The 55844-nt window shown below is 45.4% G+C and overlaps 1 protein-coding gene and 1 long non-coding RNA gene across 8 annotated transcripts; both read right to left on the bottom strand.

Annotated features, from left to right (window-relative positions):
• Positions 1–2468: 2468 nt before the first annotated feature.
• GPR50 (G protein-coupled receptor 50) lies at positions 2469–45115 on the bottom strand. Of its 7 annotated transcripts, XM_069015424.1 has the most exons (5): positions 44858–45115; positions 44405–44491; positions 12780–12840; positions 12110–12153; positions 2469–7037 (listed from the first exon to the last, which is right to left on the bottom strand). In XM_069015424.1, exons 1-5 carry the CDS (start codon positions 45030–45032, stop codon positions 6169–6171), a joined length of 1236 nt encoding a protein of 411 aa, XP_068871525.1. In that variant the 5' UTR covers positions 45033–45115; the 3' UTR covers positions 2469–6168. The 7 variants fall into 7 exon arrangements, with proteins under 7 accessions (XP_068871525.1, XP_068871526.1, XP_068871532.1 ...); XM_069015425.1 differs by lacking the exon at positions 44405–44491; XM_069015431.1 differs by lacking the exons at positions 44405–44491; positions 44858–45115 and adding an exon at positions 33277–33349.
• Positions 24770–28272, bottom strand: LOC138110483 (uncharacterized). The gene is made up of 2 exons (XR_011150950.1): positions 26243–28272; positions 24770–25257 (listed from the first exon to the last, which is right to left on the bottom strand). It is a non-coding gene; the product is annotated as an uncharacterized lncRNA (long non-coding RNA).
• Positions 45116–55844: the final 10729 nt, after the last annotated feature.

Here is a 55844-nt window from a genome sequence, read left to right on the forward strand (position 1 = left end):
ACTAAATTACCAATACATGTGTTCATTTAATAGTTTCTGAAGTGTGCTCTGGTTTTCTCTAGGTTTCTTTAGTTTTCCTTACTGTATTGCCTATTTCTCTGCAGCCAGACACCCGTTCCCTGCCACCTGCATGCCCCTGTGCCATAAAAATCCTTGAGTCATTTTTTATATTAAGGGGTTTCTTAACTTCATTGTTCTGGCCAGGTCCCAGTTTAAGTACAATCCCTTCAAATATTCCTCTCTTATTTCAACCAGAAATGGCTATTACAATTATTTCCTGCAAATTGTTTTGGAGCTTTTTCCATGCCCTTTTTTTAAAATTGCAAAACAGCTGTCACCCAGGAGATGGCTGTATTTTGATGCCACATTAATACCTCTATCCTACACACTTACCAAAACCAGTGGAAACCTACCTCGAGGCAAAGCAACCTGCTTACAGTTGAGAAACCAATTTTGCACCCTATTTCCAGGGAAACTCAGAAATTTTGCTTGCAGGAGGAGCACAATGATGAAGGAAGGACTTAACAGTTTATTAAATGTGCTATGTATAAAATATTCTACATACAAAATAAATTATGTGCTTCAACTGGATAGACTTCTAAAATGGTTTGCTGGCTCAAGTCTCTTTAAAAGGTAATCTAAGCAAGCTGTGACTGTACAGACATTGCACCTCATCGAAAAGACATTAAAGTTTCCCTGACCTCTTAGAAGCAATCATTTGAGTCAAAAACCTTATCAGGAGACCATGCTTGGAAGAAAACATAGAAACATTTTTCAGTTAATGGTTCAGACCCACCTTGTTTGCTCTGGAAACTGACCCTGTACTGTAAATTCTATCTCTGGTGTACAGTACTTACAGTCCATGAATAATGGATATTATAAACAAGCACTAGAAAATGAAAATTCAATTGACAATATTATGGAGCCTCCATTCACAAGTGTAGTTCATGAGTGATATGAATTTTATGGTTCTTATCACCAATGAAAAAAATTTGCATATCCCATCACAGAGTTCTTATAAGAACCTATTCTGCATTTCTTATCTCAGGGTTTTTGTGGTAAGAAATATTGCATTAGGTCCAGTGATTTTCATTTTTCCAATAAAATTCTAAATACATATGCAGTAGCTCTTTACTGACTGGTTTCATGTCATAAATTATAAGCTTGGAGGTAAATACATTAGGACAAATATTGATTTCTAAATAGTCACCATGAGTGATGATGATTGTGGTAATAAATTATCACACCTCTTGTCTTTTATATCTCTGTCTTATCTCCCAGTTACTATACTTTGTGACAAGTAAGTAAATAAATAACGCTGCCTCACTTCTGACAGTTCAATTCATTCAGTTCCACGTGGTAGGAACAGCAGGTATGACTACATGATAGGGTTTGCTGGCAGCTCTGCTCAGAAAGACATTTTGAGATTTGCCACTATCATAAACAATGCTTTCAGTGTGTCACATCACCAAGCATTGCAGGCTTCACTGTAGAAGCAGCAGGTGAAGTCCAGTTCCTGTTGGAAAAGATTAGGAAAAAAAAGTAACAATACTGCTTGGGGATGTCATTGAACGAATAGTCCTTGTTCATTCAACACGTCTGCTCCATGGCTTTTCAGCAATTCTTTGGTTTAATGGATATTCTTTGTTTTACTGGATAGTCTCAGCCTCTAGTACCGTAACACCATGGCTATATGTGACATCTGGTTAGGAAACAGGAGTGTAAGTTGCAGTTACAATTGGACCCCTCCATACTCTCATCTTCCCTGCTTCACAACCAGCCCAGAGACTCCCCCAGAACAGCTCCAGTCAAGCCAGCACAGGAATATAAACAGGGCAACCTGTGGACAGAATCCATTGTCTGAAGAACTGAATGAGTACAGCAAAACCTGCCCCAAAACAGAGGTGGGGAAAAGAACACGAATAGAACACCTTGGACACAGCATCCTCGCAAAGCTCCGTGATGGAGACCAAATGTGTGTCAGCCCTCACTGTGTCTCCAGCCCAGGGTAACCTCTCTGTCTCATCCCTTCCCTACAACCCAACACCACTTTGTGCCCTGACTTGTGACCACCCCAGCTCCCACACCCTGCTGTGCACAGCTCGGCTGTGCTGTCCTCCCCAGGAAAGGGCAAAGAAATGGATATGGCAAACTCTGCTTCCATAGCACCTGAGGGATAGACATATGGATAGGCATGGAGAGGCACAAGAAAGACAAAGGGCCTTGAAGGGACACGCAGTGAGGACACCAGTGGTTGTATGGAGAAAGTTTCTTCCCTGATGAGGAAGGCCAGAGTGCATCAGGCAGCTGGCTCACAGGCAGGTGGAAGAAAACATGTGGATCCAAGGAAATGTCTCAGATGCGCTGGGTCATTCACCTCCAGGTCTAAGCTGCGGTGCTCAGATATGTCTGAACTCAAGTATGTTTGTCAATTCAATCTGCTTTCTGGGAGCCAACAAAACCCAAGCTGATGTTCTAAATATTTATTAAAAAGTAACTGCTAGTGGAGAAAAAAAAAATCAATAAGTAGTTCAATGGCAGATTTATTACATTTTTGACAGGTAAAGGGAATTAATCTATTTTATGAACAAAAATGGCAATAGGAAAGTATACTGAAGGATTCTCAATCAAACATTAAAATGAAAACAGCATGTGCAATACACATTTATATATAAATATATTGGTTACATTCTTTTTAAATAGATTAAACAACATTCATTAGCAACATCCAAAAATATTTCTTTGTGGCAAGAGATTCATCTTCCTTCACAGCATTACTGCCTCTCCATAAGTTTCCACGACAACGATTTTAGAGTTTGGGACTAGAATAGGTATTCAACACACCAGATCAAACCCAGAGCAAGTGATTTGAAACTAGTTTATATGAGATCTCAATGAGACTTAAGCCCAGATATGCAACAGGTGGAACTGGCAGAGTGTGATTTAAGCTGTGGGATCTCATTGAAATCTCAAATTTGGATTAAAGCTAGATTCCCATAGGGAAGCTGTGATACTGCTCAGAATTCTCAGCTAAAACACACTTCCCTTTTTCTGTAAACAAATGCTAACAAAAATAAACTCTCTGTACCCTGTTAACCATTTCTTAACATAAAAATAAGAAGCTGCTCAGGTAGTTTTAAAATAAGTCAGTATAAAACTCTATCCTATCCTAAGTGCTGCCTCTCCCAAAGTGCTAACAAACGGCACAGTGTTTCCTGTTTGAGGCCACATTCCCTGCTTTCCATGGTTCATATTGCAAACCTCAGCTCCAGAAGGACTGAGCTCAAGCCTCCGACCATGGTGGCTGAATCAGCCCAGCCCTGGGCACCTCCCTGGGACACGCAGAGCCCTTCTGAACAGGTCGTGCCAGGGCTGTGCTCCCTGTGCTACCAGAGCCACCCTGCACCCACCGCAGAGCCATGGCCAGCCTGCAGGGTCTGCATTGCAGGGAGCTGCTCACACCCACCCTAGCACAGCAGGTACTTTGCCTGTCCCCTGCAGAGACCTGGGCAGGAGCTGGGCTCAGACCCTGCAGCAGAAGACAAGCAGATCATTTTGCATAGTTTGGTTGAGCAGTGACTCTGTGAGTCCTGGGGAGATGCCCTATCGTGCTCCTGCTGCTCCCATTCCTGCCAGGTGTAGCAGGGACTCTCACAGCTTGCCTGTTTGGGACCTCTTTGGACTTGGTTTGGTTCAAATACTTGCTGGCTGATAACTTTGGAGCCTGAATAAGAAATAGTGCAAATACAAGCTTAAAGAATAAAAAAACCCCAAACCATACCACATTACCTTCACTGAACATTCAGTTAAAGACACAAGAATCCATAAGATGAAACCCCAGTTTTGGGGTATTTGAGATATTTGGCAAACTTCCACAAGATTCTTCACAATTGTCTTTAAGCAGTACATTTCACTTGGCACTAGATGCTTCAAATTATTTGCTAATGTGATTCTAACTAACACTGTTGTAGCTAATTGCAAATGACTTTGAAGACTAGTCATGGAACACGGGACATCTCCCTGGTGTGATGGGACAAACACTCTCTGCAGTTATGGATTCCTCAGTGCTTTTCTTATCCAAGTTTAACTCAAAATGATTTTGCTTGCATGGAATGGTGTGAATTCATCCAGGGTGGTTTTTCTGGAAGGCGAACAGACAACAGTTATTTCTGAGGGTCAAAATACCTTTATTTGGCCATGCTGAGGCAGATTAAGAGGCCAAAACAGAACTCAGTTTGATTCCTATTATGGGAGGCTGGCTGCAGTGCATTTTAAAACAACAATCATCTGAAGTGGCTGAGATGTTCAAGTTTGAAACTTCCTAAGTGCCAGGGCACCCTATAAATGCAGGGCCCCCCTGGTACTGTAGTGACCTTCACCACATGGCAGCAGCAGCAGAGACACTCAGTCCTTATGGAGGCAACGCACCACGCGAAGTTCCTTGGCCCACTTCAGAAAGAGCCTTAATTTCTCTCAATTCCTCTTCCCCCCAAAAATCAGCAGAAGGGACATTCAGCAGCAAGCTGGGTTCAGAAAGCAGTGCACAAATGGCCTACTATCTTCACTAAGGATTAGGCACACAGGCTGCTCAGGCTCTGGGGAAATCCTACGTACCTCCATCTCCAGGCGCCTACAAAGTCTGGTCTCAGTGTTTCAGGGCTCAGCACTGGGAACTAGTTCTGCTTTGACTAGAGCCAAAGAGAGAAGACTGCAGTCCTTCACCAGGGGCAGGGCTGCCTACTGTCCTTGTTAGACCCCCAGGGTTCAGACCTGCCCTTCTCCCTGTTGTGCCACTCAGCACACTGGCATCAAGGCAGGTGTGCTAACCTGAAGGTAGAGTTGCACCAGGGGAGTCCTACCTGTTGATTTAATGGGATTGTTTCAAAGCAGGAATCCACATATTTAAAGCCATAAAGAGATGAATTCACAATGAAGCTAAGGAAACAAAGAAGTCATCATATTTACAGACAGCCGCTGTCACACACACACAGCCCTTTCATACTCCATTAAAGAAACAGCCTTATCTTTGCCCATGTGCTTGTGTCTAATGTGATACTCCAGCACTTCATTACATTGTTTCCAATGATACAGATAGCACAGTTCAGGCTTTAACAGAACTGATGCATAATTAGGCTTAAGTAGCTTTCGTCTCCCAGCTCCATGAGTTACAGTTCTGTACGTGAATAAAATAGGAAAAAAATCTCCACTTTTTCTCCCATCAGCAAATTCATGTTCTGTGATGGGCAAAAGGAGGGGTTTTTGGAACAAACACTGCCTTCCCCTTCTCCCTTTGTCTGCCAGTGTCAATGTTACTGGAACTTAAAGCTGCAATCTGCATTACACAGATGGGACTCTGCTATGTTCATCTCTTTTTTTGTGATGTTCATGTAGCAGTGACTTTTGAAAGATGTTTGGAATTACTGCTGGCCATGACAGGATACTGCCTAAATTAGAATCAGGCTCCAAGTATCTTCCTGCAATTAGATTATGTCATATGCCATATTCTTACTCATGGCCTGGGAAGGAGAATGCAAGGATACTTAATATCTGTAGATATTCAATTAAAATGAGTGCGTTGGACACACAGTGGTCTGGCTTCTGCCTGCCTCACATTTAGCCCAGGCTAGCTCCTAAACGTTAAGAGGAAAGAAAAAGGAAAACACACACCATGCCCATACATACGCCTGCTGGCTAATAAGGTTACCTATCTAAAATGTAAAAAGCCATGCAGTTTACACTTTGTTTGATACAGTTTTGGGTTAAGTTAATGCTAGAAAAATAGAATTCAGAAGAAGGGGAGAAAGGTTTGTGCGTAATAAATGGCAATTTTGCTGTCTCTTGAAGGTTGCATTTCAAGCATAACTGCATTTCTCCATGCACTCCGAATGCTTCCCCTTTCGGGTATTGGCATGCTTGTGGCAAAAGCAACCAAACCAATTAATTAGGCACACAGTGAAAGATGACATATGAAAAAAAAAAAAGATTAGTCATTTCCATTCTGAAAATCCTTACTCAAAGCCTTGATGTCACAGCAATAAGCTAAGCATGAAAGGTTGCAGACTCCTTCCTTGCATGAGGGCAACACCAGCTGTGCAGTGCACACAGCTAGAAAGGCTCTTATATATTATATATACAACTGTAATCCAGAATAAATAGTACTGTCCTGACTCATAGGTGTATTTCAGCGTGGTTGTTGTTGGTTGTTATGGCTGGAGAATGCTTGCTTTTCATCCCTTCTGTCCCGCCCTTGGACACATCAATGAACAGCAGCCTGGGAGTCCACAGCGTCAGCAATATCCTTTTGTATTCCTTCCGAAAATTCTGGTTAAGAAGCCCATAGATCACAGCATTGAGGCAGCTGTTAAAATAGGCCATAAAATAGCTCAGGACAAAAAGCCATTCTGGAATGTGTGGCTGCACTTTTGAAGGATTAATTGAAACAGCTAGGCCAATAAAGTTTAATGGTCCCCAGCACACAGCAAAAAGGACGAAAACCACAAACATAGTCAAGAAGTTTCGGATGTCAGCTGCCCTGAGCTTCTGCTTGCAGTCTTGTCTCACCCGGTGTTTGACTTGAATCACCAAAATCCAGATCCGTAGGTAGCAAAATGTCACGACGGAGAGCGGGACGATGAAGTGAACCACCACCACTGTGATGGTGTACGATGTGCTCACCGTCTGGGCAAAGGTGCAGGAGTAAATCCGGGGGTCATACTGCAAGGAGCCAACAAAGAAGTTTGGCACAATTGCCACCACCGTAAGTATCCAGGTCAGGCAGAGATAGCAGCAGGTGTTCTTCAGGTTGAAGAGCTTATCGTACCGAAGGCTGTGGCAGATGTAGCAGTAGCGGTTGATTGCGATCGCCGTGATGTTGAAAATGGACCCGATGACACTTAAGCCCATCAGGAACCCACTTATCTGGCAGTGAACATTTCCCATGGTCCATCCATTGTGGAAGATGGCACTCAAGATCAGAGGGTACGGATAAACCGCAACCACGAGGTCTGCAACAGACAAGCTGACGACAAAGATGTTGCCTACAAAAAAGAAGAGACCATGAGAGGTTAGCGTAGGTCCAGATGGACAACTTGCAACTCAGAACTCCTCTTTAGGCCTAAGTCTTCTCATGGGCTTCACTCTACTCTCCACTCAGAATTTGAAACCCTAGGAAATAAGACTGTGCTCTACTAGTGACAGCAGTGGAGAGTAACCAGGCATGATTGACCTGCATGTTCCTCCTTGGGAATATTGTAAACTGAAGTGTTACCCTTAACTTGGCTATAGCTGGGGGTCAGGTACCTGTGGTCCTTTAAGTTATGTAGGAGAGAAGGATTTTGCTCTCCTTGTTAATCAGCCAGCCTGACTGTCTCTGACCATCATGGGCCAAAGGACTATGATAGGCAGGTTATGTTTTCAGTGGTTTATTCATTTCACTGACAGCAGTTGTACAGGAAAGGTCTCTTTTGTTCTTTTGCATGTAAGCAGGTATGCATTCATCAGAATTTCTGCACTGTTCATGTTAAGGATTGTATGTTCTTCAAGGAAGCATGGTGCAACCAGCCTTGATGTGCTTATCTTATTTGGTCTATTTTCCTGTTCTTTTAATGTTAAAGTTGTCCAGTGCAATATGGAAGGTCAGTCACTCCTTCACTGTCTGGTCCTGGACAGAGAATGTGGTTAATAAGCTGCAGTCAGCCATCTCTGCAGAGTATGTGCTGCAGGTTGTTCATTTAGGCTCTACAACAAAGAGAGTTGAGAGTCTCTGCAAGTATAAAATAATTTAAGCCTTGTTGGATGGAAAATGCTGCACTGTGTGGGACAACACCTTCTAGCTCCACTGTGTGGAGCAGCCTCCAATGACCTGGGTGACCACCGACCTCCTAACAGCACTTACTGCTCATTTCATGAGTCTGGTGTATTTTTAGGGAGGCAAAAAGCCTTTCTGTTCAGTTTGCCAGTCAGCATAGAGGATCGCATGAAGAAAAGGACCTCGAGGTCTTGTGGGAACTGGTGTAACTACAGGACCAGCTATAATGTTGAAAAGGACATCTGTCAATACGCAGCATTTTGATGACCTCAAAGTGTCACTTCAGCAGGAGCTCAACACTTCAGTTCGAGGACAGCACACTAGAAAAAGTGGTTGGTTTTCCTAACTCTGCAACTTTCATGTGTATCTATAGTGGTGGGAAGGAAAATATTACTAGACAGCAATATATATACACATAGAGAGAGTATATGCAGAGAATAGAGTTATGTGTAACACATTTAAGATGTCAACACCTGTGCCCCTATGTGATACAGGCAACATCCCATCCAACTGATCACACCTGCATGTTCTCTTCAAACCCTCATATCCTGCTGTCTAGCAGAGTAGATGTATATTTTAAAAAATACTTAAAAGAGGTATTTTTCTATGGTATCCCTGAAAGGACTCTCTTACATCTCGATTCAACCAGGTCACAGGCTTTAGCACTTGGAAAATACACCCAAGGGCTGTCGGAAAGCATGGCTGCATTGCCGTTGCAGTTGGGTCATGGCTATGTTTGTGCCAACAAAAACTATCAGGACAAGCCAACAGTTCATATCAGGCCACTTCATGCTGAATGGAAAGCAGTCCAGACTGGAGAATAGCCCTCGGCAGTGTGGAGCTGAGGCAGCTGACACAAAGTGTCACTTAAAAATAAGTATTAGCAGAGGTCATGTGAAGTGCTGAAATCTTTTTAGAAAGAAATTTTACATACGCAGGTTTACTGCAGCACACAGCTTCTGCGTCTGCTGGGCCTCAGTGCTGCTTTCCTGCTGATTTAATAACTTACTGAGAGCCTTTTAAAATGCAGCTACTGAACCTGGTCCCCATATAATTAACTCCATTTATGCCCATTGTCAAGGACAGAACCAACTGTGGTCAGACTTAGTGATGCTGCAGGCACCCCAGAGAGGGAATGCTCTTCTGCAGCAAAACTTTTATTCACTCGATCAAAAATATGCACTTCAACACAAAGAAAATGTGCCCCCAGCACCAGAACTTCCTTTTGGAAAGCTTTTCTAAAATAATTTTCAAGAGAACAAAAAACAGACAGAGAGGTATCAGCAATCCAATTTAGGAGACTTCCAGAGCATGCTGGAGACAGGCTCCACCAACTGGACCGTAACTCTCCCTCTTCACCAGACCTGTCCTACTTGGATACACACTTATACACAGCCAGCCAGAAAGCAAGTCTCTGCCTTTGCTGGGCATGAAAGAGACACATTCAACATCCAGTTCCGAACCAGGCAAAGCAGAACAAAGCTGAATATTCCCTACTTAAAACACCACATTTGTGGATTTAATCCAAAGCATAGAAAAACCGTAGGGAAAATTACTAGTCTCACTTCACTGCCAGCTGCTGGAAGAAATAAGCCATCTCTGCTGGTCTTTCTTCACCAACTTGAATAGTTGGGAGGAAGTAAAAATATAAGGAAAAAAATCTATAGAAATAATATTCACAGGACGGACATTGTAGCTTGGATACAGTCCAAGAGCACAGTATTGTGTGTATTATTTTGACACCACTTCATTGCATGTTGCTCCAGCAGGGAGAAAATGAGACGGTTTTATCACGAAAAGAATAATCTCCTCCACTCGGGGAGCAAAGCTGCCCTCCCCTGCTCTGTGCCTTCAACAGTACAGTCTCACCTCTCCTATCCACCAGCAGACATGGCCCAGGCAGGGTGCTGGGTGCCTGAAAATACAGCCAGAAAGGTTCATTCAGTACTATTTCACAGAAATAAACCCATCTTCCAGTTTATGTGGGAATGTGCTCAACTCCATCCTTTTCTTCTGGTGAGATGAAGGGGAAGGTCAGACCTATAAAACAGCCATTTGCAGGTCAGTCCTGGAAATCAGTGCATTTTTAATGACTGAGTACTGTAAAGACGTGCCCTTCAAAGTGTGGGAACTGGCTATTGGCTAATTATTAAAATAGGAGTAACTTGAGTTAAACACTGCTTTAGCCTTGCAGTCCCTGGTTTGCTACGAGACCACCATGTGCTGAGCCCTGCACCAACAGCTTGTGTCCTTCCCTCTGTAGGATGAGGTTGGACTGTCCTTCCCAAAGACACTGCAGAATTGGAAGCCATCTAATATGTGGCTTTTAGGGAAGGTGAAGAGCAGTCTCCTGCCAACAATCTTCATTATTGTGTTTTTTTACATTTCCCACTATAAAACAAAGGAGTCTGGCCCATAAATAATACCAGCAGGACTTCATCTCCAGTTGAAATTTATCTGCTTCTGCAACACTATTTTCAGATGTATCTTTTTCTCTTTGTTAGCATGTGACTATATTTCCTTATTAGCTTTCACATTTTCCGTCCCTTTTTTAACTTGTACCGAGTATAAACTGGCTCATGTGCCACTGTGCTCCATTCCCCAGTTATAGAATCATACATGAAGAGGCAGGAATGGTGGAGAAAGGCAAGTGTGACACAAGGATACTGGTAATACAAACTTGTCCACATTTTCAGAGAATTTATAAATCCTTGTACATTACAGAAGTCCAACACAAAGCTACAGATTATAGAGGTACAATACACTGTTCACAGTATAATCCACAATTGTTTAGGGAAGAAAAACCTAACTCCAAACAATCTGAAGCCCATCTGCAGAGCAGATTATAGGCATGTGCAAATTATGCAAAAGGGAATTTATCCCAGAACATCTCCTGCCCTAGCACTTCTATCTTTGAGTTCCCCCTCTGCTCCCATAAATCTATTTCTGCCCACTCCAGCAGTCTGCTCCTGTACTCCAGCAGTTCCCTGGCCCTACCTCTCATTCTGCCTGAATTATCCAACAACACAGGTTATCTGAGGACTTATTGTCAAGCCCTGGTTCTAGGAAATGTGAAAATACCTCAATGAATTCTGCAAATCAATAATCCACATACGTAAAAGTCTTCACTGGCAGGCTGCCCCAACAGCACCTGACTTTCATCCAAACAGGTATTGTTCAACAGAGATTAACTGAGCATCACTGTACAAACACCAGGGTCATTGGCACTGCCTGCCTCAAGAGGCTATTGGAAATCCCCTGGTGTCCAAGCTCCAGTTGCATAGATCCAGCCTCTCCCTACTTTTCCCACACAGCAGCTGTGGGCTGTCCTTTACAGACTGTGGCTTATGTATCCTGAACCTAGAACCAGGGTTAAAAGGTGAGGGGGGGAGAAGGAGATAAAATATTTTTCTGAAAGTTGTCACTTTTTGTACATCTCAATATGTCCAAAACAAACACCCAAACCTCTTGTTTCTTTGTTATCCATATGAAGTTATTTTACATTCCTTGCAGAAGTATTACAGAACTACAAAACTCTTTCCTTCAGGTGAACAAGAGATGCTCAATGCAACCTGAAGTTAGCACTGTTACCTGTAAGCCCAGTGCTGAAACCGAATTGTCCTCCTGAGTGACAGGATTTGCACCAAAGCAGAGACACAGTTGTGCAGATCAACTTCTGCTCATCTGGAACAGTCCAGCTCTAACTGAGCCTGCTGTCCAGGCTGCCCCTTCCTCCCACCCTCTGTGCAGGGATTCGAGTTGCTCCCAAATAGACAGTGCCCAGCACAGCATTTTGAGGCAAACAAACCCACATACAACAGGCTCAAAGGCAGCAAATGAGAAGCTGACCCATGAGCACAATGGCTGAGCGCCATGGGGCTGGCTCACTGCATGAGCAGTCACCTTGCTGTTCCAACCTCTTCCCAGGAGTGAGATCAGACCCTGGTGTCTGTCCAGCTGCTGCCAGATTAACTGACAGCTCTAGAAAAGCAGGTCTAAAAACCTGTACTGATAAAAATGTGCTGATACACAATAACAAAATGCTGAAAGTTTATTTATGCAACTGGTATGTTTGTTGTGACTTCTTACTACTATAACTATACTATAAACCACAGCTTATAATAAAGAGAATCTTAAACTTTATGTTTGTTCATTCAGGTTTTATGAAAAAAATCAACAGACTCAGATCTTCCAGATAAACAGGAATTAAGACACACATCAACCTCAGAGATATATATATTGAGGTTCAGTAAACAATTTAACAGGCCATGACTGTAAAGCAAGCCTCCGACGACCACTTACCATAATCTAATACTCTCTGTTTAACCTTCCAAAGCTTATGCTCACTGCAAAACAGAAACAAAATGTACTGTTTGCTCCAAGCAAAAAAATAAACTCATAAAAAGCTTTATTCAGCATGCAACAAGACTTTATTAGCTGTGATAGCCTCTTTTTCTTGTTTGTTTTTACCTGCCACTTACTGTGTGATTGCTTGTATGTCACTAACCTCCAGCCCGCAGATGTGAAGTGTGCTCGGTTCTACAAACTAAGTGGCAGTTCATAGAAAACACTTTCAGATCAATTTTCTTCTTTTTATGACGTAAAGATACCATTGAGTGTGTGCAATCATATTGATCACGTACTGCTGTAATTAAGTGGATGACAATGCTGTGGTGTTGGGGGATGCTGAGCCCGCAGCCCTCTCTCTGACAAGCATTTCTTATGTCACAAATTCTAAAGGGTCATTCCTGGGGGAGACAATATTTACCCCATCAAAGTGCATTAAGAACTATCCTTCTGTAGGGGAGTCAACCCATTGCACTGCTCCTTACAAGCTCCTGGCTTCCAGGGCAGTGTGAACACCACACACAATGGCACAGGAGGAATGCCAGACTGTTGTCATCTCTTTCCACCATTCTGATAAGCAGTGATACATCTGATGTGCCCACACGACAGCCCAGTGTATACTTACCCATTTTGACAACTGAAAATGTTTGACAGGGGAGCACAAGTGAAAATCAGCAAAATTCTCACTGAGATCCAGGCAAAAGAAAAAAAAAAAGAAGAAAGAAAAAGATTTGTTGTTCAACCCATTAATCCATAAATTTTAATTGAGGATTTTATTTGTGTATTTAGGGAGTATGTTCAAAGAGAGAATAAACAAAAGAAAGGAAAAGGCATTCAATTAATTATCTGTTATCATTACTCCATTAGGATTCAGAGGGGGATAAAGTGTGGTTTCCTGCAGTTAAACAGACAGTGCAGTTGGGCTGTCAGCTGCTCTCAAATCCTGACTGTGCTGCATAAAATTATACAGAGTGTAATAACAAAAAGGGCAGGAGGTATTGCCAACCCACAGCATCCTTAGGATACAAGATTAGACAATGTGGACATATCCAGTTTAAGGACATTATGAACGTCCTAAAAAATGCATGAAACTCCAGAAGAATTTAACTCCTAAAAACAGTCCTTTGAGATCTCTCAGCACAACCACAAAGCCACAGAACAGCAGTATGCTATGGGCCACCAACTGTTCTGGTTTGCTGGCATCATTCCCTATGGGAAAACTGTGGGCACTTGGAGCTGCTCCCTGCCTCGTGGCAGCCCTGCAGATGCACAGAGCAAGGCCAAGGCAGTCCACAAAGCAAACTCTCCTCCTCCTCTGCCTTCCTGTGGCCAGGCACTTAGGCATCGCTTTGGCATCACCAGCTCCATGAGCCTTCTCATCAGTACATCACTACAGCTGGGAAAGCTGCCGTTCCCTCTGGACCTTTGAGAAAGACTTGCTTGTGGGAGGAGGAGAAAAACCTCAAGTATTTACTGGAGAAGAAAGGACCAGCCCCCTAGAGCTTCAATTACATTTGTTATGCACCATATATTATCTTGGCTGATGGCTAAAGAATTGCTTACATTGTCAGGTGAAGGACTAGATTACTGGATTTTAGACTTTTAAGTCATGACCTTTTAATTGTTTTGCTGCCAGAACCATACTTGAGCCATGCCTTCAGCCACTCTAACTGAATGCAGCAAAGGGCAATAGTTGGCAGTGTTCACACTCCAGAGATTCATAATTTTCATTTGGCTAAGACCAGCCAGATTCACAGCCTTAGCTGAGCCCAGAAGTCTTGGAAATGGGCTGGAAAATAGAGAACAGCCCTGTTTGCACAATTTTGTATCTTTCCTTTTATCACTTACCATTACACCAGAAACAATGTAAAGGGGAGGATTTTTCTCTTGCTGTTACACAGATGGTAGCTGGACATTCACTCTCAAATAAATAAAAATTATTTTAATTACGTCTTCTTCTGAACCCTTAAAAGTGGTCAGCCCTCTTTTGGTACCAATGCAGAGCAACTTCCCCATCTTCAGAAATTCAAATACTTTATAAAGAAAAAGACATTTTTACACCATCCCAGGGAAACAGTGTTTGGCAAGTTCCCCTGTTATTACCCATTAATCCTAACACATCCTGCTCACCTTGGGCACTCCTTCCTGAAAAGGTGATCTGAATATAGAATAAAGAAAGGGGAAATTACATAAAGCTGACATTTTACCTACCTTCAACATTTTTCAAGTTTCTAAAATACAATTCAATGTTCATTTAAGTGCCTTGTAATGACTTCTTCCTGTGTTTTCCTGGAAGTTCTGACCCTTCACATGAGGGAAAACCACAGTGCTGTAATTCTTATGGATTTCTAAACTTAGCTCTTGCTAGTGTGATGTTTTTCCTGGATGCAATTATGGCAACTGAATCTGCCAGTAATGGAGGAGGAGTAAATGGTGGTCTTGATCCAGCTCCTAATAAATACAAAAGAAGTGCTAAAAAGGGCCCTTTCTCATTATGTGCCCCAGATTTCTGTCATTTCACTATTATATCTACCAAACCCATCACCTGCAGTAACACTGTGAGATAGTGAGCCAATCCACACAAAGTCTTGATTCCTCTCTGTATCAGTTCCAAATTCTTGAACTAAAGATGGACCTGGAAACACTGCTTGCCTTCACAGCACATCCCAGCAAGACTGATGGAGAGCAACTGTCAGAGTCAGGAGGCCCTTGGGGCCACCCTCCAACTTGCCCAGAGTGAGAGGAAGCCTCAGCACTCTCTGCCAGTGCCAGGTGACCTGCAGAGCCCCGGCTGCTGCATCTGACTCTACAAGGACAGCATGGCTGGTGGCTACCTACTCACTAAGGCACCTCCTTGTGGGACACAGACGTCTTTGGGAGGAGTCTACACAAAACCCTACACAGCCAGAGGTGAGTCCAGGTGCCCAAACTAGCACCTGACACCCTGGATACCAGTGTCGCCCCCTGAATTCCAGCTGTTTACCTGCCTGTTCTACCTGAAATCCCTGCTGAATGGCACTATCCACATTCAGGCTGTGTAGGAAGCACAGGCCAATGCCCTTATGTTTACCCTCCCACACTGGCCACATGGGCACAGGGATGAGCTCTACCAGCCTGCATTAACTCCAGGTCCATTATTTATCACCTGGTTTGTAAAGCACTCTGAAAGAGGAAAGACCCTGTATAAACATAAATATTAATTATTGCCAGCATCCATTGAAATGACAAACCAACATCCATCCTCTCCCAGTCCCAGCAGCTGTACCGCCACCATTTGCCATCTGTTACTATTGTAGGGAAAAAAAATATGTCAACTCAGGCTTAATCGACTTAATAATGCTCTTTTGCTACTGGTGTTGGTCAAAGTGTGTTCCTGGAAAGGAGCTGTGTGCAAGCAACCTATTCCTAGGCAGCTGTCAGGCAGAGCATACATTCAGATAAGAACACACAGCTCATTTTAGTGATAAAAATCTTGTCTGACTGCCCTGAAGAGCCCTGCTGAACCACCACAGCTGAGCCCAGGAGCTGCTCCTGCTCCTCCCTGTGCCTCACCAGCACAGTTTGTTGACTAAACCTTAGTGCCAGCACCAGTCACTACACCCACGGATATCCACTGCAAAGGAGCAGATGCTACCCTGCCACAATTAACAGCTTGTCTTGACCTCCCAGCCTTGACATCCCAGGGAGGAGGCTTTCTCCAGTCTCAGCTCTTCCTGCTTAGTTAGTGGGAATGGGAGGTATTTTTTTTTCTTTACAATTATTTTGAATTGCATATGGAAATGATGAAGCTACTAAAAAAATAGTCACCACACAGAAATGTTTCCATTGATGAAGGCCATTTAGCATTTAACTCATTCTGAACCAATTCGAGGTTACCTAAATGAAGGCTTGGGTGTTAGGGCAGTAGCTGGGTGATAATCACCTGTGCTTCTGCACAGCATTTGACACTAGAGTTAGGAAAAAGAAACATAATTTGGATCCAAATTATTTCCAAGGCGATAGCCTAGTTGTAGGCTGCAGCACAGTCCTGGTATGCCTTACAGTGAGTCCTGTGCTGCAATTGATTGGCTTTTCTTCAGAAGACCTTAACATATTTTTTCGAACAAAAATACCCATGGGGTAGATCATAGAATTCCTTAGAGCCCATGTTTTTTTTCTCTTGTGGCCTCACACTGAACCTAGCAATGAAGCAGGTACAGCTACAGTATGTACACACAGTGGAGATGAGGCTGGAAGAGAAATGGTGCCATGAGGAACAGGAAAGCAGCATGACTGAGGGCAGCTGTCCATAGTCAGTCCTCCAAACCCAGCATCCAGCCCCATGGCAATGAAAAAGGTTGATATACCTGAATTACTGTTCATCCAACCTTCACAATCTGCTACGGAGAGGAGTAATATTCCTTACAAAATAGACGGGCAAAGAAAGACCACCAAGATGTGATGGCTTCATCAAGACTATGTGAACCATGAGAGACATAGTGCATGCAAGTACGAGAAAAGAAAGTAAAAGAAAATCTGTTCTGGACCTCCTGGTTCATTCATAGCTATTTACTAATCCCATTGGAAATGGAGAGTGACTTTCACCTGCAAACACTTTAGGGACTCTGATACAATTACATCGGCAGAAGTCCAATGCAAACAATTAAAATTGGTTCAGTAAGAATATAATGATACTGGAAAATAAAAAAATTCTCATGTCCTCATTTTCCCAGAAAGGAGTCCAAAAAAAAGTGTTTCCCAGAACATCAGCAAAAGTTTCATTCCAGATATTCCACAGGGCTTACAGAACTCATGTCAAGCCTGGGTACAGGATGAACAAGAAACGATCGATAATATGAGAAACTTGGACTAGGGAGTCCCAAATGTATTGCTGGATGGCATCTGCTTCTGTTCTTTTCCTAATGACTTATGAAACTTAATCATCTTTGAAGTGCTATGTGTGGGTCTATAAAAGGAGAAAAGATTTTTTTGCAGTAAAGTCCAGAATAAATGTGTTCCAACATGAGCCTGTGTGACCAAATGGTTCGAGTGGGTGTACTCTAAAACTGATCTCAATGGGAGTCTAGTGGTGGATAATACCCAGGTGGCTTGAAGGCAAGTAAGATTCCATGGGACTGTGACACCTCAATTACTGGAGGAACTTAATGAAGTAAGTAGTCAGACTTACAGGCAGCAATACACACTTTCAAGGGTAGATCTCACACTTGTGGATAATATTTGATGAGGCTGGCAGACACTTCCACTATCAACAGCTTCCAGTAGAACAGCGTTGCTGGATTCTGCTCTTATACAAACTACGTTTTGCCCTCAGCAAAAAGGAGAAAAAAAAAAGCTCCAGAAAGAATAAAAGATGCTGAAAAAAAGGCCATCCACATAAGCCAAAGAAACTCTGATGTACTTAGCTCAATTGCCTAATCCTCGAATACCCCCAAGTCCTACTTTCTAATCTGTAGTGCAGGCCTACTTTTAGAGTTGTATAACCACCATCAATTGATGGTGCTTTCAGTGTCCCCTTAAAACTTTTCCCCTCCTCTCCCTTTTTCTCCCTAATAAACTTTTCTCAGCAAGAAATAAATCACAGACATTTCTTCTCTCTGAAACTACTTAACATCCACACCTCCGTACTTCAAAGTCATAACGTGTTAACTCATGATTCCCATCAGGGGCCCGGGAGGTGAAGGCTGCATGCAACCCTTTAATGCTAACCCTGAGTGGACCTTTCAAGCCAGTTGGTGGTTGGTAAAGGAGACTCTGCTCCCCACCTCCATGTTTGTATAGTCAAGGGAGTGACTATAAAACCCACCAGCGACAACAGAGCTGAAGGGACCCTGGGAGGCTGATTGATCAGCCACCTCAGCCACACCTCTTAAAAGCTGCTGACAAGGAGGAGCCTTTCTTCACTTGGAACAGGCTGCCTAGGGAAATGGTGGAATCACCATTGCTTCAAGTGTTCCAAAAATGTGTGGATGTGGCACTGGGGGGGATACAGCTTAGTGGTGAACATGGCAGTGCTGGGCTAATGGTTGGACTTGATAATCTTAGACGTCTTTTCCAATCTTAATGAATCTATGATTCTATGATTTCTATAACCACATTGCCCTTACTCAGATCTAAGCTACCTTCCATCCTGCTTGCTACCATTAAAAAAAAAAAAAAAGCATTAGGCATATGCTGGTTGAGTAAGCACAGAAACAAAGGAATAACTCAATAGCACCTTCAGTGTGAGATCTCTCCTCTGGCAGGGGCAAAACAGAGGAAGAGCTATAGCTTTTCACACTGCCTTTTGCTCCTGAAGAGTTGGAATTTCTATCAGTTCTAGAGGTCATGCTTTCACTTGCCACCCTCTCCAAAAACAAGAGAAATAGTCAAGACTGCTAAATTTCTAAAATTTCTCTCTATGCAATTTTTGAAAAGCCCTCTTCTCCACTTCTATATTGCTTTATCTAACAACTTTCTTTAAAGAGCTGTCATTCATTAAGCATAAGATATTCCTGCCTTCAAGTCTCTTCAGAGCCATTTGTGACCCTCCATTTCCTCTCCTTAGGATTCCCTGCTACTTTTCCATTTAATTGCTGAAACCCCATGTTGTTATCTGTCCCCAATAAAGTAATTTTGTTTATCAACTAACTCCAGAGTAAGAGAAGTTATAAGGATTAAATGAAGCATGGGCTTAATACAGAGTCTTCTAGGGAGAAGTATTTGTAACAAATATCAATGCCATACATTCATCATGAAATCTTCAGGGTAGTTGGAATATCATGTATCATTAAAGATACTTTTCTAAGAGGGGATTGGTTTGGCAGGGTTAGAAAGAATGAGGGTTTATAGTCCTCAGCAGAAGTGTAACACAGATGTATCCAGGTAGGGGACAAAAACTCACAGCATGTTGCCCACCTCCTCCTTCACAGGGAACCCCAAAACCAAGTTTTTAGAAACACCGAGAGTACAGGAAGACATAGGGCAAGGTTAAGTGTGCCTTACAAAGATCTTTGCAGAAATTCTGTCAAAAAATTTGCTTGGCACGTTGCTGGCAATGGATGAGACCTTTGCATGTTAATGAGTGGAGTTCAGCAAATAGTCTCTGCTTCCCAACCAGAGCTGGCAGCATGGGGTGATACGGTGTGTATTTCTCTGTCAGGCATGGGAGCACACCAGTGTTGGTTGCACATTCATTTAGGCAGTTCAAGAAACATCTTGAGAGTATGGGAGTCACCTTCAACCTGGCAGGACTCCCCTTGTACAACAAGGAATCAGGGGGTTATTTGTAACATCAGAGCTAGCAGGAACCAGGATTTGCAGCTTCAATAACAGATTTACACAAACTAACAGAGCCCAGGTCTTGCAGCAAACTCTCCAGTCTGAACCACTCAAGAGCCTCCCCAGGGTCACACTGTACCCAGGTTATCACGTCACCCAGCTGTGGCTGCCACATCTCCCCGGCTGCAGGAGGGGAGGAAGATGAACCCCAAGGAGCATGGGTGATGTCTGCTGACTCAGCAGGTCTCACGGCCCTCATCTAGGAGCACAGTGGAGAAACACACAGTGCTTACTGCACTGCAACGAAAAACAAACCCTGAGTGATCGCCAGAAGCTAGTGGCTTGGCACTGGGAGCACAGGGAGGGGAGTTTAACTGCTAATTAGGACAGGGCAGCAGCAAAGGGTAGAACAGGGGAAGAGGCTGGCATTGGCTCCCTCAGGAGTTGAAAGGTTTTCCCAAATTCAGCCACATAACACATCCTTTAAAAGGAGAGTGATGGCTTCTTCTATGTTAGCAACAAAGCAGAAACTCTCATGCCAGCACTGCCTTCTGATACTAGCTGTCCTTTTATCATTTATTCAGGAATAAAACTCTCACAAGGCAGACTTATATCAATGACAAATAACAGCTGTAGGGAAAAAAGTGTTGCACTTCATTAGAACTCTGTATGACTCTGACAACCAGAAACACACTGCCAAAGTGGCAAACACAGCCGAAAAGACAAGAGAGATCTCACAGCAGCTGTTAAACCAAATGGGAACTTGTTAAAATTAAGGGCCATTTTCCCTCTTTCATATTTAGTCTCAAAACACCGTGTAAAGAAATTCAACCTCTTACAAAGACAGAGTCATTAGTGCAGAAGAGACGCGAGACCCTTGCAAAGTTTTCAGATTAAAAGGTAAAAGTTAACACCCAAGCAGTCCCTAAAACCCTATGAATATGTTAATCTGGTATCAGCTTAAATCCTCCAATATTAAAGTAATAAATCTTACCAGACTGAATTTTACTGCTGTTCACTTGGTGTTAGAATATTCCTTTGTAATATGCAAGTATTCAACATGGAAGATGCTGATGGGCCTTTAGCAGCAACAGTGATGCCATCCTGGAACAGACCACACGTTTCCTTGCTCCCAGAGAGGTCAAGGCCACAGCTGTCACCAAATTATCTGCCCTGCCAAATTCTCTATGCCACCAGGCGCTGGTGACATGTGACTGGTGACTACACCATGAAAGCATCTGGGATTGCCAGTGGGGAACTCGACTGCACAAGGCCTACACAAGTCACACCTGGAGTTGATTTTGCAGAGGTACCACAGCAACCATAGGAAAATACTCGTGGCTAAAAAGTATCCTGCAAGCCAAGCTGTACATTTTGCCAGAAGGATGCTGATTTCCAGAGGGGAGAGGATGATTTGCTTCAATCAGGCCCCAAATAAACACTGACAAACCAAGCAAATTAAGTACATAACCAGCCAGCCAGTTCCAGATTATCCCACAGCGGGGGAGTGCAGTGCTGACAGGTTTTGTTCTCTATTTCTTTAGAGGGCAGGAGGTGATTGCACTGCGTAATTCTGCATTTAATTAGTAAGAGCTAGTCTTATATTGAAGAACTGAATGTAAGGACAAACGAGAGCCGCATTCTTGTTTAGAGTAAGGATTTTTCCAGTTAATTGCCATGTAGCATGAGCAAACTGCTGCCTCTGCATGTTTCAGCTTCCTGCTCTGCCAGCAAAAGATCTGCCTCCCTTGGATTCACTGATATCTACAAGTATGAGGATGTCACTCAGTGGAAGGCAGAACAGAAATTAAAGTATTTCCGACGTGCTCACCTTCTGGCCCTTGGACAGTTCTCCCACACTGAACACTTCACTCCGTACAGCTCTGTGCAGAGTGGGCTCAGGAGCCTCTGATATGCAAAAACAACCAAAAGAAGTGGGATAAAACTGGGAGATGCACATCCCTGTGTACCGGTCCCGGAGTTCCCCACAATCCCCCACACTGGGAGGAGTTTAGATGAGAAATGCTGAATGGTAGCACATGCAACCTTAAATTCCATAGGCTCTTCCCACCAACTCTATGGAGGTCAGGCCCCCTCCATGGTACCAGAGGAACATTTGCTGTTGAGAGGTTGCTGCTAACTTCAAGTGAAACTAACTCACCTTCAATGTCTCAGGTTAGAAGATGAAAACTCTTTATGGCCAAGAAGTTATTAGCAGAAGTCTCCTCTAAACCAATACGTTTCCCCAAATCCCTAACTGCTTCAGCAACACCGGCAAAGGCAGGGATAGATGTTGCCATATATGTTTCTTGGAAGAATTTGAAAAATATAACACCAGGGAATTAGCAAAGAATCCACAAAACACAGACATGTTAGAAATATCCCGAAGGTAAAAAAAGTCTTCATCAGTGGTTAGACTTCAGCTGACACCAGAACCTCTGTCCATGAAGAATCTTCAATCCTCTGTCATATGAAACTCAAATGAGGAAAACAAAGACTGCCAAGACAGCCCCAAGCAAGCACACCATGGAACCTTGAACAGGTGTCCTGAAAGGAAACTCAAAGCTGGCACTGAATAATGATGGACACATAAATATGTGTAATTAATAGAGGCAACTTCTACTACAGGCATATTCTGCAGTAGCCTACAACAACGATTAGGATTGCATTCCCAGAAATGAGTTTTCAAAGAAATGGTACATTCACAGAAGAAGAAAAAGCTGCCATGAAAAAATAAAACTAAATAAAATCTGCTTTAAAAATTTTTAAGAGGGCAGTAAACTTAGTTTTAAGCAGAGCAACCACCGTGTAATACTGCAATACAGCAGTGAAATTGTGGGTTACCTCAATTGTCACCCAAGGGGAAAAAAAAAGTAAGATGAAGAGGCTGAAGTGGTGTTAGCCAACAGATAAATCGGTTGACTAATGGATTTGATGCTGACTTAATCTTCTGTTTGGCAGCGCTCTGAAAAGCCTGCTTTTTTGCCTTTCCTTACCTAAATGAAATTAACCTATTCCAGAAAATTAAGAGCAATTTATCAGGCCACTGAAGACAGACTGCGTGTTTTGATCTGGAGCTGTATTATTCCATCCAAAACACAAGATAAACTTTGTAATTTAAAAACCTGAAAATGGATGGATTGGTGAAGTGTGGCATCTGGAGTGTCACTGCTCCTTCCTCACACACTTCCTGGCACACTCCAGCACACAGGTTGTACAAACAACCTTTTGTTTGGAACAAGACTGTTTGGCTCCTGCTACAACACAATTTGTTCTTCATTACCTCAGCAAATGTAATTTCCAGTGCATCAAACAAGAAGAAATCTGGGAGCAGAATATTTCACTGTGACTTCAAGCTCTTTTACTTTCATTATAACACTGAAATGTTGGGTTGTAGTTTTTTTCCAATAAAGTTTTACATGAAAACCTTAATTTCTGAATATGTCAAAACCACTATTTTGTTCTTCCTCACAATAAAAAAAAAAAAAAATTGTTTTCTGCAAAAAGAACCTAGGAAATTGATTACTTCATTTTTCACCAACAAAGTTTCCTCTGCAAAACATTATCATCTTGCACTCATTTGAGGATCTGCAGCGCTGCCATTGCTCACTCCCTGGAAGAAAACACATAAATGCATCTGCATCTCAACATTTCAGACACTCATTGGTTTGAAAGCCAACAGGGAAAAAACTAAGAGTAAGAATTAAAGGCCATATTTTCTTCTAGTATTAACTGGTCACATTCTGAAATGAAGGCTGACAAAGAAAATTTGGCTAAAGAATTGTCTGGAGCCAGAATGCTTCATCACAAAGGAAATCCTCTCAGGCAGAATCCCAGTTTGGCACATCTTTCCTCTCAACCTTTCAGCTCTGCCTGCAGGATATAATAGAAATAAGCAGTTACCCATAAAACCTTTAATGGTGATTTTTAACTTGGGACATGAAGTAGGGCAGAAGGAAACATGCTCAAGAATAACCAAAAGACGAAAGGGTTTTAAGTAAGAAAAAGGCTGAGGAAAACGCATAGGTTGCACTCTGTGCCTACATCAATCCAACTGAGTAGGATTCCCACCCTCCTGCAAAACTCACAGATGTAACTACAAGGCCTGGCATCACAAATGAAAGCAGTGGGAGCTGATGAGTAAAGTGTCTTCTTCTGTACTGCCTGCTTGTTGCAGAGTCAGCAGGACAATTCCCTCTCTAACGTGAGGTTGCATTCAATAAATAGAGAAAAATCAGGAGTAAGAGTAGAATGTGCAGGACAATGCTTAAAACTGCTGCTGGTTCACTTTAAACTCAGAAGCCACCCTCAGATTCATTCTGGGATGGATGTGATGGCAGAAGGAAAATGACAGCCCCTCCCAATTCTATTGTTTTCATATAGGATTGGGCTGAAGGAAGACAAAACCCAGGAGACGGGTTGTGAGGGAGGAAGGGAACCAGGATAGATGGAATGCTGGGGAACTCAGGGAGTGGGGGCACTGCACTCTCTCTCTAGAGACCTAAAAAGTACAGCTCGTCTTCAACTTTTGACACTTTCAGGGAACCATGCAAGACCCCTGTCAGCAGCAGCACAAGGCTCAGCCCTGCCCTTGCAGACAGCAGGGCAAGGCAGAATGACACATCTGCATTTCACATTATCCATTTAAGCCAGGATTCACATATTTTTCCCCTCAGATTGCTGTGTGATGGGAAGCTGAACCCAGTTCTCACTGAACTAGTGTGACCTCTGCAAGGAGAAGCAGTAGGTCTTAAAGCACATGCTCCTTCATTTCCCTACAGACAGAGCTGGAAATTGAAATGCTCTGTCCACAACACGCCGCCCGACCCAGGCCAGGGTGCTGGAGACTGCGTGGGAACAAGCCCTCTGAAAACAAACCAAACTTTGCTGTTTCTTGGAAGTGTTGGGTCCAGTCTCTTTGGGCACATGATGAGAAAGATGCTTTGTGCCTTACCTCACCACGGTGCATCCTATGGCATGTTTCGGGATGACGTGTCCACATCACACACCCACTAGCTACAGGCTATGACAGTACCTTCTTCTCTAAAGATTCACCCTCCCTCACTTATGCATTCTCCTGCGATGTGTAAATGGTATATAAAGATGGTATCAGGACTAATTTGGATTGTTATCCATGTACAGGGGTTTGGAAAGGAAGGCAAAGCTGGCTCTTCTCTAAATTAGGAAGGAATTGGGAAGGTAACAGTGCTGCTGACACCATTTAAAGTCTAGGAAAGGAAAACCCTACTTTCAGTCGTCTTCTGATCATTTACAGATTTCTTTCCATGGATGTGGTCATGTGTTTACAACAACGTTTGCAGCTGCTGCAACATAACATAAACATTGAAAGGACACAAATTCCAAAGTTCAAATAATGACATGCCTTTAATTGTGATTAATGTTCATTACTAATCATCCAAGAACCAGTACTCTGGAGATGTATTTTGCAAACTTGAATGACAGAATGTGAATTACCCACATAATATGAAACACAAAACCAGATATTTGACAAAGCCCAGGTTAGAAGCTACAAATTTCTTCAACTCTATAGCACTTAGGGTGTGCAGTCATTTAGATAATTACACAGATTTTGACTCTGGCATGGAGTATCATGTGAATGATTACCTATCTACACACATTTCCCAGAGACACAATCACAGAGGCCTTAATGGAGAACTCCATGCAACTACATATGGAAAAAAATAACGAAAACCCAACACATTTTATCATAAAATGTGACCACATAATGTGATTTATCAGAAAACCAGGCTGGAAAGGGACTCCAAGGATCATCTGGTCCAACTTTTCTTGGCAAAAAGAAATCTCCACAAGACGTTGCTGAGGCACTGAAAAGATGTGGAAAACTGGAAATAGCACTCATTCTGAGAGCATAAATCATCATTCTCTTAAAGATAACACAATTGGATGACTATTTCTCACTAGGAAAAGCAGAAAAGCATTTTATGAGACTCATAAATCCACATCCCACAGACAAGGGAATCCTTACCATTCCTCTCTTTCTCATTTCTATCCCACCCCCTTGGTGCTTTCTTCTATTTTTCAGCAAAGGACAAGGAAAAGCGAGTGCAGAGGGAAACCTGATGGTGTAGGAAAACTAACCAACTTGGTACTTCCCTTCTCAGTACTGACAAGTCTCGAGGGTAAATTCCCTCCTTCCCGTTTTTTTGCTGCTTGGGACATTCCCAACAGGGCTGATCCTGGTGTACTGGAGCAAGCGTGAACACTCACACTGCTTCTGTGGCAACAACATCAGCACCATCTCTTTAAAGATGTTTTTGAAGGATGGATTTAGCAGGGGATTATAGGTAACCTTATAAGTTAAGAAGTTGTTTCTGGTGCTTTTCTATTCTTCAAACTCCATGTCATCCCATCCCACAGCATTAAATGTCCTGTTTTCAAGTTTTAGGAGGATAAAGAGCATCAACCACCATAAAAAATAAAAACTGCAGAAAGTGCCCACTTATTAAGTAACTTTAAATTCTTCCTCTTGATTGGGAACATACTTGTATACATCTAAAGTGTATGAATTTAAATAGTTACGTCCAATACAATAAATAACAGTCTTTCCCAGGAGTCATATAGAGCACTAATGCAAGGGCTTGTGATACATGGAGCTGTAGAAAGCTTACATTTTGATTGTCCTCCTTTTGGTTCAGTACCCTGCATTTCCAGCTCTCTCAATAAAAAATGACTTGGACTTTCTGAGTGCCACTAGAAGCAAAAAGTTTTCAGAAAGCCAGGTATAAAAGATCAGCATTTGCCACATTGAATTAATCCACAGAGGTCTGTTAAGGTAGTATTTTCTCATACCTCACGGAGACCAAAGGGTTGATGAACACTCTGAGCCTGAGAACAGCCACATCAAAGCAGACCTGAGGGTCATCTGGTCCCGTGCCCCATGCCACCACTGCCAGAAGGAGCTGCCTCATGGAAAAGTTCCATTTTACCTTATATGCACATTTACATTTTTCAGCAGTAATAGAGTGTTTTGACAAGCTGCAATCAACCTCCAGTCTGCAGTGATTTTTGACTTTTTGTTCCAATTTTAAACACCAAAACCCAAATCTGGACATGGCAATTCCCCATAGTACAGAAATTAAGAGTCAAAGACATTCTCTTCCTAAAACAATATACAAGGCCAAATTTGTAATCTTTCTTTGCCTTTCCCCATTCAGCAGAGGGGAATAATCCCATACAATAGCACATGTCTCATATGATTGCCATGGGGAAATTAGAGTCTTACATCTAGAGAAGTCCTAAATTGCTAAGGTTTCCTCTGCCGACAAGGGAAAGAAACATTGCCTCCTGGTGATTAAGACTGTAATTATTATTATAAATTCTGAAACACTTTGAATTACGTGGTACATTTCCTTTAAATGGGCACCATCGTTAGTGCAAGTTGATTTGAACCAATGATTTATTCATGGCTTAATAACCCTGTTTGCTTCACATGCTCAGCACATTTTGCTCAGTATATTGTATTACTGGCTGGTTGCTATAAACAGTCCATTTAAATTTAGACAGAAGCTTTTGGAAAAGTTCTATTTCTAACAGATATGTGAATTAGAACACTAAGTGCATTGATCAGGAACTACTGGTTTCTTCTAAACTGTTTAACATTTACCTGTGTGCCTTAAGTTCTCAAAAATGTCCACAGTTAAATCTCTAGCTGAAGTTCCCATTCAAACAAAGCTTTCTACTCAGGCCAATCCTAATATTCAGTCAACTGAAAATCAAGAGGAAGTCTTCCAGACAGCACTGCCAAATTGTGAAATTTCTGCAAATAAATCAGAATCAGACTTCCCCATGGTGGTGTTAATAAAATACATCTAGCCTCGCCAATAAATCTGCAGTACCTTTCTCCATGTTCTGAAGTAAAAAAGCTTTGGCTTTACTGGCATTGTTGCAAAGCAGGTCTTAATCAAAACTCGCCATGGAACAAGAGAAAAAAGTCTTTCAATTTGGCCATATACACTTCTGTCAAGACATTATACCTTTTTAACCACTGTGAAATTACAATGTACTTTTCCTACTGAAATTCTTCCAAAGTTCTGGCTTGAAGATGTTGGAGAAAAACCAGAGTACATCACTGATGATGTACAGAGCTCTACAACCAGCTCCTCTTGGACTACTTCACATTTGAATTTTTAAAGATATTGCCAGGAACCAAATATAGTTGTTTGTTCTCCACAGTGCTTTATGAGAGTCATATGCTGTTCCCTCTCCTGAAATTTCCATGTTGCAGTTTCTTAAGTGGTCATCGTTTTCAGGATGACAGTTCTTACTTGGCTCTTTGGAGAAGGAAACATTCCTAAAAGGAGCATCACAGTCAAGTATGTATAAAGCTGGCAGGAGCAACACCTGCTCCCTATAATACTCCTTTCCTCTTCTCAGAGCAGGAGACGAAGCCACATGTATGTTAAGAGGCATTGCTTGATTTACAACCTTTTTATCTGAATGGTGTGAAAAATTAGAATCGAAATCAAACATTGAATTAGCTAAAGCCATAAGCTAGAACGATGAGGCAGTGATTGTCCCTGTGTGCTGGGCACTGGTGAGGCCACACCTCGAATCCTGAGTTCAGCTTTGGGACCCTCACAAGAAGGACACTGAGGGACTGCAGTGTGTCCAGAGAAGGGAACAGAGCTGGGGAAGGATCTGGAGCACAAGGCTGATGAGGAGCAGCTGAGGGAGCTGGGGGTGTTTATCCTGGAGAAAAGGAGGCTCAAGGGGGACCTTATCACTCTGTAACAACTGCCTGAAAGGAGACTGTAGCCAGGTGGGGGTTGGTCTCTTTATCTCATTATCCTGGAAGAGATATAAAAGACGCGTAGATGTGGTATTTAGGGTCATGGTTTCATGGTGAACATGGCAGTGCTGGGTTAATGGTTGGATCTTGGAGGTCTTTTCCAACCTAAACAATTCTATGATTCTCTGATGTATTGGTATCTTAGTGATGCGATAATTATTTCTGTTAACCAGCACATTTCAAGAAAACATCAGGCTATCAATTAGTATGCAAAAAGTCCATTGTTCAGCTCAAACAACTTGGCTGGCTGTGTCTGCATTGTCTCACAACAACACTGAAACATGCACCCCTGTTTGGTCCCTTTGCCTTTAAGGCAGCTGTTCATACAAATCCCTGCCTGAGCTGCCAGAATCACTGATAAAACAATTTACCTTTCTTTAGAAGTTGCAACTTTTGGTAAGATGACAAAGGGACACGATTCACTCATGTTGGTGTATGAGTGCCTGTGCCAACAGGGTTGGTTTTGCGTGTGTGTTTTGTAAATACTTGACTTTGAACAACTGAAAATAAAAATCTGGTTTTCAACACAGATGAAAGACAATGAAAGTTATATGAATAAATAAATATTAAGTAATTGATTAATAGGTATCACTCTCAGGTTCCAGTGCAGCTGTAATTACAGATGAGATTATGCATGGAGATATTCAGAGATTAAGGAAGGAGAAGACTGGCAGAAGAGAGCAAATATTTTCCATGCCGTGAAATCCAGCTCATTGGCTTTACATTGCTTCCCAGAGTGAAACTGTCTTGGCCCACTTCCATGGGAGTGTCACAGGAGAGGGGGCAGTGTGATGAAGACTCATGGCAGGCAAACCCAAACACCAGTCCTGATCTCACCCTTTAGCTTTAAACCCTATATAAATCCATTCACATGGGCAAAGGGTTAGGTCTCTGCACAATGATTCAGAAACAGATCTTAAGTGAGAAGGCACCAAGCTGCTTCACAAACTAATTTTGGACTCCTCTTGCTCTATTTCTGTCTTTTTGCTGCTTACAACTACCTGTGTTTTGTTGCTCTGCTGTTTTAACGCAGGTCATTTACTACTCAGACAGAAGGGAAAGGGTAAAAGCAGAGGTTCTTGATCTCTTTAATGCATAATCTTACAGCACTTTCAAAATCCATATGAAGATTGCCTTTTCCTGCTTTGAATTTTATCTGGCTTCTTACTTCTCAAGATACTCCCAACACAATTACAGGCAGACACTGTTAGTCCCTGAAGAAATTAATACAGCAGGATTGTGAGGAAGGCAGGGAAGTACAAGAGGCATAAGAAGCAGGTCTGATGCATTAGCAGACATCTACCCTCTGACTTCAGACTTTAATATATTTAATCAACCCATAAACATTTGGAAACTTAGGTGTTACTGGAATTATGAGTTATAATAAACTTTTTGATAGAAAATGCAGAAGAATTGTGCTCTTGGTGGTGGAGGTTGAGTGTTTGTGAATGTCAGTAGCTTTACACAGCTTGGAAATGCACTTAAAAACTAAAATAATTTTATATGAAGGGAGAAGGAATGAGACAAAGAAACTTATACAATGTGAGGGGAAACTATAGCTCCACAGGCGAGTGATCTATAGGCTTCACATCCTACCACCAGCACTACTCACAAGGAAGAAGCAATATCCCTGATATAGCTCTTAAAATGCAAACTGGGCACTTCCGACAGAAATAAAGTAAACCAGATGATGGGATGGTGTCATGGTTTACCTCAGCAAGTAACTAAACACCACACAGCTGCTCACTAATTTCCTTCTCCCTCCAGTGGAAGGGGAGAGTGAAGGGCGGAAGGAAAGGTAAAATTTGTGTGTTGAGAAAAAGACAGTTTAATACCACAAAAATGGAAGGGAAGTAATAATAATAATAGAATTAGGATATGCAAAACAAGTGATTCACAATGCAATTGCTCACCACCTGACAACGTATACCCAGCCAGTCCATAAGCAGCAGCCCCTGGCCAGCTTTCCCCATAATTTATAGACTGAGCATGATACCATATAGTCTGGAATATCCCTTTGGTCAGTTGGGGTCAGCTGTCCTGGCTGTGTCCCCTTCCAGCTTCTTATGCCCCCCTTGCTGGCAGGGCAGCATGAGAAGCTGAAAAGTCCTTGAGTTAGTGTAAACACTAACTCAAGCTTAGCAACAACTAAAACATCAGTGTGTTATCAACACTATTCTCATCCTAAATCCAAAGCTCAGCACTGTACCAGCTACTAGGAAGAAAATTAACTCCATCTTAGCTGAAACCAGGACAGATGGACACAAACACAGCTTCTTCCGGGTAGCACAGCTCTAAAAATCTCCTTGCCTAGGACAGAGAAAGCAGCACATTGTCTGTCTGAAGTGTATTGGTATGGCAGCAGTCCCCTGGGAAGGAGGCTCTTGTTAAAGACCCCAGCTCGTCATCATCCTAAAGAAATCACATCTTCCGTCTTCCTTTCACAAGGGTGAAAGACAAGAATAAACATTACCAGGCCCAGTTTTGTGGCAGGGATATCAATAGCATTGGGGTTTGCTCACAGCTGCCCAGAAAGCCAGCACAAGAGCTTCCTAACCACTCACACCCTCCACAACAGGAAATTGGAAACCATTTTTGACACCTACACAGCCACAGAGATCACAGGCGGGGGCATAAGAAAGGGGCTGTATCCAAGCCAAAGCTACTTTCATCCCTTTTGCCACTGAAGGACATTTCAGACTGTCCTTTTACTACCACTGCAGGGAACTTCCACAACAGCTTCCCCTGTTCTATTCCTGTGCCACTTCAAGGCCACTTCAGCAGAGACCTCACCTTCTTTAAAGCTGGCACCAGTCAGGACAAAAGGTCCAAAATTAGAAGACTTTTATACAGTATCGTTTTAGCATGATTGCAAAATACCTATCTTCCTATTAGAGCAGAGTTGTTCAAGCACTTGTTTAAGTAATGTTCAGGTGATTTGCATCCAAAGAAGGGCAGTGAAACTGGTGGAAATGTTAAAAAAATGTGTAGATGTGACACTTAGGGACAGGATTAATGGTGGACCTGGCAGTGTTAAGTTAATGGTTGGACTCAATGATCTTGGAGGTCTTTTCCAATTCTACTTTGAGCTCTAGGATGACTGGAGTCATTCTCTCTCCTGAATTCACTCTGTTTTCTGCCACTCTCCTGCCCCCAAGGAACACTCAGCACAGTGGGAGAACAGGACAGGCGCTCAATACCCTACACACAGACACAACATACGCTGTGTTCAATGCCTTTGTTCCCAACAGGGAGGTGCCAAGCCCTGCAGTCCCTGTTGGTGTGGCAGCTCAGAGCTAGGGCACTGCAGCCAGGATGCCACTACAAATATAGGTGTACCACCAGCTACTGACAGTATTTAGAGGGCTGCCAATTCGAATCCAACCCAGTTTAAAAAGGATTTTAAAAGGATTCAGCACACACTGAGAACCCTGCTTTCAGGAAGTCCAGGAGTTAAAACAGATCCCTCAGAAAAAAAAGGGTCACTGGTTTCTGAAGAAGTGCAACACACTGCCAGGTGCCTGCCTGTGCTGGCATCCTCGTCCTGCAGTCCACAACCAAGTGCATTTAGATGCCCCCCACACTTCACCTTTCCCTAACCTTCCTCACTTCCCCGGTGAAAGATCAGTCTCAGCAGAATCAGAGAAGCAAGGGTGTGTGAAAGGACAAACATAAAATGAATGCTTTGCAGGAATTGGCTTCTCTGTCTCTTCGTCTTTAGAAAAATAAGTGCTTTTCTAGCACAACATGGTGCAGAATAACCATTTGGCCTTCTATTTTAGAATGAATTTGTCTTACATTTCCAGGGCAGAAATCTAAACTCAACAAAGGGCTGCTCAGCACTTCCTCTTCTTTGACATGCTGTATCCTCCCATTCCAGTTTTGGGAGAATTTTAGCCCAGATAAGGAAAGCTTGTAGCCAAGGGCTCGACACAACAACTCCCCAGGCAAGGACATCTTCCACCAGACCAGGCTGTTCCAAGCCAAGTCCAAACTGGCCTTGAACAGTTCCAGGGATGGGGCATCCACAGCTTCTCTGGGCAACCTGTGCCAGTGCCTCATCACCCTCATAGTGAAGAATTTCTTCTTAGTATCTCATCTAAACCAGCCTTCTGTCAGCATGAAGCCCTTCTCCCTTGTCCTGTCCCTACACCCCCTGTAAAAAGTCCCTCTCAAGTTCTCTTGCAGGCCAGGCCATAGACAGTTTTATTGATAACCAGGAACTGAAACTCATTTAAAAACAGGGAAGAGAAAAATAGAAGAGTTGATTACAAACCAGGATCACATTCCAGGAAAAAGGTGTCAGAGTTTGATCATTTGTCTTCATTCCACATGGGAGGAAATTGGTATCTTTACACATTTGTTACAAATAATTAAAAGAATCACTTGTAAAGGTAAGAGGAAACTGTAAAAGACTGGTCCAATCAAAGCAATGGGAACAGCCCAGCAGCAGCAACTGGTTTTGTAACACTAACGATCAATCAGAAGAAAAACAGCCTCTCCTGGGAGAAATTTGTCTCAAAAAGGAAATAACAAATGAGAGAACTAGAGTCAAAATACCAGTAAGGAAGAACAGATGCTGCCACAGCAAGACTGAAACAGTCTAGCTCCTTGTAAGCCCTGTTTGTTGCTTCCCCACTGCTGTTTCCATATCTGTATAATTTATTCCAAAGCAAATTTATTATTTTAAAGACTCCATGGAGAAGGCAGAGAAGGCTGTGTGTGTGCTAAGGGCCACAGTGCTGGCTATTTCTTGCTCTTGCACACTATTATCAAAGGCTTTGCCTAGTCTGGGATTTAGCAAGACTCTTAATTAATGGCTTCCAATGGTACATCCACACTGAAAAGACTTTTCTCATTAGCTAATTAGTCTATTGTCTTAATTAGGCAAGTCAGTTCTACTTCCTCACTGCCTTGCATGGAAACCCTGGTTTTCCCACCTAGGTTTTCCCTCAAGTCAGTTCCCAGCTTCTCTGTCCTGACTTGCTTTTTGACAGGACTTGGAGCAAGGTGGTGGCAGACAGCATTGCCTCACCTTTCCATGCAAGTCTAGACCAGGCAGGGAATGTTGTGTTCACTGCAGCTGTTCTCCTGAAAACTGGGCCCTCTGGAGTCCCCGGCAAGGTCTTGGGTCATTAGGAACTGGCTCATCAGCATCTGTCAGGAACAAGAGTGCATTGCCTTACAAATTCTGTTTTCCTATGAGGATAACGCCAGTGCCAGTGGGGTTGGAATGAGATGATCTTTAAAATCCCTTCCAAAACAAACCATTCTCTATTTCTACCCCTGAAGGACCAAAAGACCAGTACATGTTGCCAAGATGTTCAATCCTCCTAACCTAGGTGAGAAGAGACTGGAAGTCGGGCACCTTCCAGCAGGCTGGGTTTGTCAAACTGCTCTGGGCCCCAATATATCTCAGCAAGGAGTGCAAGTGGTTCATCTGCAGGAGCTGCAAACTTGTACCTTGTCGAGGACAGCAGAGCCGTGACTCCTGCTGCTCCTCCTTGCTCTGACTGCTCTCTCAGCAGACAGAACTGTTCCAAGACAGGGATTTGCTCAACAGCCTCCCACCAGACGTATCTACCCTGTTTCCATCACACATGCTCCTCCTTCTCCCATCACACCTGTGTTTTTCTGCAAGTCCTCGCACCACACTTCTGTCTTCCCTACAGAAACTCCCACAGATGAGCACGGCAGAGGCAAAGTTTGCAATCCATACTGTAATGTCTGACCATTTTGGTGCCTATCAGCTACACCTACTCTTAAAGTGTTTTGTCAGCAAGCTTTCCACTTAGTCCAATTAATTTTGACTAATCAGTTTTGATTAGTAGAAAGACTGTTTAAGACACAAGCCATAAAGGATGAGCTCACCACTGACTTAATGCTCACATCTTAGGTACAATAGAAAGTATTTTTTTCATTTTTAGTCTTCCCTTGAAAAAGCCAAGAGACAATCTCTGCATTGACAACATGTACTTCTACATAAAGGCACCAGTATACTTCATTCTAGCTTAATTTCTCCATGCAAAGCACTAAAACTACAGAGATGCTGCCAATATTTTTGGAAAGGCCAGAAAGAAAAGAGGCAGAACCAGTTATGGAAAGCAGAGGACAGCTAACTCTTCAAGTCATCTTCATTTTGGGATGCCTCTCCTATGGAGGAAAGGCTAAGAAAATTGGGCATGTTCAGTCTGGAGAAGGTTCCAGGGAGACCTTACAGACTAAAGAGGTCTATAAGAAAGATGGGGACAGACTTTTTAGCAAGGGCTGTTGCACTAGGACCAAGGGGTAATGGTTTGAAACTAAAAGACAGTAGATTTAGATTAAATATTAGGAAAAAGTTTTTTACAATGAGGATGGTGAGCCACTGGCATGGTTGCCCAGAGGTGGTAGGTGCCCCATTCCTGCAACACTCAAGGCCAGATCAGTCAGGGCTCTGAGTGACCTGATCTAGTTGTGGATGTCCCTGCTCTGTGAAGGAGGGTTGGACCAGATGACCTTTAAACATCCCTTCCAATCTGAACCATTCTGTGATTTTATGATCTTTGCTGCTGCTTTTTATTGAGGTGCTGAGACCATACTGACCATTTGTAAATAAGCTAATGGTGCCAAACTCAGAAAAGACAGATATTTTCAGTCAGATGTTAACAGATACTGCCAGTGTGAGCATGATCTGCCTTCCACCAGGAGTCAGAAGAGTGGAGGTAAGAGGGGAGCTTGAGAGAAAAGCAGAAATACTAACTTTGGCAACTCCAGACTACTCCAAATGCTACTGGAAGCCTCTTCCAGAAATACTCTATTTTGTCATGCCTTGCTTTCAATCTCTGTACCAGGAACTGGAAAGGGTGTTTCCTACACTTGAGGTAAAGCTAATGCACCATTATGCCCACATCTTCATGGTGCCGTTGGCCAAACTCTTCCTGAATTTCAGCTCTGACCTCCTCCCTGAACACACAGAGAAGCCACAGGCCTGTCCTGGGGGTGCTGTAAGGCTGGGCTACTTCACTTGCCTGGGCAATCAGTCACAGGGGCTGGGGTTTACTGTTATTTGGGCTGGCTCACGTCAGCTCTGCAGAGAAGACATCAGGCCAGTGTTGAGAGATCTCCACCACCTTCCCAGTACTCCACAACTGAGACAGTGTTCAGCAAGTTCCAGAGGAGGGAGGATCTTGACATGTAGAGATTGAGGAACTGTCTCTATAGGTACAGAGGCTGAAGAACAAACTCAGCTGGCAAAGGTGCAGTAGCAGAGGAAGACTGCCCAGCCATTCAGCCCTGGCTCTGCTCCCCAGGGCGCCTCTGGCAGTGCCAACACAGAGATATGGCCCAGACAACTTCAGGGAAAAACTGCAGGTAGGGAATGACACAACGCACAGCCCTTGTCCTCAGACAGCACGGGGCCAGGCTAATGACACAGGCTGTTGTTCTCCCATTCTGTTTAAAAAAGCAATGCTTTGCGTGGATGTTGGCTTCGGAGGACGTGCTTGGCAACGCCAGCAGATAAACAGAAAGGATTTCCATGGAATACCATTTCTGAAAGAAATACATTTAAGTTATTTTTGAAATATTATTAAGTCCAGTAGTGAATATTTTAAATGTGGTATAATCCATTTTCCTAGAAACCAGCCAAGAAAAACCGACAGCAGCACAAGGGAAGTACCACCACGCTGCCATCCCTGTCTCACTGTTCCCTCAGGGTCACGAGCAGGAGCCTCACACACCTCCCCTGACATCCCCAAACCTTCCCTCCTCCATCAATGTGCCTTAAAAACACAGTTCCCATCAGCTCTTCCCCCACCAGCACACAGGCAAGCCTGGATCCTTCCTGCTGATCCTGACCCTGCTCTCCTATGAGCCAGGGACCCTCCATCAGCCCACAGAAGCCCCAAAGCCAAGTGCTGACAAATGCATTGGGAGGGCCAATGTAAACCACTAAAACAGCTGGGCAGAGGCGTTTCAGCAGCCTGCAGATGGGACTGAGGGCCAAAGAAGTGGGACAGTGAGATCTTGATGGCTCTTGCCATTGAAACTGGCCAGCAGATGCAAGCAGGCGACAAGTAGATGGATTGGGTGGGTGCAGAAGAGCCAGCCCTGAGCACAGATCATCATCTCCCAGTCTCCAGTAGTTCTACCCTAAAAGCAGAGCCCAAATCCATTGCCAGGGACCAGGACTCCAATCTTCTACTCCCTCTTATCTTCTCTACCTGCTGTTCACTGCACAAACCCTCCTATACCATGTTTGTATACAAGTCCAGGGACAGCTTAAGCTGCAGTGACCATCTCACTGGTCACAGGTCTCTCCTCACCCTGCAGCACACAGGAGAGAAAGTTAGTTAGTCTGCACAAATCACTGGAAAATCCTGGACGGCCTGGAGAACATCTTTTCCTAAATCGCTCCTTCTGAATCGCCTCACAAGTAGGACAAAGCTAAAACCACCAGAGGAGCCCTGTACCCCCATCCTGGCTCATGCAGGCAGCTGTGGGCACATTGTGGGGGCTGCTCCCTCCCACCTGGCTGTCAGGCAGCATTCCCTGGGGCAGCACAGGCCAGGGCTCCATTTCCTAATGCATCCAAATGTAACTCTCCTGTGGATTTCACCCATCCCATTAAGATTCAATTTGATGTATTTTCTATTGCAATATCTGCAGAAATAAAACTCACAGCTGAGATCTGAAGGCCAGACAACAGACCAAGAGTAAGATGAAATATATTAAGCTCCATTTAAGTTATGGCTCATAAAGCCCACGGGGCAGGTTGTGTACCTGCTCAGTACTACAGGGCTGGGGTTCACTCCCAGAAAACACCAGGGTCTCTTGAGCCCATCTACCCTTTCTGCAAAACATGAATGTCTGAAACAGACAGAGCTTCCAGCTCTCCCCACCTTTCCCCTCAGGATGGGGAAGAGGTGCAGCTCGGTCAGTCTGAGCATCCCACTGCCTGCCCTTGGTTGCTTTTGCTGTGCTTGGTACATCCCATCACCACTCCATTAGCACTCCCACTTATCCCCCTCCTCCCTTACCCTCTGTGCATCCTCCTGCCCCAGGCCCACAAGCATTGCATCCATGCCAAAGGACAAGCAGGGATTCAGGGCAGCTGGGACTCTGGGCTGCTGGACCTCAGTCCCCTACAATCACTGCAGCATTTGTCCACATCACACCTGAAGGTGATGCTGGGCATTGGTCAACAAAGCAAGATCTGAGGTCTCTCAACACAAGGCATCAAGGGGACAGTCTCAGAAGACAGAGACTCACTGGTCCTCATTCCAGCTTTCAGGAATGAGGAGAGTTAACATGAGAAAGCTACACCACAGGTTTCCTTTTACATCTTCCAGAAAAAGCAGTCCCATCAGACTGGGGCTGCTGGGGACATGACTGTCCTGGGACTGTGGCACAGCCTTCTCCTTGACAACCAACCCAAAGAACTATCCAGTTCTCCTCCACCCCTACTGGCTGCTGTGGGACAGACTTGGAAGGAATTAAACATCCTGCACAGAGAGAGAAAAGCAAACAAAATGCAAACAACAAAATGCAAACAAAATGGGAAAAAAAAAAAAGGAAGAGCATAGAAAACCCATCTCTGAATTAATTTCCATTTTATTTATAGACCATGACATGACAGTTGTCTTTCTAAGCCTTTTAATTAATCACAGAGAACAGTTACTTTGAGCGTGTATGCCCACCTTCCCTCTTCCTGAAACACGTTCCAGCTTGTGTTGAAGGACAGTCTGCAAGGTAATTAATTATTTACCATTATCTACGCCAGTACTTGGCTCTCCAAATCTTTCAGGAACATCAAGTCCTGGGGCAGCAATGTTCTTTGGGGCTGAAAAGAAGAAAAGCCTTTGCTAGAGACAGGGAAGGGCAAAGGGCTTGGAGGGATTAAGAAAGGGAGAACAGGAGCTCAGCACTGTGCTGAACATGGCTTTCTCTCTTGTTGCAAGGTCCATAGGGTGGCCCTCTGGGGACGCAGGGTGTTACTTTATGTGATACAAGACATAAATCTTTCTAATAACAGTATTTTTGTTTCAACTAATTTGTGGGTAACTTTATAGAGACCTACGTGTGTAACAGAACTTTTGTCAAACACTGCAAAGACAAATATTCTTCAGTTCAGAAATGCCAAAATTACTGTTTCTAGTGGAAACCTGATTCATTCCTCTCAAATCATGTATTTATCACTTGACCACATACCATCTGGCTCCCAAACTACTGGTACACCTGAAGTGCATGCTGAGCACTGCTGACTTACTGAGTGACTAACAGTGCTTCAACTCCATTCCCTAACCACACATCCATGACTTACAGTGCTGTGTTTAAGTCCTGCTCCAAAGTGGGGTTTGGGAGTGGGAGGAGCAAAAATTTCTGCTGGGAGTTACAGAGTTTCACAAAGGGGCTCCTGAGATCCAGCACTCCTAAAAATACTCTCATCTACATAAAGAGTTTATCCCCCCCCCCCCAAAAAAAAAAATAGAAAAGAAAAAAGCGAACCCAAATACCAGTAGCTTTGACCTCACAGAGTTGATGGGCTGGAATCCCCTTGGGAACCCAAACGGAGCTGCATGAAGGACCAATTTAGAAATATTTCTGAAGCTACTGCGCTACAAACCAACTTAGGAGCTGCTCATGCCTGAGCGAGCTGCCGCTTCCTCCGGAGCTCTGGGAGCACAGCATGGGAGCAGCACAGCATGGGGCCACAAACGCCACTCAGAGCAAGACAGTGGCTGAGCCTCCTCCTTGGCACTCCGGACACAGCCCAGGAGGGGCCCAGAGCAGCACTGCTGGAAGGTGGGATATGCCAGGGCCTGGATGGGAATCCAACCTGAACCCTCACCAAAGTAGGAGCAGGTGAAGGTGATGCCATCAGAGACCTCTCCTAATCAGCTTGGCCATGGGGCTGTGCCTGTGGCTCCAACACAGCCCAAACAAATGCCATGTCTCTGTGTCTCACGGTGCAAGACATCTTCTAGGAAAAGATAGGTCAAGACTGTTCTTCACTTTACGCTCCTATTACACTTAAAGTTCACACTCACCTTAATCCAAATTGATTTTCTCAAAAGTTTCACCCCTGTCACTCCCGCTTCTCCCACCTCCCACAGCCAGCAGCCCCACTCCAGCACCCCCCTGCAGAGCCACAGGAGCAGGGGGCTGCAGCAGAGGGACAGATCCATCCCCACCTGCACTCCTGCTCTGCTGCTCCCAGAGCCCACCAGCTGCACTCAGGTACACCCCCTCGAGAGACCACTTCCAACAACTTCTCTGCACCAGCCCTACAGCCCATGCCCTCACTGTGCTGAGCCTGTGCCCCAGCCAGGATTCTCCAGAGCAGCCCTAATGCTGCAGGTACCTTTCCCATGGTTGGTGCCACAGGGAGGAGCACTGGCAGTCAGCTTGATATTGCAAACTCATCACCGACTAGTTGGTGAGTTAGTAACAAAGCTAAAAGCAACCACTGGCATGGATTATCCCCCCCAAGAGCAGAGACATTTGTCAGCAGCTCACCCCTGTGATGTCACAGGTGCCCATCCCTGCTGAAGGGCAAGGGAGTGCTGGGTGCCACCCTTCCGCATCACAGCACCCAGCGGGTGGGGAAGGGGAGACCCTGTAGTGCCAGCAACCTCCTACTGTTAAACCAACACACAGCCTGTTTCCCTCAGCAGAGCCCCCCCAAAAGCCCAACCACCTGCAGCAGGGCCCCCCTAATTTCAGAGGGCCATGGACTGGGTACATCAGCAGCACTGGTGGGAGTTTGCTGTAGACAAGTGAATCAGTGGAACAGATGAGCAGCTTCTGAAGCATCTACCCACAAAGTACAGCAAGAAGAGATGTAATTTCAGTCTTGTGGCAGATGCTGGAGGGTTTGTGGTCCTAAAAAAAATTAAAAAAAAAAAAATCTCAACACCTACATATACTAGATAGCTTTCTAGGACAAGGAAATCCTGCAGTAGCTGGAAGAAAACCAATCACAGTTCTCAACTACATTTGAGGTAAGGAAACAGAACATGGTCCAAAACAACATCTCCTAAAGGTCAGTTTCACAAAACTAGAAAGAACCAGACACAAAAATAACTGAGAGAAAACACCTAAATATAAGTAAGTGTGACAATGCTTATTGGAGGATGTTTAAAGATGCCTTAGTAGAGCCCTCCTTCCCACCAAGAAAAGCAACAGTATATTTTTAAAGAAATTATGTGGTTTAAAATAGGAATTTTTTAAGAGCCAAATTTTTTAAAAATTAAGTATGCAACAAATCAAAAATACACTACAAAATTAGAGCTAGAAATCAACACATTTTATAAATAAAGCTAAAAGATATTTTAAAAACCTAGAGGCAATAGGTATATCAGGAAAAAAGCAACAATTATCAATACATTAGGCTTGATGCTAAAAAAGGACAGTGAAAGTACCCTGATATAGAGGATGTAGAAAGTATAAGCATTACTTTTTATCTTTGCAAATGAGGATGACTTAAATCTCAGCTATAGCAAAATTCTCTGAGAAGTGAGTTAGGAAGATCCCCAACACCATCTGCTAACCATCCTTCACATCTGTAAGAAAACCTGCACTCAGAGCCTGTGAAGGAGCTCACCCAAATTTCTAACGTTGACTTAAAAAAAAAAAACAACAAATCAGAAGCATGTCCCAGGCCAGCCAGGAAGTTCCAGAGGTCTTGGAATAATAAATAGAAAACCCTGCTCAAGCAAACAAAAACTTAGCACGGTGCCAGTATTGCCAGAGGGCAAACGGCTGACCCGGGAAGTGCAGGCTGGTCACCCTGCCCGTGCTCCCGGCAGGGCAGGGAGCGGCCAGTGCTCAGGGATGGAAACACAACTCCCGTTAGTCAACACAGTTTTATGGCTGGAGGGCTTGTCAAACAGATCCAGTATTTCTTCTGAGAGTTTGCATTTGGCTGACAAAAGTAACTGTGTTTACATAATACATGCAGACTTCTGTGTGACGCCCAACTTTGGCTGGGGTGACAGTTCAAGGACAAAATCCCCCACGCTATGCAAACAGCCGTGTATAGTGTATATCCAGAGGATTAAAAGCCGGTTGAGCCCAGTGACCTCATTGGAGTTGTACCTGCACTGCCTGCCCCTACAGAGGTTTTGGATCCCCAGAGATGATGTTCCCAAAAAGAAAAAGGGCCTGTGAGGCAGCAGAAATTGCTCTCTGCACACAAAGCTCCAGGCAGCACTGCTGGGAGGCGTGGGTTTCCACGGGGAATGCATGTTTGGGCTGCGTGCCTGAGTTTGCAGCGAGTTCAGAAGAACTAGAGAAGGGTATTGCCAGAGCCTCTGCCTAGGGAGCAGGCTAACTCATTGAAAAATATTGGCTGGTTTTAGAGCTGATTTTCACACTTGTAAAGCTGGCCAGAGCCAGGATGGAAAGCTGTAAACTCAGCCATGCCAGCAGCCTTTGGCTGGTCCTGATCCCGCACGTGCGACTTTATAAACGGCTCAATATCACTGTTTCTTACTTGGGTCCTAATCTGTGCTCAGCACTCTGAGCACCTTCCAGTAACAACAGTGGACACATCAACATACATTATACCTTCCCAGATGGAAAGAGAAGTAGTGTAAAGTAAGAAAAGTAGAAAACTTTTCTCTTGGAAAGTTTTAGAGGCAACTTCTTGTTCTTCCCAACTCCCCTAGTGCCCAGGGCAATAGCAGGATGGTCAGGTTTGTTAAAGTTTTCAGCTGCCAAAAAATTTCATCCCTCCCATAAAGATATACAGACATCTCTCCTGTGAGAGAAGCACGGTTATTCCTCACACCCTTCACCCTCAATCATGTCATTGTCCCGCACCGTGGACACACAGACCAAAGCCTGGAGCTTTGTTTGAACCTCTCTGACCATACAAATATCTCCAACTGTCCAGGCAGCTAGATGTAGGAAAGCCTAACACCAGAAGTTCTCCAGCATGACTGGCTGAACAGTCAGCTCTGGATGTGAACTGTCTACCACAAAGGACACCTGAGGCTTTCAGTGAATCCCAGTTTCCTCTTCCCACAGGCACCACTCACCTCCTTACCCTTGTTCAGCTCCCGGCAAATACTGATATGAGATCCTGCCTAGCAGTCACACTCTTGTAGCATGTGCCATTGTAGCTGTGGGCAGTGCTGAAGTGACAAGTGACAAATGCTTCAGGAAGGTCCAGGGGAATGGACCAAAAACCGCACCCTCACAAGAGCGATCACCCACCACAGCTACTGAAGCAGTGCCAGTTACACATCCCAGCCCGAATCCAGCTTAACCTGACAACAAAGTTTTAGCTCCAGCTGGATGAGCTTGCGTGAGCTTGCTCCACAAACGGAGGGCTTGGTGCTTCCATGATTTGGCAAGAGCTGACACAGCCGTCACAGGTGCCCTTTTCATTTATTGAACTGGCTTAGGGTATATTTGCACATGAGCAGATAAACTCTTTGTCCAAAGGACTTTAATCTGGCTGCTGGGCTCCACATGAGCCCCTCTCATTCACATGGCTGCTCACATGTCAGGAGGAGCATGAACTAAGCTGAGATCCCCGACTTTTTGTCCTGCGTCCAGGGAGCCTGACAGACTGCTTACTTCCCAACACAGAGAGATGCAGTATTGTCTGAACACCCTAAGCACGTATGATCTTTTCAGCAAAACAAGATGACAACACTTAGATGCAGGTTAGACATTTTACTTTACTGAACTTCAGAGCACCACCACTGGCCTGACCACCTCACCCTCCTGCTGCTGAACCCCTTGATTTAGCACAGGCATTCCCAGTTTAGGCTGTGACTGAAGGAGGAACAGTGCTCAGGTGAACAAAGCAGGATGGGTCTTGGGACCTACCACTGCTTCAAAGTCTGTCACACTGAATTCCCCACTAGTTGCACTCAAGTTCTGTGTGCAACAAGAGCCATGTCCCCTCAAATCAGGAAGGTTAGCACTGTTTGCAGTGTTGACTTTATTCTTACATGCCAACAGCTTGTACAGACAGCAGACAACAGGCTACTGACAGGGACTAAGATCTGGAAAATATCTCCATAATCACTTCAACACAAAGCTGTTCTTTTTCACTTTCACGGGAGATTTAACTCAACTCACAGTGGAGGCAGTCTTAAAACATGAAATGCATTCAAGTGATCAACGACTTGAAAGGTAATAAAAGCAGTTAATAGTTTCAAATCTGCTTGCAGCCAGATAAACAGCTCGTTATCTTGGGGACAAGGGTAGGGCGCTTCTTTTTCTTCCCCAGAACCACTGATTACAAGCTCACAGCACCCACATTTTAAAGCAAAGCTGAAGAGAACAGCAAATACCTTTTCCAGCTATACTGCAGTTCTCATAAACCCAGTACAGCCTGTCTGTGTACTGTGGGTGCTACGGGCAGCATTTTATGTACCAGTTAAAAAGCAACTCACTATTTGAGGTCACTGCATCCAGTGCCTGCCCAAGCCAATGGCCATTTCTGTGCTTTCTATCATTAATAAATCAGTCAAATGTTAGAGGCACTGGAGTGAAATTGTCCCATCAGCTTTATCTATCAGGTACTTTTACTGAACTCTGTTGAGTTACTGCATATTTACAGGAGACTGAAAGAGACACTGACAAATCAGCACCCCAAAATACTTGTAACTTGCACATCATAAACACTAGAGATATTTAATTAAAGCTTTTTTACAAGCTATAAAACTGAAGGTCATTTTATGTCTCTCTATAAAAGCAGACAGTGATATAGTCCTCATACTCTATGGTACAATTTAAGCAGCACTGCACAGGCTACTTGAAACTCCTTACAGAGCAACTTATATCCAGTATTACTTCTCTGTTAAGACTGATATCCAGTAGTATTCCTTTGCTAAAATAACAAGACTTTGAAGGAAAGAAATTTACAGCCTCAAATAATACATCCTTCTTAAAAATATTTAATAATATCAGCTTAACAATTTTCCTAGATAAATTCATTAGGGAGGTCAATACATAAGGCTACAAAGCAGACTTCCAAATTACCCGGGGAAAAAACATGCAAATTCTTCACTCTGCTTTCAGCATAGCAGCTTTACGATGAAAATACTGAAACACTGAAAGGCTGGAACACAAAAGCAAGTGTACAGCGTTGTAATGGACTCGACTTAAAAACCCGAGCGCTCTTGCTCAGCACCTGACGCGGCACTCGGAGTCGTCCTCACCTGCGCCTCTGCCCCGCTCCTCCCAGCGCGGGTCGGCTGAAGGGACGTGGGTTTTACCTGAGTTGGCTCCTCCGTTTGCAGCTGCCTCTGGGGGACAAAAGTTTCGAAAAGTCGGAGGACAGCAGCAGCAGCAGCAGCAGCGGGACGGGACAGGACGGGATGGGCAGAAAGTGAGCCGGGAACCCGGCGGCAGCCCGGTCACCGAGAGAAGCGACGGGCGGGCACTGCTCCGGCTCAGCGGCAGCTCGGAGCCCTTGGCCGGGGCAGATCGCACCCGGGGCTCCCCGGCGGAGATGCCCTCACCGCCCCGGTGCGGGGCTGCGGCTGTGCCCCCGCCGCCCCCCGCCCCGCCGGGAGCGGGGCCATGCGGGGCCGGGGCGGCGGAGCCCGGGGCGCGGTGCGGGGCCGCTCCGCCCGCCCCTCGCGCCCGCCCCGCGCCCGCCTCGCGCTCACCGGCGTTGCGGAGCTTCTTGTTCCGCAGTACGGAGAGGATGACCAGCGCGTTGCCCAGCACGTCCACCACGATGGTGAAGATAAGCACGGCCGCCAGGCCGGTGGCGGCTCCCGCCGCCGGGCCCCCCTCCAGCCGGCAGCCCGGGCAGCTCCCGTTGCTCCCCGGCCGCTCCATGCGCACCTCTGCCCGCCGCCGCCGGGGCCCCTCCTCCTCCTCCCGCCCCGACGGCAGCTCTCACCCCCGGGCCGCCGCGGGGAGGAGCGCGCCCCGCGCCCCGGGCCCCGTCCCGGCCCGTCCCGGGGCGAGCCCGCCGCCCCCTCCCCGGCGGTGCCGCCGCCCTGCCCGGGGCGGAGCGGGGGGGGCCGGGCGGGGGTGCCCGGTGCGCGGCGGGGGCACTGAGGCGCTCTCCGGGCCGATGGCGCCACCGCGCGGCGGCGCCGGGCAGCGCGGGCGGGGGCGGGCGGGGGTCCCCGCTCGGAGCCATCGCCCCGCAGCCCCCGCGCCCCTCCGGCCTCCGCGACCCTCGCCCGGCTCCCGCCCTCGGGCAGAGGTGCCGGCAGGTAGAGATTACGAGGTGAAGTTTCGCACCTCGAGTCGCTGAAGCCTTTCCCGGCGCCGTTGCTTCCCACTGCCCCGCGGCTCCGCTCCCAGCCGGCCACCACTCAGGCAAACCCATCCCCACAGGGACTTTTTCAACCAATCACGCCAGAATAAGACCATTCACTTTCGGTTTAATACTTTCAACCGATTTTAACGTGTGCGCTGCAGAAGCCCCAGTAGTAATGTAAGCTTCAGCAGCCCCCTCGCACGCTTCTCAGCCGCAGGAAAACAGCGCTCGGCCGGGATACCCAGCTCACTCAGTCAGGATACCCAGCTCACTGAGTCGGGATACCCAGCTCCCGCAGCCGGGATACCCAGCTCACTCAGTCAGGATACCCAGCTCACTCAGTCGGGATACCCAGTTGCCGCAATCGGGATACCCAGCTCCCTCAATCGGGATACACACGTCCTGCAGCCCAGCCCCGTGGCTGGAGCTTCTGTGCTTTATTCCACACCAACACGAGCAAGAAGAGACCAAAGTACTGTGGTCAGACTGTGGCTGCAATACCACAAGCACATGAGCTCTCAGCTTTGTTTATTAAACAAAATCAGAAAAGAGAAAATAGGGATACTGTAGAACCATAGAATGGTTTGTGTTGGAGAGGACTGTAAAGATCACTCAGTTCCAATTCCCTGTGCCATGGGCAGGGACACCTTCAGGAACACCAGGTTGCTCAGAGCCCCATCCAGCCTGGCCTGGAACATTTCAAGGGATGGGGCATCCACAGCTGCTCTGGGCAACCTGTGCCAGGGCCTCACCATCCTCAACAGCCAAAAATTTCTTCCTTATATCTAATCTAAACCCGCCCTCTGTCAGTTTAAAGCCATTCCCTCTTGTTCTATCACTCCATGCGCTTGTCTAAAGTCCCTCTCCAGCTCTCTTGTAGCCCCTTTAGGGACTGGAAGGTGCTGTAAGGTGTCCCTGGAACTTTCTCTTCTCCAGGCCGAACAACCCCAGCTCTCTCAGCCTGTGTTCATAGCACAGGTGGTCAGCACCAGCCATGAGCAGGACAGAGGGCAGGGGCATGCTGAGGCTATCCAGCACCACCTCCTCTGGCTTCTGCCCAAAGCCACCCCTCTGTGTGCAGGTCAAAGTGCCCAAGCAAACATTAAGGTTGTGGCACAATCCCTCATGGGGGTTTTACAACTGCCTGGTCGAGTGAGTCAATAACAAAGCTAAACGCAAAGGCTTTGATGGCTCATTCCCTGCCAGCGGAGTACAAGCAGCAGCAAGGCACAGCTGAGATCAGCAGCCATCAGGGTCTGCCCTGGCCTGGTGGCCCAGGGTCAGAGCCAGCCCTGCATCTGCATTCAGAGCCTTGCTGTGCCAACCTGCTTTAAATGTCTTTTTACCTTTCCCCCATGACTGGAGAGCACTCAATTTTGAAAAAAAAAAAACAAAAGAGAGTTTTAAAGAAAACTATCAAAATCCTGCATTCTTGAATCGTTAAAGACAGCATTTTGGCTTAATATGTAGCTTCTTTTGGCCTCCTTTTGACACTCTGCACTGAATTCTGCATGGTTTTGCAAATATTTTCTCTGTGTAAACCAAATAATTTTGTTCATGGACTTCCAGCTGCTCTGTGTTCAGGACCTACCTGCAGACAGGAGCGAGGTCAGCTCTCACGGATATGTCCTTTCAGCACCTTTCACCTTCACTCTGCCCTTCTCTGGCAGCTTTTGCACTATTTTTAAGATGCTCTCAGGTGTGTTTCAGCTGTGGAGAACCGGAATGTGACTTCAAAGGACTGAACCTTATATACAAATGTCTTGGCAAGAGCACTGAAGCTGCCCAAAAAAGATTTTGGCCTCACACGTAAAAAAGCCTTGCTCACGCAGCAGTGTGAGGTAAAGGGGGTGTAATGTTTCATGAAACTAATGCAACTGGAGAAACATAAAAATGGCTTTTTATCTGGCTGCCTTTTTTTGTGGATAGTTTATGCTTGCAAAAAGCAGTCGTTTTGCACAGCCTGGAGTGACTGCCCTAGATGGGAAGGTCTGCAGAGCTCTACCAGGCGTGTGTGCATCTGCATAGTTGGAGCAACTAATCTCCCGTAAGAAACTTAGAAGAAATTATGATAGATGTAGTGAGCAACTGTTTTCATCAGTGGAGTGATTTAGATGAATGATATTCAGGCTGCTTCCTCCCACCTTCCTGCTAAATGGACTCTTCACTGCTCCAATTAAGACAAGGAGAGCACTCTAGGAAGCCGTGGCAAGGGGAAAAAATGAAGGTAGAGGTATCAATGAGACCTTTTTAATTACACTTTACCAGAACTGCTGACATAAATCCCATTGAAATAAAAGTATCCCCAGTGTGTTAGAAGAATTTAGGATCATTTGATTGTGCGAGGATCATGAACGTGATCGCAGGAGAAGGCACCTAAATTAGGGTCAGAAACGAGAACACTTCAGTACCTGAACTACACCAGGGAGAGTACATACATGTATGCAAACAGGAAGACCAAGCAGAATGTAATCAGTGCAAAATATTCAAGCACCATAAACGCACACTCCTTGTGCAAAAATGTCATAGCTTTGCTAACAGCAAGGCTGAGAGGGGCAGTGCCTGGCACCCTCCTGCCATGCCCATCACAGCAGCCCCGTGCAGAGCATCCCTCATCCCTTGCTGAGCGTGTCCAGTGGCACAAAACACTCCTGTTTCCCAACTCTACCTACCAGGGCACACAGCTCAGTAAGAGTTAATCCAGGTATACTGTAAAAAATGGAAGCTTACATAATTGAAAAATAGCTGAGGCATTAATCTTCCTTCTCGCTACCTGGAGTCCTCTTTAAAAAGATTATTTTGTCTTCCGAGACAGCTTTAATGCTACTTAATGAATCGCTTATAAATGAAGAATTTTTTCCCCTCCTATACAGGGACAGGCTGACTACTACACTGATTTTGTCACGGAGACAATTAACTTTTGTCAAATATACAAAGATAATGGCTGTTCTCTACAAATACTTCTATACTGAATTTGGTGTATTTAAGGCCAATTTTTCTTGCTGTCTTGACTGAGCATGCTTGGTGACAGTGACATGCCCATTCCCTTTAGCCAGACCTGGGGAACTCTTCATGCTTACCAAAATAATTAGTGGCCCCCAGGCACCCCCTGGAACAGGTTGGTTAGCACTGGATCAGGAATACCAGGTTGGAAATTTCAGAATTCCAACATGAGCTCATTCGAAGGTGTCTTGGTGTCCCACTTCGAAGGAGGGAGGAGGCATGAAAAGAGAGGAGAGAGATACAAAATCAAAGCCTCAACTTCCATGCTGCCTGTCTCAGTTGTAGACTGAAGCCATCTTTGATCTGTAACTCCCTCCTTGCAAAAGCAGGCACCAGGACCACAGGGACCACCAGGACCATGGGACAGGTTAGTGGTTTCCTCCCTGAAAATAACTCCTAGTGAGCTGCAAAGGCAATTTTATAGTCATTCCTGACACAGGGGTCCCCAAGCAGCAACACTCAGTTGTCTCCCTTGCCCGTGTCCCACCAAACACCTGCTCTGTTCCCCAGATCCACACACGCGGGGCAAAGATGCTGAATGGAGCTGAACCCCTCTTCTCCCACCACACCAACCTAGCCAAGTACTCATGTTTATTTCCAGCAAGAACAACGGGCAATAAAAGTTGAAATTTCTCAACACATGGGCATTTTGACTCTAGCAATGGCCTTTGGGAGACACACATAAGCAGAAGCAGAAATGAGGCTGATAAATCCTTTGCCACATGGGCTACTTCCACACTCTTTAGCCCCTGCATGGTTGCTCCTGGTGATGGGCAGAGCAGGTTTCTTCCACCCCTGAACAGACTGGGTGAGGGTATAGAGGTCTCTGCTGCCTCCCATATTGATACCAGCAGCCTACAGGTGTTGAATGCCACAAGGATGCACTGCTCAGCCAGTGGAGAGCTTCAGCACGTGCCTTTCCAGCACAGTCTGTTTTATTTGTTTAAGATTCTGATCTAGACCCCAGACAGTGAAGGTTCATTCCTTGGCACAGTCTAAGACTCACTGAGCTGACAAACACTGCTAAAATAAGTCATTTAGTCCCGCCATGCATCATGACTATTAGCATAAACATAAGGGCAAACACCTTTTCCCCTCCCCTTATCTCAATTCTGCCCTTAAATCCAGCATGTGGCCAGGGGGCAGTTATTTCCAAACCATTACCAAAGGGGGAATCACTTTTATTCACCTGCAGTTCTCTAGCCAAACACACAGAGCAGTAGTTACTCTTTCCCAAACTTTTCTCTCGTCCATTTGGACTGTGCAGCTATTTATGCAGAAGCAACACAGCTGTACTGTGCACAGCGTCAGAGAATCCCAGTCCTGGGAAAAACAGCACTGGCTGCTTCAGCAATAAACAGATGAATGTAGCAGCTTGCCCTGGGCTGCCATCGCAGAGGAGATCAACAAACAAGCGGCTCTATTTATGCCGTCATGCTTGCCTAGAAACTCCAGACAAAGTAATAACCTCGTGTTCAGCCACTTCCCCCTTTGTCCCCGGAGCAGCAGCCTGACGCAGCGTGCGCAGCCCGCTCGCCCAGAATGGGCCTTTTTGTTAATCGCGGCGAAAGCCGCGGACACAGGCCTGTTCATTCAGCCCAACTGCTTAATGCTGCAAGCCAAATAAAAAGGGAAAGAAGGAAAACTTTGTATTCCTTTCGCACCCTGAATATTAAATGACACCATCAATGTTGCCTTGGGATGCAACATCAAACCACTTCCTTTGCTCCAAGATGGGATTTAAGAAGAATGACTTTGAGGCTGACTTGCCTTTTCAAATCTCCCATTTTTTCCCCCATCTCGAACTCGAGGATGCAACATGAATGAAATCAGAATTAGCCTCATTACAAACAAGCAAGGGAAGGGGGCTGACCTAGATTCACTCTGCCTCTCAGAAGGAAGTGACGGCAAAAGTTTAAAACCTGTCATACAGGGCTGTCGGCTGCAGCACATTTAGGTCAAAGTTTGTTGCGATCAAATCACACTTTCTGAAAAGGCTTTTACTGGTGGGATGATTTGTATGGCAGCGGCTGAATTATGCATGGGATTTGCACAGTCTCTGCTTGCAAATAACTCCAGCCCTTCCGATACGTGTGAAGAAACTCAGGCTCTTCCCTGCAGCATCATCAGTGCCTTGAACCCAGCTCTGCCTCCCTGGGGACATGTGCTGCGTTTTGTGGTAGCTCTCACCACCAGCTACATCAGGCAGCATCCCATGGTGGGCCAGGCTGGAACCAGTCTTGCTGCAGGTCTCAAGGTGCTAGGACAGATTGTGAGATTTTTCAGTGACTTAACTGAATCCCACCCAAAACAAAAGCCAAATTAGAGGGCCTGCTCCCAGCAAAGGCAGCCTGGTTGCTGTGCGGGCTGCTCAGAGAGGATGTTCAGATGACAATTGAGGGGTAGCATGGGACTCTGCCCAGGTGACAATCATGGCTGAAGGAAAGGTATGGAAATGATCCAACTGGTGGGGTTTGTTGTGGGAAAAAAACCCTCAGGAAAGAATTTAATTGATGTATTTAATAGCTAACAAAACCTGAAGAATTAAGTGTTTTAGTATCCAAGTAAGATACTTCTGCAAATAAAAGCAATGCAAAGAGAGGAAAGCTGGTTCATGACAGACCAGTACCCCCACCCCATTTGTGTTCAAGATCTGCCTTTGACTCAAGCAGAAGAAGGACCACTCATCCTCCTCACACCATCCCCACGATGCGTGTGCTCAAGGGAGGTTGGGGCAGGCTTTTCCCTTCCACAGAGACCTCTTGGGATGGCAGGAGAAGAAGTGGGGGGGGGGAAAGGAGCACTTTATCTTTTTCTCACTGAGATTCTTCTCCCAGTCCCTTTTTCTACCAGTAGAAACCAAAACCAAACCCATTCCTGCTCCTTACAGGTCTCCTTTCACCATTCCCTTTCCAACCCATCCCTTTTGCCCCAATATGCTGTGCACACAAAAATCTCAGTGTTGTCACAGTTTCCCACATCAGCACCTGCAGGGATGCTGGCTGGGTTGCTCTCAGTTTTCCCAGTGCAGCTCTCGCAGCCTCTCTCACCTCACTTTCTCTCCCCTTACTTTCCCCTCCTCCAGCCTGGGGTTAATCCCAGATAGAGATCAGCTGGAGGAATCAGGCCAAACTTTTGGAAATGTCAGGGTATTACCCAATTCACCACCACCTCTGTGTGGAGAAGGGACCTAAGTTTATCCCCTGACTGTGCAGGGGGCACAGTGCGAGATGGAAACTGCTGAGATGCTCTGGGGACTCTCCTCTCCACATTCCGCGCCTCCCCAGCCCCCATTCGGATTCGGATGCACACCCACCTGCAAACATTCTGCCCACAGCACGTCCAAGCTGCTTTTCCAGCCAGGGCTGGCACAAGCTATTGCCACTGGCAGTTGCTTTTCAACGATAAGGCTGAAATTCCCATGGTTGTCCTGTGCAAGGAGAGAAACAACTGTCTTAAGAAAGAAGACAAGGAGCTTTCCCTTTTCCCTGAGCAGCCCCTCCTGCAGCCTGGATTTTGACTTGAGCAAACTTCAGGAGCACTCGGCACTAAGCACCTTGCTATGAGGCAGCGGCGTAGGAAACACAGTGTGACACATTGTACTCCAAATATTGAGCTCTTAATTATGTCCCAAGCAGCACCTCTGCGCCTGCAGTAATGAGGGCTCAGCCACATCCACGGCTGTTAGCGAGATCCTGTTTTACTTCATCCTCATTATGGGAAATAGCCTGCTCAGATCCAGCAGCCGTGGAGATGTTTCCTCTCGTGAAGCAGATTGCCTTCCCCTGTCAATTACCAGTGGAGAGCTCGACAGCCCTGCGCAAATTGCTGGGTGAGAGCATAAATAGGAGGACATGAGAACCGATTACAGCCTTGGTGGCAGGCTTGCTTAAAACACCTGATGGGAACAGGGAGGTCGAGAGTAATAAAAAGCAGAGAGGTGATGGTGATGGTGGCTGGTACAGCAGTGCTGTGGAGCCAAGAGGGACGTGTGGTACCTACCTGCCCCTGCAGAAGTGCAGCCATCCACAGGGGCAGTGTGGCAGGAATTAACAGAGGGGCTGCAGTCAGTTGACTCCAAGTCAGAGTTTTTTCCCCAGTGAAAAGATTCCCTTTCCTCAGGCTATTGCTTTGGTACATATCAGCAATGTGCAGTCCACAGATGGGAAACTCCATATCCTTCGGGGAAATGGAAATGATTCCCTTCTCTTGCTGTACCCCCACCAAAAGCTCTGATTTCACAGGACACTCCAGCACATCTGCAAAGCTCTGCAGCATTTCCAAGGGGCGACCAACCAGGTCTCTGGGCTGAGGTTCCACGTAAACCTTTACCCAGTGCGCAGTACTGGTGCTCACACTGCCCACAGCAGCTGCTCTTACCTGAGGAAGCCCAGGGTTAGCTTCCATCATGAACAGACTCATGTCCTGCTGGGTGCCCATTCCAGAGAAGAGGATGAGAAAGTGGGTGTGTATTTTAACCAGTGGCCTTGGAGATGGCTTGTTCAACCCTACAGACCTTGCTGACTACTCCTGGGCCTGCTTCCCAGCCCTGCTGCCCTGCTGCCCTGCTGGACCCCCAGGAGCCTGCCTTTACTCCTTCCTTTGGGCAAAGAGGTGGCAAAGTCTCCTCTGCCTATGGGTCAGCCCAGGGTCAGGGACAATTCAGCAAAGGAACAACTTTCCTGCAGCAAAGAGCTGAGTGCCCATCTTGCAAAGGTCACTTTGCTCTGCCCTAGAATACATCATTGCTCATGAACTTCCACGGGTCTTCAACCCACTCCCCATTGCCTGGTCTGATCTTCAGCTGCCCCCGTACCTTCAGCCTGCCACTGTAAGGTCCACACCAACACCCAATGTACGTGTGAAGTATCACTTGTGTTTGGTCTGTCCTGCCCATCTCTTCAATAGCTCCATCCAGAAATCTCCTCTGGGCATCAGCTCTGCTCACTTATACCCGTCAACATTTTTACAGGCTCTGCAGGGGGGTATTGATTCCTGCTCATAGACCAGTTCTGTCTGAAGAAAAGCTATTGCATTTGCCTGGGTGGGCTTTAAAAGTGGGCCTCTCTGTGCCCTGAAGAGCCATTCTTCACCTTTCCACTCCTGCCATCCGCACAGACCCACTGAGGTTGCTCACCCGCCTCATCCCGGCCCCTTTGCTTTCCTTCTAGACCCTGCAGGCAGAGCTGCCTGTGATTTATTTCCTTGTATTTGATTCTGCTAAGTCATAGGCACCAGAAATCTGCAGCTGGCAACTCCAGGCTGCTTTCCAGCTTCTCCATCCAGACCTGCCAGCAGACGTTTTCAGTTTTGGTTCTCAGATCTCCATTACAGTCTGGTCTCAAAACAGCGGATCCACCAGCCCTCCAACTGCGCACGTTCAACTCCACAGCCTTAAAGCTGCTACAAACGAGCTGTTAATTCCTCCTGCTCCTCGAGATAAGAGGTTATCCCTCCAGTGCGTCTTTCTTTGGCAGAGAGCGGTACCCTTCAGATCTCCTTAGCACAGTTTGGTGCCTGGTTTTCCCCTCCTCCGTGATTGTAGGCTCATAAGCAAAGACAGCTCTCTTCAGATCTGGTGATGTTAAAACTCTTCTTTATCAGTAACTCCACTTACCTGTGCAACAAGGTGAAAACAGTGCTTGAATTTCTGCTGCTTTCCTAGAGAATTTAAGTGACACTGAGCTGTAGGAGCATCCATCCTCCTGCTGCCTTTCCCTCAGCTCCCCACTCCTGGTTGTGCTCTGCCCTTCCCTCAGGCATTTCTGGGCCCAGGTTTTATTCAGTCATGGAGAAGAAATGAGAGCTGCGGTTCATACCTCATAGGAAATTTCATTAAAAGTTCAACTAATAACTTGAGAGAAGAGAGATGGGAAGAAAAATGAAGGATTTGCATGTCTCAAGTTCACCCCACTTTCCTAAAATCTGATTGAAAGAAGCAAATTTGGAGATGTTAAGTCAGTTATAAGATTTAACAGGGTTGTATACACTTAAAATGAAACCCCCAGTAGATGGGGTTACCTCTCCCAGTCAGGGTTTGTCCCTGCTCCCAACCAGGGACTAAGTGCTCTCCCCAGGCAGAGGGCACTTGAGCCTGGCATGCAGTGTGCACAAAAGAGCCTGAAGGAAAAGGTAAGGCTGCTGAAGGAAAGCTGGATGCAAATTAGATCTGTGATACAGAGAGCTTGAAATTAAATATAAATTCAACTACAGAAAAAGTTGCCAGAGATATTTAGGATTTGTATATGTACACTACATATATATACACATACACACACGCATAGGTATTTATAAAGACCAGCAAATCCTATCTGTGTTCAACGTGGGCAAGATGTTGCTATAGTAATCTTAATTTTACATTCCTTACATTAAAAAGAAGATTGCAAGTTGTTTGGCACTCAGACTGTCTTTTTGTTATAGCATGTGCTGCATTTAACCCAGTGGGACACTGTTCTCTACCTCTTGGAGCTATGGAAATAGAAATAACTACTAACAATAATGTCATCATCATTACATGGCAGCCTTGGATTCAGTTTCCTTTAAAAAGTAGGGGAAAGAAGAAATAGAGGCCGACAGATAAAGAAACAGCCTGTGCATGTTAGCTTTGAATTTAGGCTTGGACATGGACATGTCCTTGAGGACAGGCAGGGACCCAGGGAGCCACACTGGGAGCTGCAGGGGTAACAGGGGAGTCCTGGGTGGGAGTGGGGCAGGAGGAGAGCACCTGCTTCAGACTTCATGTGACACCAGCTGTAAACCAGAAGTGACTCCACCAAAGCCAGGAAAGGCGCCAAAGGGGTACCAAAAAGGATAGAAAACAAAGTGAGGTACCTGTGCTGCAAACATGCTGCTCGTGATGAGTTGGGGAGCTTCTCCAAAAACTGGTGTGTCAGCATGGGACAGGGGCTTCTCTGCCCACACTCAGGGTCTCTGCCTGTAAGTGGGGAACTGAAACAAACACCTCTCCCAAACCAGCCTCCTTCTCTGGTAGGAGCCCTGTGGGTTGGAGGGTGGCAAGGGGCACTCAGTAGGAATGGGGCTGCACCCCCAGCAGCTGCACACAGCCACATTGCCACCCTCAAGGCCACCCCCCCAATGCCTCTGCCCCACAGCAGCTAACCCCTACCTTGGTCCCTTTCTGTGAGGTGCTGGAGGCGGCACAGGGGGCTACAGCCTCCAAAATCTGGGGGCCCAAGCCCTCCTGGGGAAGAGGTCAGACAGCACTTTGCCTCCCTGGATTTGCTGGAGCTTCAGGTGATACCAGACCTGGGGAGGTGTGAGGTTGGGGATCCATGTAGCCCATGGGCACATCCTGTGCTCTGCAGAGACAAGCACTGACTTCCAACATCCCCATCTGACATCAGCTCCCGGGAGTG

This window comes from Aphelocoma coerulescens, chromosome 4A (genome assembly GCF_041296385.1).
Source record: "Aphelocoma coerulescens isolate FSJ_1873_10779 chromosome 4A, UR_Acoe_1.0, whole genome shotgun sequence".
In the NCBI taxonomy this organism is placed as follows: Eukaryota; Metazoa; Chordata; class Aves; order Passeriformes; family Corvidae; genus Aphelocoma; species Aphelocoma coerulescens.

Bases quoted from the DNA above. Each gene is read 5' to 3' on its own strand.
- GPR50 (XM_069015424.1), bottom strand. From the start codon at position 45,032: ATGGAGCGGCCGGGGAGCAACGGGAGCTGCCCGGGCTGCCGGCTGGAG. The intron at 12,154-12,779 runs GTAAGTATACAC...TCTGTTTTGCAG, and splicing joins ATTTTCAGTTGTCAAAATGG to TGAGCATAAGCTTTGGAAGG. The intron at 7,038-12,109 runs GTAAGTGGTCGT...TCTTTTTTGTAG, and splicing joins ACAGAGAGTATTAGATTATG to GCAACATCTTTGTCGTCAGC.